Below are 66,852 nucleotides of genomic sequence, written 5' to 3'. Positions count from 1 at the left end.
ATGGGCTCTGAATGAAAGATACAGGTTTCAAATGAAATTTGATTGCTTATTATTAAATGGCCCAATGGGGCTTCCCTTATTACAAGCTGGTAAGTTTTTATCTTAGCTGTCAGAAAGCTCAGTATGTAATTTTATTCTCAATTATAGTAATTCTGAAACTTAAAGCATATGTACTTTTTTAAAAATCCACTTTTATTCTGATTTCCATTTTTAATTCCTACTTAAAATCACTTTCTATTTTATAAGAAATAATAAATAAAAATACAATGGCTTACCAATAAAAATTCTAATAATGACCTATTTGGGTTATTTTAGCAAAATAAAAGCTACTAAATCACTTGCACTTTTTTAAGGATGAATACTGAGGAGAAAGATAAAATATTGTGTGCAACATGCATAATCTATTCAACTGTGATTAACCTATCAAGGCTGGTAGACATTTGATTGACAATATGATTATTTAGAGTACATGTAAGTATACTTCTTAAAAACACTGAGAAATTTTAATTGGAAACACTCAAACTCATTTATAAGAGATTAACAAAAATATGAAACATATTATAAATTGATAAGACTGTCTTCAAATCTTGAAATCTTCATCAAAATACACAACAAGGGCCTCCCCTGGTGGCGCAGGTGGTTGAGCACCGCACTGAGAAGCTGTCAGCAGCCTCTGCAGCGCAGGTTCAATCCTGGCACGCCAGCGAGGGTCCCACATGGTGCGGCAGACCTCTCTTGTCTTGCCCGCTGCTCCCCTCAGCAGTGTATTTCGTCAGTCTGCCTGTTCTGTTCCCCCCTCTATCTCTGGTGAATCCTCTCACCCTCCCGCGCATCTCTCCTGTACCCTGGTTCTTGTATAAATACATGAATCTTTTTTTTTTAAGATTTATTTTATTTATTTTTACAAGCATTGGGTACAGTCAGAAGAGCGGGAGGGTGAGAGAATTCACCAGAGCCAGAGCGGGGAACAGAACAGGCAGACCGATGAAATACACTGCTGAGGGGAGCAGCAGGAGTGGCAGGAGAGGTCTGTCGCACCATGTGGGACCCTCACCGGCAGCCAGGGATCAAACTGGTGCTGCAGAGCGCTCAATTGCTGCACCACCAGGGAAGGCCCTAAATAAATAAATCTTAAAAAAAAATACACAACAAAACAAGCATGTAAGCTCAGTGCTAATGGAAGCAAAGTAAGTGACCCAATAAGTGAAGAATCAAGTAGGGACAGATCAACCTGGAGGACACAACCCTCACATGGCTTTAGAGTTGTTTCCATGGCAACGCATGAAATGTTTTGTGGTTTAAAAAAAGCACAAAACACACGTACTTTGTGGGTCTCCTAGATTTAAAAGACCTTCTCAGTCACCATCTTGGTTATGTGCAGTTCTGCATTCAAATACAAGGTCAGGAAAAAAAAAATACAAGGTCAGTCCAGACCAGTCAATTAATTATTTGAAAGAATGTAGGACTGCCAGACCCTACAAGGCTCTTTTAATATTCAACAGGAGCAGGACGCTTGATCATCCTGGAACAATGAGTATGAATCACAAGGTATGACTAGGAACTCCAGTGCAGGGCCACTGACTGATGCATAACCCTGCCCTCCCAGAGACTGATAAGTTGAAGGTCTTATCAATAAGATTAAGTATATAATTATATACCTTAAGTATATAATTAAGTGTATGCTAAATAAAATCTACAAGCACATATAAAAAGATTCTATTTACTTCTGAAAGGCCAAAAGTTATCAGAAGATACTAGTCCTTCAAGAAAAAAATGTAAAAAAGTGAAATCTCTGCAAAATTCATATGTCTGCTCTTCCCCAGGAATATTTCATTAATAATGAACTCATTAGAATTTTTATACACGTTCCACATAGCAATCACAGATTTTTTTAAAAAAGAAAAATTCACTTAAAATACAAAAGCTCAAAAATAACATTTCATCATATCTTGTACATGTTTTTGGCTAACACTACACTACAGTCTATGTGTATGTGTAATGCAAGTGAATGTAAATCAAAATGATCTACTAAAGTACACCTTTGATTGTGAACACACATCTATGTGGATGCCACTTTCAAAGGTCATACTCTAGATTGTGGGCGCACTGTAATTATAAACTCTGTTATGAGTTTTTCTTAATATGTTGCTATTTTAAGCAGCACTAGAAAAAAATTGTACATTATAGGTCTCAACTTCCTAAAGATATTTTTAGATACACATAAGTAAAAGGAATATATATATTTGTAAGTGTGTTAGTTATCACCAAGTTGCCTACTGAAAAATCAAAAGCAGCTTAAACTTTAAGCAACAGTGTAAGAACCACAGCTCCTCATCATCACAAACTCTACGGATGGAAAAGGTGATTTTGCTCATCTATTAACTTAAATTCATTTCCTACCTGGGACACTAAATATTTTTCCCATGTCCACTGGTGACCAGATATGCAAAAATAGATCTGCCCAATCTTCACATTAGTTTCCTTCTTGTTGATTTCAAAGAATTATTTAAAATGAAGACATATTTTTCATCTGATACATATATGCTGTAGACATTTTTATTTGGTTAATATGAATTGATATACAGAGAGCTTTAATTTTTTTATGTTACTGAATCAAACTTCTTCCTCTTGAAGTCATTCTTAGGAAGGTCCTGGACAACATAAAAAATGAACAAATACACATTGTGTTTCCTTCTGGTGCTTTTCTCATTTTGTATATTTAACATTTTTAATTTCTCTTTGATCTGGAACTTATTTTTATGAGATTGAAAAATCTAGTTAGTTTCTTCCAAACACAATTAGCTGGTATTTCACCATTATAATATTTCACCAGTAAATTCAGATGCATTTGGATTTTTGGGCGTCTTCTATCCTGTTCCATTTATTTATGTGTATTTTCAGTTGTGAACTAATTACTAGTCAGTGGAAATTTATACCACATTTTGATATCCAGAAGGCAAGCTTCTGTCTACCTTACAAAACTTTTGTAAGTTTCATCACAACAGTAAAAGACAGCACATGTAACTCAACTTTTTTAAAACCTTAATTTTTTTGTTGGGTTTATATAAAATTGATAAATACCAGGAAGAACTCGCACTTAGAGAAAATGACATTTTCTGTTCAAGAACCCAGGGCCATCTTCCCCCTTCAAAGTTTCCCTTTAAGGTCGCTCCATAAGAACATATAGAAATAGGTACAGGCTGACGCCAGGTGGGTCCTGGAGTTCATCCGAAGCGCGTCTAGCCTGGGCGTTGCTCGAGGATGGGAACGCTCGCTCTCATTCTGCGCTTTTCTACAGTATGGAATGTTCCGGCATGAAAAAGCAAACAGCAAAAATAAAATGTTGCACACGACTCTTATAACTGATACTAGCTGCATCTTCCTAAAATGGTCAGTAAAGGTAGTGCTGAGTGGACGCAAAGGGCGCGAGCGCCGCGGGGCTGTTCTCCCCCTCGGGCGGGCGCGGCCCCGCGGCGGCTCCAGGGCCAGCGGCTGCCGAGCGTCGGCGCGAGGACGGCCGGGCCCGCGGGGACAGGCCGGGCCCCGCCGGGCCGGGAACGTGCGCGCGTCTCCCGGGTCCTCCCGCCCCGGGGCCGGCCCGCTGCCCCGGGGCCTGGACATCCTGCCCGATCGTTCACGCCGTTTTTCCCCAGCAGAAGCAGCTGCTGCCCGCGGCCACGTCGCCCGCGCTCGCGGCCCGGTGGATCTTCCCGAGGGCCCGGGCGCGGGCGCAGGACCCGGGCGGCCCCGGGGCGACGGCCTGGACCCCGCGGCGCCGCTCTGCGCGCGGGTGGAGGAGCCCGGCGCCACGCGCCCTTCCCGCGCCTAAGGCCAAAAATCTTCTTCATCGCCTCAGAATCTCCTCGGCGCCGCCGTGGCTTTCCTCGCCCCCAGGGCTCAATCCCCGTCCGCAGAGAAGCCAACCGGCTTTCGCCGCGGCGGTCACCGGTCCCGGCGGCGGCGGCTTCAAATCTTTCAGACTAGGATCGCTGTAGCCAAGCGACGCCGCTACGTGCAAGTGCGCGTGCGCGCCTCAGAAAAAAATGGCGTCACTGCGCCTGCGCACAGAGACGAAGCCGCCAGAGGGTGAGCAGTGCGCGTGCGCGAGGGCGTGGTGTCTCAAATCTCGGCGATGGCGGGCTGGCGGCGCGGGGGTTAGCGGCTGAAGTCGGAGGAGCTGGCGGACGTCGTGGACCTTAAAGATGCTTAAGGTCTCGTTCCCCGGAAAGCTCCCCTAGAATAATAAGAACTGTACATCACCTGCCTTTCCAAAGCCCAGTTAAAAGCGTGCTCAAAGAGGCTTTTCTTTATTTCTTTATTTTTTTAAATAATAAATTTTATTTTTATATTCCCCATACAATTGCAACCCCCCCATTCTGACCCCAATCCCTCCACTCCCGCCCCCGCCCCCCTAAAAGTATCTCTGGTTCATAGTTTTTTGTTGATTTTGATTTTCACTTTCTTATAGTTATGCATTTTCCTGGTCCCTTATTTAAGTTTTCTAGATTCCTGCTATGAGTGAGACCATCCGGTATTTTTCTTTTTCTTTTTGGCTTTTTTCGCTGAGCATGATCCCTTCCAGCGCCATCTCATCAATTTGCAATTGATGCAAATTGCATGTGTTTATCTTTTTTGAATGCTGAGTAATATTCCATGGTATATATGTAGCACATCTTCTTGATCCAGTCATCTATTTTTGGGCATTTGGTTTGTTTCCAAAGCTTAGCTATTGTAAATAGTGCTGCTATAAACATAGGGGTGCTGTGTTCTTTGGAATTGATGTTTCTGTGTCCTTTGGGTAGATACCTAGGAGTGGAATTGCTGGAACATATGGAAGCTCTATGTTTAGTAGGTCCAGAAATCTCCACACAGCTCTCCACAGTGGTTGGACCAGTTTGCACTCCCACCAACAGTGTAGAAGAGTTCCTTTTTGTCCACACCCTCGCCAACATTTGTTGTTGCTAGTTTTTTGAATATATGCCATTCTCACTGGTCTAAGATGGTATCTCATCGTAGTTTTGATTTGCATTTCCCTGATTACAAGTGATGATGAACATTTTTTTCATTTGTGTGTTGGCCATTTGCATTTCCTCTTCAGAGAAGTTTCTTTTTAGCTCTTCTGCCCGTTTTTTGACTGGATTTTTTTTGTTGTTATTATTGAGTCTCATCAGCTCTTTGCAGATTTTTGTGACCAGTCCTTTATCATTAGTGTTGGGTGCAAAAATGTTCTCCCAGTTGGTGGGGTTTCTCTTTGTTTTTGTTATTGTCTCTTTTGCTGTGCAGAAGCTCTTTAATTTGATGTAGTCCCAGCTGTTGATCTTTGCCTTCACTATCACTGCTTTGGGTGATGTGTCTGTAAAGATGTCTTTGATGTGCAAATCACATATTGTTTCGCCTATATTTCCTTCTATATATTTTATGGTTTCAGGTCTTATGTCTAGTTCTTGCTCTGGAATTTTAAAAACATATTTTGAGACTACAAACTCCTCACAGTTTAGGATTGCCCCATAAATCAAACTATTTGTCACTATGTGGTCACCTCTTTATCTGCAATATTTTTTATTCTTCTGAATATCCACTTTTCGTGATTGTAATCTAACTACTTCAACTTTCATGACTAGCACTTTATTAGTATTTTGATTTCTCTTCACTTTTAAAATGAAAAGTGGGGCCTCCCTAGTGGTGCAGCGGGTTGAGCGCCGCACTGTGAAGCTGTCTACGGCCCCGGCCACCGGTGAGGGTCCCACATGGCAGGGCAGACCTCTCCTGTCTTGCCCGCTGCTACCCTAAGCAGTGTATTTCAGTCAATCTGTCTGTTCTGCACCCAGCTCTGTCTACGGTGGATCCTCTCACCCTCCCGCGCATCTGGCCTGTACCCCAGTTCTTGAATAAAAATAAAGAAATCTAAAAAAATAAATAAAGGAAATTAAATGAAAAGCCCCCTGCAGGTCTTCACTCTGGGCTTCTCTAGCCTCCTTCTCCCCTTCTCTCCCTGGCCTCTGCTTCTCTCAGTGGATATATCAATACTCCCGCCAGGCCACAGAAGGGAACACCACAACTGATAACAGTGTAGTAAATGCAGGCCCCTCAAGTCAGGAGCGAACACCTGCCTGGTAACCACTTCCCCTCCACTAGGCCAGCTGGAAAACCCTGCTCTCCAGCAAAGTACCCCCCTCGCACCCCCCTACACCCATATCCCAGCATGCACAGAGGAGGTCAAAGGTCACAGGAGCTGTGACCAATGGCAACCCTCCCTGTGGATTCCTCCTGGAAGCCGCTGAGGGGAGGGCCTGGGCCCGCCATCCAGTCACTGCTTTCTCGTTCTCTTGTTGAACAACTGGTGGGTCCTTCAGGAAATGGGTGTCCATTCCTCCAAGGTTGCACCCCAAGGGGAGTCTGAGCGAGAGGAGGCTTCAGGGGCTCAGAGGCCAGAGCAGGGCTCAGAGGACTGGCCCGAGCCAGAGTCTGAGAGCAGAGCAGATCCTGAGGCGGCAACTGGGCCCCAGCAGCTGCCCGCCTTCGTGGGGCAGCCAGAGCAGGTCCTAGTGTCCAGGAGCCCGACGCTAGCCGAGCTTCGGGGCCTTCCTCAGACCCACCCCGCCCGCCGTCTGAGAGAGGGGAATCACCCATCCAGGAAGCCCAGGGGCAGCAGCCACCCCCTGGGAGGCCCCGCTGCCACACCAACTGCCTGGAGCAGCCCCTCGCCCAGGGCTTCCAGAGGATGGGGCTGGCTGTGGGCTCGCACCCCTGGCTCTTCCTGCAGGCTCCCCTGGTGCTGATGGCTGTCCTGGGCACTGAGTGGATTTACCTTCCCAGGGAGACGGAAGAGAGCCTGGAGGAGAAGGACAGCCCTTTGGGCAGCCCGGACAAAGCCGAGCGGTGCTTCGTGTAGGCACATTTCTCCACCAACGAGTGGCCCCTCTTCTCCCCGTTGTGGTCTAGTGCCGTGGTCACCTTCGCCTCCATCCTGGTGGTCTCCAACACTGCCAATCTGCTGGATCAAGTCATCTTCTCAGAAATTAGTCAACTGGACGAGGCAGTGCAGACACTGACCGCACCCCAGGGAGATGGAACCCAGGTCCTACCCTCAGGTGTGTGCCAGGTACCAGAGCACTTGCATGCCCTCCAACCCACTCCTGTTCATCTGGCAGAAGAATAACAACATGGACCTGAAAAGCATCACTTTCCCTATTTACAACACCTCCGCTGCGCCCCTCTACTTGGCCGGCCTCTTGGGAGGAACCCTCCTAGGTCCTGGCGCAGGGACAAGCCAGTTACTCCTGCAAGCCAAGGCCATGTGGCTGCAGTACTACCTGAAGACCGTGGATCCTGAGGACAGCGAGCACAACCAGAAGTGGCTGCTCGAGTTCCTGGACCAAATTCATGCCATTGAAAAGCGTCTGGCCTTGAAGAACATCCTGGTGCCCTGGGCAGGGTTTAGAGGAAGGGGAAGGTGGGAGGGATAAGACCTGTCCAGGAATGTGCCCACACCTGGCTACTTGGTGGAGGCCTTGACTTGAAACCGACTCTGCTCCACTCTCTTTGAAGCTTAAGCCAGCTTTCTTCAAGGGACACCAAGGGAAGCCACCAGCCTAGATACTGGGTCACATTCCAGTGGGAAACACTCATTCTACACACCAGGGGTGGACGTGTTCAGGGCAGACATTGATCTTCAGGGTTCCTTTGGGTTTTCTAGTCAGAAATCTCTCACTTCACATCTGTGCTGTATCTGGAGCCCCCAAAAACTTGCCTGGTGTCACTGGAATAAGAAACAAACCTTTTAGCTGAAGTTCCCTGGTGTTTCTGAAAAACACAACTAGCTCAGATTTCTCCAGTATTTTCTAGCATCCTGCCAGGCACCACAGATGTTGAGCAAAGGTGCTAATACTTTTGTTCAGGCCTGGTGAGAGACACCCACTGGGAAACGGCTCTGAATACCAGGCCTTGCTGAAATTATACTTTGAATTTAAATAGCAAAAGCTAGTAATCTCGTCATTTAGAAAAAGCCAACATTTTGGCAGTTATTAATGATTACACAGTATTAGAGAAAATTGAGAATTTTTATACTCAGGAATGGTAAACATTGGCTTTTCTTTTTAAAGATATATTTATTTATTTATACAAACACTGGGCCCCAGTCAGATGCCCCAGAGGGTGAAAGAATTCACCAGAGCCACAGCAGGGAACAGAACAGGCAGACTGACGAAATACACCGCTGAGGGGAGCAGCGGGTGTGGCAGGAGAGGTCTGTCACGTCAGGGGGACCTTCGCCTGGCGGCTCACCATTCAACCGCTGTGCCACCAATGGAGGTCCAAACATTGGATTTCAAAAGAAATCTTAGAAAGCATGGCATGGATTGGTGGGGAACATTTTTTATTACCTTTATTCTAAAATCATAATTCACATATTTTAATCTTTTACAAAACTGTAACATGTTTCAATCAATAAGTTATAATATTTTGATAGATCTTATCACACATACACAAATACTGGAATTAAAGGTTATTGACCTGCGTGCGCTTTTATGACAGGTGGTTTACTTTACATCACTTTCTAGGAAAATTGAATTTGGGGTGACTGCTAGGACAGAGGTCCCTTTGTTTTACATGGCATACCTTCTGATCATGATTTCTGCCTGGCAGAAGACCTATATCATGGACAGCATACAACAGAGAATGTCTGACATCTACTCCCACGTGGCGGTGTCCATCACCATCGCCACTCTCACAAATGTCCTGGCCTTCTGTACAGGGTTGATGACCTCCTTTAAGTCCGTGCATTACTTTTGCATTTATATGGGAACAATCTTCCTCTTTTGTTATTTTTATAAAATCACCTGTTTTGGCGCATTTATGGCCCAAGATGGTAAGAGAGAAGTGGCCTTTCTGTACTGGCTGCAAAAGTCAGAGGGTACCCCGGACCAAAATTCTTCCTCGCTGATAAGGTGCTCCTGCCTACCATTTAGTTCTCTTCAAACTGATGAAGAATCGAACATCCATCCAATGAACTTGTTCTTTAGAGATTATTTTGGCCCCTTTCTCACAAACACTAAGTCCAAGTTTATGATAGTGGTTTTATACCTTCTGTACATCGCATTCAGTATACATGGCTGCTCCCAAGTGCAGGAAGGTTTAGGTCTTGGACATTTGGCAAGTGACGATTCTTATATCACACCCTATTTTAACATCCATGAAGAGAATTTTTAAGATATGGCCCCTTAGTGATGGTTATCATGACTGAAACAGTTGACTACTGGGATAAAGACACTAGGCAAACATTGGTGAAATGTCTGACCACTTTTGAAAACAGTGACTATGTCATTCAAAATCTAACTCAGTTTTGGTTACAAGCATATATATAGTATATGGAAGCTAATATCTAAGCTGTAAATGACAGAGATAGATCTATAAACAACATTCCTGGTTTTTTATTGCATATTCCAATTTTTACATATAATATTAATATTTCATCATCACATGAGATTACTTCTTCCCAGGCCTTCATTAAGACCACAGGTGTTTCTTCTTCACGCAGTAAGAAGAACATGTTATTCCAATTACAAAGTTATGCCAAAAGGTGTGAGATTCCCCTAATGGTGTATAACCCAGCATTTATCTATTTTGATCAATATTCTGCCATCTAAGAAAACACTATTCGAAGTGTCATTGTTGCATCCATAGCTATGTTCATTGTTTCTTTATTGTTAATTTCCCACCCATTGTGATCCTTGTGGGTCACTTTTTCTATTGGGTCTGTGATTGTAGGAATAACAGGTTTCATGGGATTCTGGCATATCAACCTTGATTCCATATCCATGATGAATCTTGTGATTTGTATAGGGTTTTCTTTTGATTTGTGTGCACATATTTCATATGCATGTTTCCAGTTCTGAACCCTCAGCAAACAAAAAGCAATTGAGGCATTGTTTTTGCTAGGTTACGCAGTGTTACAAAGTGCACTGTCAACAATAATAGGAGCGTCTGTTTTATCTGTAGCTAACACATACATCTTTAGGACATGTTTTAAGATTTTGTTTCTTGTCATGGTATTGGGGGTTATTCATGGCCTAGTGTTTATTCCAGTATTCTTATCCATTTTTTGAAGATTTGTTGGAATATCACTAACAAATCAGTGCTCAATGATAGAATTCTTTTTTTTTTTTAATAGAGGCATGTTTATTTATTTACTTGTTTGTTTTTTGTTTATACATGCACTGGGTACAGTCAGACATCAAGCTCGGGAGGGTGAGAGAATTCACCAGAGGCAGAGCGGGGAGCAGAGCAGGCAGAAGGACAAAAGTACACTGCTGAGGGGAGCAGCAGGCGGCAGGAGAGGTCTGCGTGCCATGTGGGACCCTCTTCCGGTGGCCGGGGAACAGCCGGGGATCGAACCGGCGCCGCAGAGGCTGCGGGCAGCTTCTCAACCCAGCGCTCAACCGCTGTGCCACCGGGGAGGCCCTCAATGATAGAATTCTTGACTGCCCCAACGCAGTCTGGTAAAAATGCTCTATTAAGGACAGTTGATAAACTGAAAACAAGGCATGTTTCCTTGATTTGGAAATCTCATTCCAAGCTGTTCTTTAAAATATCCTGAGAAAAATTCATTAGTCCTACATTAAAATAATTTTAGTAAATTAGGAAGTCTTGTCATCTGTATTGTAAACTATAAAAATTGGGTGTAAGGTAAAACTTTCCATTGTTTTTTTTTTTTTCTGTTTTTTACCCTCTTATCATTAGCCTTTCTGCCTGGAATTAAGAATTTTCTACATTATATATACTATCAGTGGGATGTTATGTGTATTGTACTTCCTATATGCATTACTATGTAAAGGTTCAAATTATTATTACTTATTCTCCATACTAGGACATTTCTATGCACTTTCTTAATCATATATTCGGATGAACTGAAGTTGCTATCAATAATTCTTTTTAAATTTTGAAAAATTAACCACTGAAGGGTCCTTCTGGGTGGTGCGGGTGGGTGGTTGAGCGCCACGATGTGAAGCCGTCCACGGCCTCAGCAGCACCGTTTCGATCCTGGCCAGCCGGGGAGAATCCCATATGGAGAAGCAGACCTTTCCTGTCTCACCCGATTCTCCCCTCAGCAGTGTGTTTTGGTCATCTGCCTGTTCTGCTCCCCACTCTGTCTTAGGTAAATCCTCTCATCCTTCTGTGCATCTGGTCTATATCACGGTTCTTTTATAAATAAATAAATCTGAAAAAAAAATTAACCACTGAAGCCATCAGGTGCTGGACTTTTGTTTTTGGTAGGGGTTTGATTGCTGATTCAATCTCCTGGCTAGTAATTGAACTGTTTGGATTTTCTTTATCAGTTAAATTTGATACCTAAATGAGACGTAAATGATAATGGATATATGTTTTATTTATAGATATACAGATACAGATAATAAAAACAAGTATTACCTAATGCTGTAAAGAAAGGAAGTGACATTCCTGGTAATTGTAGGTTTAAAACTATTTTACTTTTTATTTTTTTACCAATAAAGAATAAAAATTTGATCTCTTATTATATAGATAATGGAAAAGGATAAATTCTTTCTTTAAAAAGGAAAAGGTTTTGGACTTCTCAAGTTCAAGATTTTCTCAAGGGAATCTGACTGCTAAGGGTCTCATTCTCCTCACTCTGCACGGATGATGCCCTAAACACACTCTTCCTGTCCAGACCATCTCTAGAGGCAGGCCAGGGATTGGCAATGATGTCACTCACCAGGAGGAGCTACTAAAACCATGTCCTTCATTAGCCATTTTAAACCCAGTAGGAAGAACAGACTCAAAGAATGCCCTCTGTTAGAAGAAAGAGGTGGGTTACAGAGGGGTGGTTGGCAACACTTCTGCCTTTTTTTTTTTTTTTAGTGAGAATACATTTATTTTTTTAAAATTTAGACATCATTGTTCATTTTTAAACATTATTTGCTCCCCCCTCCTTTTCAGGTGTAGTCCCCATAGAATTTCCTTCACCAATTATGCTCGGTGAAATAAGCCAGAAGGAAAAAGAAAAATAAAGGATGGTTTCACTTATAGCAGGGATATAGGGGAACCAAATAAGTCATCAGTGTAAAAAAATAATAACAGTACAAAACACAACCAAACAGAAACAATTAAAAATCAGAGACATACTACAGGGAAGGAGGAGGGAAAGAGAACAGAGGGAAGAAGGGAGGAGCACGGGGGCCTGGGGTGAGGGTGTACTTGTCTTTTTTAACAGCCATACTAATAGGCCTTTGCCCTGGTTTTACATTCCCAGCGTTAAAAGTGCACAATTCATTTACTTCACAATTTGTTTTAAAGCACTTGCATTGTGGCAAACACTCTTCCAGGCTTTTAGCATAAAACAATGAAGAAAGTGAACAGCAGTCTCTGCCCCTGGGCTGAGGAAGAAACACTCAAGGCAGGTACTCAAATGTACATGTTACAAAGTGATACCTGTCAAGGAGAAACCTGCCAATCAACATGGAACCCAGCAAGGTCATGTGAGCCCTCAGCACCACACAGGGAGCTGCATGCTTGTGCGCGTGCTGATGGGAAGGCGGCTGCAATGTGTAAGGGAGTGATAATCGTGTGTTGTATCTATGTGTGTTAACATGCAGTAACTTGCAATTTGAAAAAAGTGTGTAAAAAGAAGTACACTACTATGATATCAATCATGATTATTCTCTTTTCTAAAAACTTGGCATCAACATCAATTTTGGGGGTATTTAAAAGAAACTGATTTTGAATTAAAATTCAAATGGCACTTAATTATCTTAACAATTTTTTAGATTTGAAGTTTCACCATAAGGTTTTTAGCTTTTCCAAAGTAGAAAAGCCATAAAGTGAGCTGACATTCTAGGTGGATTTCATAAGAAAAAGCCCACATCTCTTTTCACTGTAACAAAGGTCATCACTCACCGGGGACTCCAGCCATGCTCTCCAGATCTTCAGCACAAGCTGCCTGTGCTGAAGCAAAATCCCAAATGCAGGAACCATTCAATTTCTCTATGGAGAGCAACCTTTTAGAAAGGCAGAGGAGGAAAAGGAATGTGACACAACCAAATGCAACCAAAGGGAAATTGTTCCTCAAACTCAAAGTCTGTTCCCTAAGTATTTGGAGAATCAGTTTATCAGACACTACAAACACATGGAGGCGGGCTTACATCAGGGAAACACACAACTATATCAGCAACAGCAAAACAGAGCCAAGGAGCGAGCGCCTGTGCTTGGTGTGAAAGCAGGTGATGGACAATGTTTTGTACAGCTTTGTCCAACACCCAGGGGTTTTCTTAAAGAAATCCGAATGATGCCACTTTTTTTCCTCCTCTGTTGCTGTGTTGTTCCAATAAAATGATTCTCATCCACTCAAAGGTTTAGGTTGAGTAAACCCATGTGACTATCAAATCATCTAAATAATAACTATCATCACTGAGATGATGAGTAAAATCATCAAGATAAGGATTTTAAAAGACCCTGAATGGAAAGAAATTTAATATATTTCTATTTTTTCTCTCTCCAAGACAACAACAACAACAACAATAAAAACAACTATAATCCCGGTGTTAAACTAATGCACAATTCATCCATATAATCCTAAAGCCAACTATATCTTGAGCCAAGACTCAACTGCAGGCAATGATGAAGCTGTAAAGATTTATTTATTTTTTTTTGTCGTTTATTGAAGAAACAGATATTTGAATGAATGCAAGACGTTCTCAGTAAGTACACACAATATTTAATGAGATGTTACCAGTAGCGGTGACAGCCATTCTCTCTTTCTCTCTCATAGGGTGGAGAGAGATGGAGAGGGAGAGAGATTGCAAACTAGATTCCTGAATTTACCAATATGTCAAGGTTTTATTTTCAGTTTTTCTCTTTTTACTGAATTATTTCTTCTTAAGAAATATTTTATTGTCTGAGATGGGCAACTGATGAAATCATACAAATACATGAACAAACCTGGGCTTTCTCCCTCATTTTCTACCTTCTCCCCATATTAATTGTCTCTCTAATGCAGTCTTTCAAAATGTTATTCGAATAACAGGCTACCAGATAATGTTCCCTGTAAAAGTGCACCTGCATCTTTCATCTTCTCTGATGGAAATTCTGTGTGAGCGAGTGCCTAGCTCGGACCCCGAAAGTCAAAGAGGAGACAAAATATTACGAATTTTTCTGATTGCTGAACAAGAAATACCATCCATTTCCTACATTATTTGTGCTGTTAAAGTGAAGGACATATCACCTCTGGAACATAAAATAACTTTAAAAGCAGGGCCTCAGTGGCACAGTGGTTGAGCGCTGGGCTGTGAAGCTGCCCGCAGCCTCTGCAGCACCGGTTCGATCCCCGGTATGAAAGTGGTCAAAGAGAAAGGGGATAAAAAGGGCATTGCAGGGAAATCAATTTAGATAATAGGTATCTCTAACCCCTTCTGAAACACTTTGCTACTTTAGTTCACTATGCCTAGCCACAGAAGCAAAGAATTTGACATATTTAATAACATCAGATAGGGTTTGAGAGATTTCTATTCTACCCTCATTTGTCAAAGTGAAAAATGAAGGCCTTCAGTGTTCACATAAGGTCACATAAATGGAAGCATTAATTTCACAATCCTGATCTCACACGTAGTTTATTCTCCAACAGTCTGAAATTAACTTGAAAAATAACCCACAAATTTTAATTAAAGACTCTTGTGCAATGATTTCTCAACAACACAAGTGATCTCTCATTGCCACACTGGGTTTCTGCAAAAACAGAAACCAACTACTGGCTAGAACCCTTTCAGATTATATCCATGACCTATGTTTTTATACTAGCTCACTTTAAAAAGCATCTATTTCTATTTTAGTGGAATTATTTATTCCCATATTATACAGAAAGATAAGTATCAAGGTTTATTTTCCATAGCATAGCATAAATAATGTTTATCTTGCTAGAAAAATAAGACAACTTTTTCACAAATGCCATCCTTTCTTGAAAGACGTATTAAAGGTGATCAACTACTGCAGTGAGTATCTGACAACTCACTACAAAGTATGGAGGAACAGTCTGGAACAGATTAGATCCATATACCTTTGAAGGAGGGGAACGAAGAACAAGACGTCACTTAAAAGACTGTGGTGTGGTGGAAGAACCTCAATCAAATAAACACTGTACTTTGAGCTCATCTTCAAAAAACCTCTCACAGAGCCTTCCTAGGCAGTCATCCACCAAATACATTTAGATAAGTGCCCTGCCATTTATTGGCTTGAATCACATGCAATGATTTTCATCTTGACATCAGATTTAGCAATATGATATGCCTTACCGAAATGAGAGTCACATCTCCAGAAACAAAGAAAGGTCACAAGGCAATGGAGTTCTTATTGAGATAATGCCAGTATATAACTTTTAAACCATCAAAACGAATGGTGATCATTCTATCTAGCCCTTTCTCTCTCCCTCCCACCCTCCTCCACCCCCCCACACCCTATACTTTCCCTAACCCAATGTTCCATGACTGCAATCCTTGTTGAATACAAATCCTTCACTCCAGTGCAGAGGACATTAAAGGAGAAAAAATTATGAAAATATATTACCATACTTAAAAAGTATATAAAACTTCAGTACATATTAGAGAATAAGATTTCAAATCCTTAACTCTCTAAAAATCCTTAACTAGGAAGCGATTAAGAAAGTAACTTGAAATATAAGTGTATCAGGAGCAAAAACACGAAATATGGTGAGGATAAATTCACCTGGGGAACTGCTCCACAGACCTGAACGAAATCAGGACGCTCTTCCTACACCGCGAGCTCCATGTCTCCGCCACACACTCAAGTGTAACTATTGTCAGTATCATTCCCCTCGCGCCAAGAAAGAAAAAACAACACTTTGTTATCTTCTGTGCTGCGGCAGAATGGAACCATTATTTGTAAGGGTGGCTCACAGCTTAAGCAAAACTATCTTAGACCACAGGGAATTACTCAAGCAGCTGGAAGACCAAGGAGATCTTTCAGAGCTGACTCATAAAAAACACGACAGCAACAGCAGGGAGGCATTACAGCACGCCAGGGCTGTGACCTACAGCGTCACGGGACTCCCCATGCACGTCACGTCGTTAGAGAAAGTCCAACCTAAATCCCAAAGTGATAAAGTCCCGACTCCAGCTCGCCAGGGCACTTGTCACATTTTCTCTCCCCTTGATACCAACACAGCATACAAATAGTGGTAGTAATTTTTGCTACTTATCTCAGAGTCTGTTTTTGCATAAATTCCATAGGGATTTTGTCTGCTTAAACTAAAAAAATTGGACGTGAGTTTGATTGTGTGGCTTTGTGTGGAGTTCTTCCAGAAAGTTGAAAAAGAGCTGAACCAAGAAGAGGAGAACCTGTTTGCTTTGTTTGTAGGGTTCCAGAGACCTCCAAAGAAGGTGAGGAAGCTTGCCTCCATTGGCAGGACTGGACAACCTGGCCAACGAAAAAGCCCTGGTACCCTCGAGAAGAGGAAAGTCCAGGTGGAGTCTGATGAGACCAACTTTGTACCTGAAGCCTACATCGACCAGATGCCAACGGTTCGCTCTGATCCTATATGGAGTATTTCAACAAAGCCAGCTTAAAAAAAAAAATGTTGTTAGTTATTTCTACCCTGTGATTTTATGCAAAAATAGGAAAAATGGTTTAAAAGTAGATTTAATTTACAAACTTTTGCTATGCTGTTAAAAAGTTTGGGATCAAGGTTGAGAGAATTTGTTTTTGCATAAGTTGAACCATTTTAACATTTTTTCCCTGTGATTTTGATATATTTGCTATTTTGTTTTAGCCAATGCTCCAGATTTTTTTTTCTTTTGGCTTGGATAATGGACTATTTTTAAGTAATGAAACTGTCATACTGGACATTCATGGACAATGCTGCTGACTAATTGTTGCTTCTCTTACACTCATTGTAACCCTGAAAAAAAGACCTTCTCCTAAGATTATACCATGTGATCTGTGCCCCCATAGATATGGTGGAATAAAAATTAAAAGGGGGGATTGTAACAGGGTGGTCCCCAGGAAAGGGGGAGGTTCCCTGCCCCACCCAAGGGAGGGTGGAGCTGAGCAGGGAGAAGAGAAGCTGCAGAAGAGACTGAGGAAGGAAGCAGGATGGAGCCAGGAGACCTGGAGGAGGCACATAGAGCCGAGAGACACGTGAAGAAATTGCACTTGTCTTTTGGTCGTGGACTGGGTGACACAGATGTGGGTGAGACCCGTGGCGAGGTGACCATGGCAGCTTTTATCTTGATGTTGATTTTGTTCTTTTCCTTCCGGGCTTGTATGGTTGTTTCTGACCCTTTTCTGTGGGTCCCCACTGGAAGATGCTTTAGACTTGTGGCAGGCTTTGGGGCCTTGCTCTGGGCCAATCCCATTTGGACAGAGTTTTACCCACAAGGGGACGGGTTACTCTGTGTGCTTCATTTAGAATCTATACTCTGCCTTTCCTGTATTGTTTCCTAATTGTATTAATGTTCCTTCCCATTAAAGTCTCATATGATTTGTGTTGATGCGGCGGATGGCAGAACCCATTTAGAATAGGCAGGTTTGCGGGGTTTTGGGCTGCCCCTCTCACTGTCCTATAACAAGAACAGCTGTACGGTGTTGGGAAGCGCTGTGCAGAAAGGCAAATTATGGGCAAAATAGGTCCCAACTCTACCACATGGCCGGCTAATTTATCTAGCCTTCAGAACCTGTTAGCTCAGCTCAGAAATGGAGACCATCATATGTCTTAGAATAATACCAGCCTTGGGCCTCCCCGGTGGCGCAGCAGTTGAGCGCTGGGTTGCAAAGCTGCCCGCAGCCTCTGCAGTGCTGGTTCGATCCCCAACTGCTCCCCGGCCACCTGAGGAGGGTCGCGCATGGCGCCCAGACCTCTCCTGCCGCCCGCTCCTCCCCTCAGCAGTGTGCTTCGGTCCTTCTGCCTGCTCTGCTCCCCGCTCTGGCTCTGGTGAATTCTCTCACCCTCCCGCGCTTCTGACTGTATCCAGTGCTTGTGTAAATAAATAAGTCTTAAAAAAAAAATCTGAAAAAAAATGAAAAAAATAATACCATCTTCTTGGATTTCTATGAAGAGTAAGTGAGTTCGTTTATGAGCACACTTTGTAAACACAACTAAACCATTTAAGTGTGACCAGGTATGAATTTCCTGATTTACCCTCCTTTAATGAACAATTCCCTTCGTACATCTGTACCTCTTGAAAGGGAATTGTAGACTCTGTATAGATCTGGTGCATAGAAACTTATGGTGGTGCACTTTCAAACCAGATATTTCTGTTCATAAAAACTACACAACTACAGGAATCGTGTACATGTGCTTGCTTTCCTTCACTAAGTTGTAAATCTTAATGAAAGTCCCAAACCTCATATGGAAATGAAAGCTTATGAAATGCTTGGTACTTAGCAGACACTGAACAGTTCTTTCCTTCTTACATTTGCAGCTAATGTCACATACAATAGATTTGATTACAGAAGAAATAGGGGGGAATATAAAGATTTTTTTTTTAATCTGGGAAAGCACTTTTGCCACATATCCAATTGGTTCCTTCACTTCATACAGGTCTTTACTCAAATAATGCCTTCCTAAGGAGGCCTTCCTTTTTCATGTGCACAGCCTTCCAGTCTTCCCTGTACCTCTTCACATTATTTTTCTGCATAGAATTTGCCATCCTTATATATACATGATAAATAAATTCTACTTTAAATTTATATATATTTTACTAGTTTATTTGCTCACTGTCTAATCTTCCCCAAAGAGAACAGAAAGAGCCCTGGTGTCTAGTTCCTGGCATATAATGTAAAATTATAGTAAATGTAAGATGAATGAACTGAGTGAAAATTCTAGACTCCGTTCCCAACTTTGAAAAGTGATATCAACCAGACAACCTCTCATTAAATCATCTTTGAAATTTCAATTGGTCTATTCCAGTCTGCTCCTGGCTGTGGAATCAAGAATGTGTTTCTGAGATTCTCAGTATAGTCAAGCTCTCTTGTCGTGGGGCAGGGATTCTCAAAGTGTAGTCCCCCAATACTAGGCGATCATATCTGAGGATCTGCAAGATCCAACTCTTAATAAATATGTAAGATGTTATTTAGGTTTTTTTACAATCTTGTTTTGTGATACCACAAAACAAAACGGGAGTTTTCCAAAGGCTGCATAAACCTTGATAGCAAAACAGAATGCTGGCAGAACCAGATAGGGTAATTCAGCTTTTTTTCTATTAAGCCGGACATTAAAGAGATTTGGAAAAAAGCATACTTTAAAAAAATAATGTTACACTTATCACTAATTTTCATATTAAAATAGTTATTTTCATAAACATTAACTAGTAATACACTTGTTATTTAAAGTGAATTAATACTTGTCTATAATTTCTCTAATTTTTTTTTTATTTCTAGTAGAATAAATATTGATAGCTATAGCCATGTAATCAGCTTTGAGTTTTCAATGATTCGAAAAAGTAGACAATACATTATAGAACCAAAAATGTGAGAACTGATGCACTTTACTATTCACATAAACATATAAATGAAAAAAAAAATTGGAGGCGTGTCAATAATAGTCCTGGATATTGATACTCCACGTGACGTTTGTTAACCTGCTTCAGCAATATCATTTCCTCCTATCTCTTCATAGGTAGTGATATTTATAAGTATAAAATATTTCATGAGGCAAAGAGATATTTGATATATATAAAAGTAGCAAGAATGTAAACAAAGCAAACTTATAAGCAGGATTGTAACCAAAATAGCTTCAATATATAAAGAAAACAAACAGAATTACAAGGTTAAGTTGGCAAATTCAGACTTATGGTAGGAGGTTCATCTTTCCAGCTCAGAAACAGATAATCAGATGAAATTATTAAGATACACAGATGTGCAATGCACTTAAGAATAAAGAATCTTACACTCAACACAATAACAATTATTTTCATATACAAAAAAATTAACACAAATAACCATATATCGGCCTCCCCAGTGGCCCATGGGGTTGAGTGCAGAGCTATGAAGCTGTCCACAGCCTCTGCTGCGAGAGTTTGATTCCCCGCCCACCATGGATATAGCCACTTGGCATGGCAGACCTCCCCTGTCCCACCCCTGCTCCCCTCAGCAGTATATTTCTGTAGGTCTGCCTGTTCTGCACCCCACTCTGTCTCTGGTGAATTGTCTCACCCTCCCGTGCTTCTAGCCTGTACCCCAGCTCTTGTATATATAAATAAATCTTTTAAAAAACATATATCCAGAAAATACACCTCATCAAATAGAAAAGAATCAATATTATACAGAACATTCTCTGGCAATATAATGATAATATACATAATATATGAACCATGTAAACCCAATGGATTTGGAAACAATCCCACTTTTAATAATTCATGATTAAAAAAAGTTAAGAAAATTACTCAATTTTTGAATATTTATAATTAGAACACTACCCATCAAAACCTGGAGAGTACCTAGCCCAACACTTAAGTAAAAGTTAACAGTTTTAATGCACTTATTGGAAAATAAGAAACTGTCCACCCAACAAGTCAGAAAAAGAAGAAATCTGGAAAAAGGAAGTAAAGGCATAGGTAGAAATGAAAGAAACAGAGCGATCAAAGATTTTTAAAACAGAGTTAAACAATATAATCAAAATTTGGTTCTTTTAAAGGAGTTGTAGATAGAGAGAGCTTTGAAAACCTGTTTAAAGAAAAAAAAAGAATAGGCACAATTAATGTTATGAATGGAAAAAAGGATCAAAAGTATAAATAACAGATTTTTAAAAAAAAATCTTTCAAAACACATGAAAATGTTAATAATTTTAAAAGAAATAGCATAAACACATATTTAGAAAAATACACATTGTCATGTTTCCTGGAAAAGAATTAAAAACCTTATTCACCCTCTGCTATTGAAGAAATTAAACTGAATGCTAAAAACGGCCATCTCTTAAAGTCACTAGACCCAGCTAATTCACAGAAGAAATTTAACTTGTCTTTTCTGAAACAGGTTATTCCTCCCTTATATAAAATCTTGTATAATAGAAATTGTGGCCTTTTGATGCCTGGAAGGACCTATGCATCTGCAATGTTTCTTCCCCCAAAAGGTGGCCACTAATCAATCTTTGGACTTTTCATACCCTAAGTAACTTCACTTCAATGAAATGGCATGTCATTTTCAATGCTGGAGATCCATGGCAACTACCGCCCAGTCAATCCCATATAATTCATTCTCCTACTCCTTTCCAGAAGGTTCCCTTAGTTTTACAAATCTTATCTTGACCCTGACATCTTGGAAAAATCTATAAGCCAGCCATGTTTTTTTAGGACTGAGCTCTCTCCTTCCATTGCTTTAACTTGATTTGGGGGTCAGATATGTTGTTGTTTTTCTTTCTTTTTTTTTTTTTCAAACAAAGACCTATGTGCTTGTTTTGAGGCCAGAAATATTAAGTTCTGAATTATCAAGCCGTTCATTGTTTAAGTCATGTCCATCTTCACCTTACTAACTTAGATAAACTTATCCAAATTCCTTTTCAGGATCCTTGCATCATGCACTTCAGGCACAGGTTGATCACTTTTTCCTTCTTGGTTCCTTTCTAAGGTTTCTATTCTGTGTGCTTCTTATTGGAGAACATATAACTCTAGAAATTCTTGGTCCACTAGAGCTCAGGGAAAACATGAATCTATATGTAACTTTATCCCTCGAAATGTACTTACTAATGCATGAAGTAGTCTAAACTAATGGTCCACCATCTTGGCTTAAGCATCTATGGAATACTATACAGATGTGAAAAAAAGATGAAATAGTGGCTTTGGAGACAAAATGGATGGTCCTCAGTGTAATAATGTTAAGTGAAACAAATCAGAAAATGAAAGATAGATATTGGATGGTTTCACTCATACAAGTATGAATTACCAAAAAACACACAGACAAAATACAGCAGGAATAGATCTTAAACTCAGTGAAACAATTTAATGGTTACCAGAGGAAACGGGGTGGGGGGAGTGAGAAGGCAGCGAGTATAGAGATGCCAATGCCAAGGGGGTATTGACATGAGTGATATGGTGGAGGGTGAGTGGAACATGTGTGCATATGGAAAAATAAAATTAAAATATAAATACAAAAATCCGTTGATTTTTTTTTTGTAACCACTGACTAGCTCTTCTATGCTTCAAGAGCACTTCTCCAACAAAAAATCAAAGAATTGATTTCTGAAATCATATCTACCTTTCACTAAAATTTCTTAAAATTGCTCATCATGAAGATCTGTGCAACTCTAGTGCAGAGCAGATACGAGATATGAAAGGTGCAGTCTGAGGGGAAAACACTCACACACGGGACTTCTGTCTGTTTTCCTAATAATGAAAGGAGGAGAACTAGAAGGAGAACCAGAGGACCAGATCTAAACCTGTAGACAAGGAACAACAGTAACAAAAAAACAAAAACAAAAAACAAATCAGTAACCATTTGGGAAACTTTTGTAGAAAAGAGGAGAACATGCCCATACTTTTACTTGTAATCTAATTTCCCTAAAGCTTTCTTTCCATAACCACCATACCCCTGTTTTCGATTCACATGATTAAGGATGATAAAGTCTAATCAGTTATTATTTAATTTAAAAACCAAACAAAAAGTTAAGAGTAGGTGGCAAAAGAAAAAAATATATATTTTAAATATATATATATGCTTGTGTGTGTGTGCAACTATGTAAAGAAAATAATTCCCATAGTTACAGAGTTTAAAGAAAGTTTTATATATATATTTATATATATTTTATTATAACAAAATAGGCAGTTATTGTGGGTATATATATATTCATTTACCTTCTGCACTTGGATCCCCTTTGGGAGCATTACTACTATTTTCTCTGATATTTCTTTTTTTTCAGATTATAGCCACTCTCTGACCTAGTTAAATATTTTTTTATATAGAGGCATGTTATTTATTTATTTGTTTGTTTGTTTGTTTGTTTTGTTTATACATGCACTGGGTACAGACAGAAGCGCGGGAGGGTGAGAGAATTCACCAGAGCCAGAGCGGGGAGCAGAGCAGGCAGAAGGACTGAAGTACACTGCTAAGGGGAGCAGCAGGCGGCAGGAGAGGTATGCGCGCCATGTGGGACCCTCCTCTGGTGGCCAGGGAGCAGCCGGGGATATAACCGGCACTGCAGAGGCTTCAGGCAGCTTCGCAACCCAGTGCTCAACCGCTGCACCACCAGGGAGGCCCTGACCTAGTTAAATATTAAATTATCTCCCCCCTTTAAAGTCCTATCTCAATAATATTTCAGATCTTGTTTGCTTTTTTTACTTTTGTGTGCTGAGTACAACCTTCAATATCTCCTTTCTCCTTTTCTAATACTTCCGTTAATGAAATCTCTATTTTTATTTCCCTTAAGCAATCTCCAGTTTGTTTTCTACTATTTCTTTCTGGGTATCACTCTAGTACAGAAAATGGGAAATTCACTTTGTTATACAAAAAGGAATTTAAGGTCAAGGTTAAAGTAACTACTTTAAAAAGTTTTATTATGAGTGCTGTGAACCTGATCCCAATTCAGCAGGACCCTGTTTTCTCTTGTTTCAGAGCCAACAAGTTCCAAATGCACAAAACTTGTCAATCCTCTGATGTGTCAGTCTTACTAACGTCTCATTTGACCAAGTTCGCCAAACTCAGAGTCATTAAGAAAAGGGACCACGGAATGTCACAAATACTGACAGTCAAGATTCAATGGAGGCCACTGATGTTAAGAGTTGACCACACTACCATGATATTGATACACAACTTACCAATGTTTCCCCCACATATTATATTCATGATCAGTTCTTGCTGTTGACGCTATTAATCCTTACTTCAGTTTCTTTCTGAATTATTCATGTTTCAGCTTTAGAGCCCCTTCTCAATGTCTGGTGCAACTCTTACGATTTTAACCCAGAAAAAGAAAACTATGAGGAGCTCATAATGCCTAGGGGCAGCTTATTACACAAATTGGAACAACTCTACTGCTTTAAATCCTAACAAGGAAGAACGAAGAAAGGAAAAAGGGCTCATAAGAAGATACAAGATACTTCCTATCTCATTTAGCATAAAGGCACCTGAAAAAATCCTAGAGGATCTACATAGTACAGAATCCATTTCAGTTAATGTATCTACCATATCTTAATTAAATAAAACTAGAGTACAAGAAAGGCCAGGAGGGCCGTCTGAGTAGTGAGAATAAGCAGCTACATATTAGTCAGTTGGAAGGTCCTTTCTTTGCTGCCACTGCTGTATTCTCACCCATATTTGAATAACATTGAGTCTCCAATGGGTAACAAATGCAGGAATGAATAAGCCACAGTTCTTGTCTCTGAAGAGCTCATGGTCAAATGTAGGAAACAAATAATCACATTACTTACTAACACACAAATTTAAAAAGACATGTTATAAACAGCAGTGGGCAATATCCCTTCTTTCCCCTCACCAAACTAGCTCTAGCTAACCTGAGAGAGTGGGACTAAAAAGAAGGAAATTGGGAAGAAAATATGGCAGTGCACATGTACAGTGTCCCCAGTTGAGGACAACTGGGGAACAGAAGGAGAATAAAACTACCTACTGATAAAGGTAAGGATAGCAGGTAACTGAGCACTCGGTTATGCTTTGTCTGCTTGATTGGATCTAGACTGCTTATGCCTAAGAAGCAGATGAGATAAAATGTTAAGTTCTAAACTATGTTCTTTAATATCCCGATTCCTTTCCTGTTCTCATACAGACGGTATTTTCTAAAGTATGGAGGATCCTTCTCTGGGAAATTGTATTCCCATACTCAGTTGAAAGGTCAGGGCATTGTGTCAGTCGAAAGGAAGAAACCTAAGAAAAAAACCGACTCCCATGCCATGTCATTTGTATGCCATCTTGTCTCGGCTAATACTTGGTATGATCTCCAGATCTGCAGTCAATACAAAAGAGTTTCACAAATCAAACATATCAGGGAAACTCATAGAACAATCGGCCTGATCTTTTTTTCTTAGGCATTGTAAGAAAGCCAAATTCCTCTGTAGGTAAATGGTTTTCAGGCTTTTCTGCCCTCCCACTATTGGGATAGCTCTGCCTGATGGGGCCCTGCAGTTGTTACATTGTTGCCAGTTGTCTCCTTTACTTCTGTGGGCCATGGGAGGAGTATCCGATAGCCACCAAGAGAAGCAGCAGCAGAAGAGGCAGGAGAGAAAGACTTGGAGAAAGAAGCCAGAGAAGCCCAGAGTGAAGACTTGCCGGGGGCTTGGAGGCTTGCAGGACTCCTGTTCCCCAACATGCCCGCCTGCTCTGTACCTGTTTGCCATACTACATGTAAAGCTCAATGAAAGCCTGAGAAAGCCACGGAGGGCTCCAAGCCTCTCCTTTACCCGTCTGCTGGATCATAGACATCCTGCTCAGTGGCCCTACCTGCCACTACACTTCTTATAGTATACAACAAAATTGGCAGGAGAAAAATTAAATAACGGCAGTCTTTTTTGACAGACATTCTAGACTCAAACAAATGTTAGTAATCTATTTAAGTAGATTAATAAAATAATCTAGGAGAAGACAGGATAATATAGAATCCTGAAGCATATACTTGCTTTTCTATAAAAGTTAGTACTTAACAGCGACTGATTTGTGAACTCTTGTAGACATTCAGTAGTTGTATTCTGAGGGGGGAAATATGCTGACATGATGCTAAAGAAATATCACAGAGATGGTCAGTGAGAGGCCCTGTGCCTGGATTTGCTTCATGGTAGAGTAGCCCTCCTGCTAGTTTACTGTAACTTTCAAAGCAGAAAACATGTGCCCTCTTGTGGTCTCCCTTCAACCATGACTTTATGGAAAACCAACATTCAAAATCTATTTCTCCTTTAAAAGATTGTAAAAGATATTCCCATAAACTCTTAGAGTAGTCTTATAATCCGGAGATTGTATGGAAAATGCTTTTTCTACTTGCATTAAAAACATAATTGCTATTAATGCAAAGTGATTGCAACCATGGGAAAATGCCAAGCAATTTTCCTTATAATAGGAACTGTACATCACCCGCCTTTCCAAAGCCCAGTTAAAAGCATGCTCAAAGAGGCTTTTCTTTGACTGAGTCATTCTCTTCCTAGAGAGAGGTCTGTCCATTCGGCCTTGGTACCGTTGCTATTCCAAGGAATTTGTCTGTTTCATCCAGTGTGCACAATTTGTTGGCACGTCATTTTTCAGAGTAATTTCTTATAATTGTTTTAAATTTCAGAATGATCCATGGTAAATTTTCATTTCTGATTTTAGTCATTTGGATTGCACTGATTTTCTCTATTTATCAAGTCTCTAATTTATGCACATCCATTGTAATTTTCATTATTTTCTTCTGCTCTGGAATTTTAAAAACATATTTTGAGGCTACAAACTCCTCACAGTTTAGGATTGCCCCATAAATCAAACTCTTTGTCACTATGTGGTCACCTCTTTATCTGCAATATTTTTTATTCTTCTGAATATCCACTTTTCGTGATTGTAATCTAACTACTTCAACTTTCATGACTAGCATTTTATTAGTATTTCGATTTCTCTTCACTTTTAAAATGAAAAGTGGGGCCTCCCCAGTGGCACGGCGGGTTGAGCGCCACACTGTGGAGCTGTTCTCGGCCCCGGCCAGAGCGAGGGTCCCACATGGCGCGGCAGACCTCTCTTATCTTGCCTGTTGCTCCCCTCAGCAGTGTATTTCAGTCAATCTGTCTGTTCTGCTCCCCGCTCTGTCTCTGGTGCATCCTCTCACCCTCCCGCGCATCTGGCCTGTACCCCAGTTCTCAAATAAAATGGATCCTGAGGGCGGGAGCGCAGAGGCTGGAAACCACTTCCCCTCCACTAGGCCAGCTGGAAAGACCTGGCTCTCCAGCAAAGTACCCCCCTCACAGCCCACCTCTGCATTCCAGCATACACAGCGGAGGTCAAAGGTCGAGGGGCTGTGACCCTTGGCACAGCCTCCCTGTGGATTCCTCCCCAAAGCCGCTGGGGGCGGGGTGGGGGGGACTGAGCATGCCATCCAGTCACTGCTTTCCAGGTCTCCTATTGAACAACTGGTTGGTCCTTCCGGAAATGGGTGTCCATTCCTACAAGGCTGCACCCCAAGGAGGGTTCAAGCAAGGGGAGGCTTCAGGGGCTCAGAGGCCAGAGCAGGAGGACTGGCACGAGCCAGAGTCTGAGAGCAGAGCAGATCCTGAGGCGGCAACTGGGCCCCAGCAGCTCCCCGCCTCCGCTGGGCAGCCGGAGCAGGTCCTGGTGTCCAGTGAGGGGCAGGAGCCCGACGTTAGCCAGGCTTCAGGGCCTTCCCCAGACCCACCCTGCCTGCGTCTGAGAGAGGGGAATCACCGATCCCGGAAGCCCAGGGACAGCAGCCACCCCCTGGGAGGCCCCGCTGCCACACCAACTGCCTGGAGCAGCCCCTCGCCCAGGGCTTCCAGAGGATGGGGCTGGCTGTGGGCTCGCACCCCTGGCTCTTCCTGCTGGCGCCCCTGGTGCTGACGGCTGTCCTGGGCACCGGTTTGATGTACCTGCCCAGGGAGACAGAAGAGAACCTGGAGGAGCACTACACCCCTTTGGGCAGCCCAGCCAAGGCCGAGCGACGCTAGGTGCAGGCACATTTCTCCACCAACGAGTCGCACCTGTTCTCCCCGTTGCAGTCCAGCACGGAGGTCAACTTTGCCTCCATCCTGGTGGTCTCCAACACTGCCAATCTGCTGGATAAGTCACCTTCTCAGAAATTAGTCAACTGGATGAGGAGGTGCAGATGCTGACTGCGCCCCTGGGAGATGGAACCCAGGTTCTCTACCCTCAGGTGTGTGCCAGGTACCAGAGCACCTGCATGCCTTCCAAACCACTCCTGTTCATCTGGCAGAAGAATAACAACATGGACCTGAGAAGCATCACCTTCCCTATTTACAACACTTCTGCTGCGCCCCTCTACTTGGCCGGCCTCTTGGGAGGAACCGTCCTAGGTCCCGGCTCAGGAACAAGCCGGTTACTCCTGCACGCCAAGGCCATGTGGATGCAGTACTACCTGAAGACCATGGACCCCGAGGACAGTGCGCGCAGCCAGAAGTGGCTGCTCGAGTTCCTGGACCAAATTCATGCCATTGAAAAGTGTCTGGCCTTGAAGAACATCCTGGTGCCCTGGGCAGGGTTTAGAGGAAGGAGAAGGTGGGAGGGATAAGACCTGTCCAGGGATGTGCCCACACCTGGCTACTTGGTGGAGGCCTTGACATGGTACCGGGTCTGCTCCACTCTCTTTGAAGCTTAAGCCAGCTTTCTTCAAGGGACACCAAGGGAAGCCGCCCGCCTAGATACTGGGTCACATTCTAGTGGGAAACACTCATTTTATACTCCAGGGGTGGGCGTGTTCAGGGCAGACATTGATCTTCAGGGTTCCTTTTGGTTTTCTAGTCAGAATTCTCTCACTTCACATCTGCACTTTTTATGGAACCCCCAAAACTTGCTTGGTGTCACTGGAATAAAAAACAAACCTTTAAGCTGAAGTTCCCTGGTGTTTTTGAAAAACACAATTAGCTCAGGTTTCTCAAGTATTTTCTAGCATCCTGCCAGGCACCTTAGATGTTGAACAAATGCCTGGTGAGAGACACATGCTGGGAAAAGGCTTTGGATACCAGGCCTTGCTGAAATTATGCTTTGTATTTAAATAGCAAAAGACAGCAACCTACTCATCATTTATAAAAAGCCAAAATTTTGACAGTTATCAGTGATTACACAGTATTAGAGAAAATTGAGAATTTGTATACTCAGGAATATTAAACATTGTTTTTTGAAAGAAATCTTAGAAAGCATGCCATGAGTTGGTGGGGAACATTTTTTATTACCTTTATTCTAAAATCATAATTCACACTATTTTAATCTTTTACCGAACTGTAACATGTTTCAATCAATAAGCTATAATTTTTTGATAGATCTTGTCACTCATACACAAATATTGGAATTGAAAGTTATTTTACCTGACTGTATTTTTACGACAGGTGGTCTACTTCACATCACTCTCTAGGAAACTGGAATTTTTTTTTTGTTTTTTTTTTTTAAAGATTTATTTATTTATACAAGCACTGGGTACAGTCAGAAGCGCGGGAGGGTGAGAGAATTCACCAGAGGCAGAGCGGGGAGCAGAACAGGCAGAAGGACCGAAGTACACTGCTGAGGGGAGCAGCGGGCGGCAGGAGAGGTCTGCGTGCCAGGTGGGACCCTCCTCTGGTGGCCGGGGAGCAGCCGGGGATCGAACCCGCACTGCAGAGGCTGCGAGCAGCTTCGCAACCCAGCGCTCAACCGCTGCGCCACCGGGGAGGCCTGGAAACTGGAATTTGAGGCGACTGCTAGGTCAGTGGTCCCTTTGTTTTACACGGCATACCTTCTGATCATATTATTTGCAATCGTATCATGCTACAGGTAAAAAAGAACTTTTATTAGTTTTTAAACTTAAAAATATTTGTTGTAAGATTTTTTTAACGTAACACTTGCCATCCTAACCATTTTAAGTGTACAGTTCACTGGCATCAATCACATCCCCACGGCTGCATACTGTCGTGACTGTTTCCAAATATCTTTTCTAAACCGAAAGAAGAACTCTGTGACCAGTGATCAGTGGCTCCTGCTGCCCTTCTCTCCTCCAGTCCTGAATAACCTTGACTCTATTTTTTCTATGAATTTGCTTTTCTTAGATTTTCATGTCAATGGAATCATACATTTTTTTGTGACTGACTTATTTCACTTATCATAATGCTTCCAGGGTTTGTCCTTGTGCACAAGTGACAGCTTCATTCCGCTTGATGGCTCTGTGCTCCATTGTATGTGTGCTCCACAATTTGGTTACCCACGGTCTTTTGTGGGCACTTGGAATATTTCCTTCTCATGACAATCGTAACACTGCAAGGAACATGGTGTGCTCATGTTAAGAGAATCATTTACAGGTGGAATTGGTGGGTTGCGTGAGAATTCCATAGTCAGCTATTTGAAGAACCATCACATTGTTTTCCAGAGTCCACACCATTTTCGATCCCACCAGCAGTAGATAGGGGCTCAGCTTTTACACACTCTCCCTATAAACCAAAACTCATCCTTTTCCCTTTTATCAATTTTACCTGTCTTCTTAGTTGGTGTCAAGAGGTATCTCATTGTGATGATGATTCATGTTATATGATCATGTTGATTATCTTTTCAATTGTTTATTGGCCTCTTGTATATCCTCTTTGGAGAAATGTCTATCCAAGTCCTTTGCCCTTCTTATAATTGGGTTGTTTGACCTTTTGTTGTTGATTCAAGTTTTTCATTAGCACTTTGCATATTTCAGTTATTAAGCCACTTCTCAGCTATATGACTTGCTGATATTTTCTCCCTCTTTATAGATTGTCTCTTCACTTTCTTGACAATGGCCTGTAACAATTAACATTTTTTTTTATTTTTTTATGAAATCCAACATATCTAATTTTTTGGTACTTGTATTTTTGGTATTATATCTAAGTGTACATTGACAAGCCCAAGGTCATGCACACTGACCCTGTGTTTCCCTCTACAAGTTTTTATGGTTTTAACTGTTTTATTTAGATTATTGATCAATGTCTAATTCAGTTCTGTTTACGGTATTTAGTAAGGTCCCAGCATCATCCTTGTGTATGTGAAGATCCAGTTTTCAAGAACCATTTATTGAAAAGACTTTTCCAGTTTGTTAGACTTACTACACTTGTCAATCAACTGGCTATATTTATGGATTATTTCTGGACTCCTAATTCTATACTGTTAGTCTGTATGTTTATTTGCATGCTAGTACCACATTGCATTTGTTGTTTGTTTGTTTGTTTTTTAAGATTTATTTATTTTATTTATACCAGCACTGGGTACAGTCAGAAGCGTGGGAGGGTAGAGAATTCACCAGAGCCAGATAGGGGAACGGAATGGGCAGACTGACAAAATACACTGCTGAGGGGAGCAGCAGGTGGCACGAGAGTTCCGCGTGCCAAGTGTGACCCTCACCCAGCGGCCAGGGATGGAACTGGCGCTACATAAGCTGCGGGCAGCTTCGCAAGCCAGTGATCAACCGCTGAACCACTGGGGAGGTCCCCACATTGTTTTAATTACAGTAACTTGTTGTAAGTTTTGAAATCTGGAAATCTCAGTCCAGCAACTTTTTCTTATTTTTCGAGATTGTTTTGGATATCCTGGGCTCCTTGCAATTTCAAATGAATTTGAGGGTTGGCTCCTCCATTTCTGAAAAAGAAAAAAGGAAATTGCAATTTCAATAGAAATTGAGTTGAATCAGTAGATTGCTGGGTGATTGACATTTTAACAGTATTAATCCTTCACATCAACTAAGGTTGTCTTTCTATTAAATTAGGTTTTCTTTCACCAGTGTTTTATAATTTTCAGTGTACACATCTTTTACCTCCTTGGTCAAATGTATTCTTAAGTATTTTCTTCTTTTAGATACTATTTAAATAGAATTGCTTTCTTAATTTCTTTTGCAATTGCTCTTTGCACATAAATAGAAACAGAACTGATGTTTATAAGTTCTTCTTGTATCTTGTAGCTTTGTTGAATTTTTTGTAACTAGTAGTTTTCTTGTGGATGCTTTGGGATTTTCATATCTGTGATTATGTAATCTCTGAAACAGGGTACTTATATTTCTTCCTTTCCAGCTTGAATTCTTTTTATTCTATTCCTTGACTAATGGCTCTGGCGAGCAATTCCAGCACAATGCTAAATCTGGTCAGCATCTCTAAGTTTCACTTGTTTGTATTGTATATGTGTTTGTTGGTTGTTTTTTTAGCTTTTCAGCTCCAGAATTTCTGTTTGGTTCCTTTTAAATTTTTCTATGTATATTATTATTATTTCATTCATATATTGCTTTCCTTGTCAGTGTTCTCCTTGAGTATTCTGAGCATATTTAAGACAGTGTTTCTCATAGGATTTGTCTAGTATGCCTTCCTCCTTTCCACACTGCAAGACTACTTCCTGGGTTGGAGCAGGCACAAAGAGGAAAATAACCAGGAAATTTCTGTTAGCACAGGTGCTGAGTATAGTCCTAATACTTGCCTTCCTTGGACTTGAATATATGTAACTGATTTTCCTGCTAGTGCTTTTGTAGATTCTTTTGGCATCTCGCCCTCCCTCTCTCTGTTATCAATACGACTATCTTATGTTTGTTTAGCTCAGGGATTCAACACATTTGAGCATTCCATATTTTTTTGGCTTGGAATGAAATCATTTGGACAATAGTAAGACCTTCCCAAGAGAGTATGGCCAAATTGAACACCATTCTATGGCAAGTAGTGGTATATTGAGTTTGTAGTCTATTTCAAATTTGGCATTTTAGAAATGACAAAACTTATTATGCCAACTATTAGATCAATTTCTGAGAAAATCTGGAAAATCTTTCTCCTCTCAAATATACTTTAATTGTTCTTGTGTTTAATAGACATCATTATCTTTTAGAAAGATGTGGCCTCCACCCCAAACATACAGTTTTCTAAGTGTAATCATTTCCAATTCAGCCCGATGCTGTCAAGTTATTAGAATGTTCAGAAAATTGGCCATTTTGCTGCCAAGGATGCCTCAATTTGACTGACCATTGGAATCGTGTTTGGAAAATTTTAGATAAAATGATTCTGCGCAGCGTCATTGTAAACCTACTGAGTGAAGATCTGTTGATCCCAGGTCATAGGAAATCTAAAGTTCGATTATTCTCCAATCATTTTGATAAACTGTTTCTATCAAGTTTCTTGTAGGGTTCTAGAATATCTGTAAGTGCATTCATCAGTCTCCTACAGTGTCCATTTTCATATCTTTCCTTCACTTATAATTAATAACAGTTGCTTAGAAAACATCAGCACAACTAGTCAAAGTAAAGTCACTGTAGCCAACAATTTAACTTCCTACATCAGTGTCTAAAAATTTTACATAAAAAGGCAGAAAATTGTAAAAGGGATTGAGACTAAACATGTCCTGTGTAGCTCTTGCTAATCTTTTTGCATTTGAAGTTTATCTTTGTTATGTTCTTATCTTAAATATTTATAAATATTGTTTTCAAGAAATATTGCAAAAGGAAAACATTCATTATGTTCAAATTTGTTGTAACCAAGCGATTTACTTTTTCTCTGAAATTTGTGTGTGTGTGTGTGTGTGTGTGTGTATTTGGGACACTAAATTTAACTCGAGGCACCAGCAGTTTGAGAAAAAGTGAAACACATCAACGGTGCAGAAAACTTTTAATAAAAAGAAAGTTTTGCTATGTGAATATGGTCTGAAAAAGTATTTTCGTCACATTCTGTTTTGGAATCGGTAGCTCCATTTCCTTAGTTTTCTCTCCTAATCTTCACACTTAGTTTCTTTTTCCTATAGAAGTCCAGAGAGACTTTTATCAATCATTTGTTTTAAAACTCTTCACATAAAATTAAAATATAAAACCACAGGTGGCTGTCAATATTTTAAAATGTAATGTAGTTATTGTGGAGGCAAAGTACTGCATACATGCTTTCAAATGCTCTCTCTATATTCACATTTCTGGTGCAGAAAAGTCTTGTGTTGATCCAAAAACAGTACATTTCAAAACATTTTTTTTTTTTTGCAATTAATAGCAACTTTTCTGAACCCACTTCATCAATAAAGGAGAATCTTGAAACTGTTTTAGCAGGATGCTTTCATGCATTTTATTAACCACATACTATCTCTGTTGTACAGGAACCCTTTAGGTTGGTGTTAATAGCTAGTTGGGATCAGGAAATGAGTGCAAAGATAATTGGATGTGGGTACTATCTCAACTACAGCTGCCTGCCCTTTAGTGTTGTGTTCGATTCACACACAACTCCTTGAACACTAGAGTGGAATTAACCATCTGCTGAGCTCCAGTACATGTGTGTTGTTCTGAAACACCATCAGGGAATTAGTGCTTGGCCAGCTGCATAAGAAGATAGTTAAGTTAAAGCACAAAATGCCAACTTTTATTTTCCCTCTTTGAATTGGTATAGTTGGTCTGGGATAGTGCATGGGAATTAAAGGTCTCCAGGAGACAGGTGTAGAATGATTGCAGGAGCGATTTCAGAACAGGTCCAAATCAAGAATGTCATGAATTGATGGAATTTGAGTATGGAAGCTGCTTCTAAAAATTCATCATTTTTCCCTCCCTATTTACAGGTTTAGCTGTATACGAAACAAAATGTTTATTGCAGTCGTTGGAGTGATTTCTGTTGCCTTGGCAGTGGTGAGTGGCTTTGGCCTCATGTTGAACATGGGGGTGCCATTTGTGACAATAGTTGCAAATGCACCATTTCTAATACTAGGTGAGTAAAGCAAATGTGAGGCTACACTATGTGTGTGTTTGGGAGAAAGTAGATAACAGAAAGAGTTTATGATAGATTAAATAAAAGAACTGTGCTTAGATGACGACAGATCCAAAATAAGGTGTCAGAAATGAAGACAAACATTAAATTGTGTCTTCAGAGCTGGAAAAAATAAGGACCCCAAATGGAAAAGAAAAGAGAATGACATGAGCAGGCAGTTCTCTCTCTCTCTCCTCTCTCTCTCTCTCTCTCTCTCTCTCTCTCTCTCTCTCTCTCTCTCTCTCTCACACACACACACACACACACACACACACACACACACACACCCCTGAAAAGGGAAAATACAATACACTGAAAATGTAAGGGGGAAAATATATGACCTCTCAATCAAGGGATGCAAATTAAACCAAAACTTAGATGCCTTGTTTTCTTATTAGAATAATAAAAATTGCGAGACTGAAGCTTTTGGGGTGGTTGTATGTAATGAACACTGTCATCTGCTGCTAGGAGAAGATTATGAATTGGCTCATACTTAGTCCAATTTTTGTATCAAATCAAAAGGTTTACAAGGGGATTCAAGGTGCATGTCTTTCACCTCTTCATTCTACTTCTAGGAATTTGTCCTAATAATTGAAAAAATGCTCCAAAAAGTAGAGTAAGTATGTTCATTTCAGTGTGATTGAGAATTGAAAAAATAATTAAAAGCAATCTACCATATCCACATGAGATTGGTGAATTCAAACCTAGGAAACCTTTATATTCCCACCAAGAAAGTACTAGGGTTCTTTTTCTCCTTATCTTAACCAACCTCTATGGTTTCTGTTAGATACACATGTAGACCATTCTCACTGTGAGGTGGTACATCCCTCTGCTTTTGATTTGCCTTTCCATGATGATACGTGATGTTGAACATTTTCTTCATGTGCCTGCTGGCCATCTGTGTGTTGTCTTTGGAGAAGTGTCTATTTAGCTCTCCTGTGCATTTTTGATTGGCTTGTTTTCATTTGGTTGAGTTGTCTGAGTCCTTTGTAGATCTTAGACATTAGCTACTTGGCAGGTGTGTGATGTGCAAATGTATTTGCCCATTCAGTAGGGTGTCATTTCATTTTGATGAGACTTCCTTTCGCTGGGCAGAAGCCTTTTAGCTTGTGTAGTATCATTTGTTTATTTTTGCTTTTGTCTTCTTGAAGTTGGAGTCAAATCCCCAAAGACAGCCATGAAGCCAATATTATGGCGTATTTTGCCTGGTTCCTGGAGAGAGTGGTCTAGTTCGTTTTTCTACTTGTGGCTACCCAGTTTTGCAGTACCGTTTGTTGAAGAGAACTTCGTTTTTCCATTGTGTACTCTTGACTCCTGTTTTGTACATAAACTGTCCATAAAATTATGGGTTTATTTCTCGGCTGTCATTTCTATACCATTGGTCTGTGTGTCTGTTTTAATTCCAATACGTTTTTTGGTCAATATTGCTTTGACTATTGGGGGTCTTTTCTGGCTCTATATAAATTTCAATTAAATTTGCTCTATTTCTTTGAAAAATTCCACTAGAACTTTGATAGGAATTACATTTCATCTCTATCTGTCTTACTTTGGAGAAGGTGTACACGTTAACAATATTAATTCTTCCAATCCATGAGCGGGGAATATCTTTCTATTTTCTTGCATCGTCTTCTATTACTTTTAGCAATACCTTATCATTTTCATTGAATCGATCATTCACCTCTTTATTTTTTTTTACTTTTATTTCTTTTTTTTTTAATTTTTTACATCATTGTTCATTTTTCAACAATGTTTCCTTCCCCCCATCCCCTCATGTGTAGTCCCCATAGAGTTTCCTTCCCCAATGCACCCGTGCACCATCACCTCAGTCCCCAGTGCTCCTCCCTCCCTCTGATCCCTCTCCTTCCTCCTCCCCTGCAGGATGTCTCTGATTTATAATTTTGTCTTTGTTTTGTTGTGTTTTGTGCTGTTATTATTTTTTTACGCTGATGTCTTTTTTGGTTCCCCTATATTCCTGCTTTAAGTGAAACCATCCGATATTTTTCTTTTTCCTTCTGGCTCATTTCACTGAGAAAAATCCTTCTAGATCCATCCATGTTGCTACAAATGGCATGAGTTTATCTTTTTTGATTGCTGAATAATATTCCATTGTGTATATGTGCCACCTCTTCTTAGATCATTCACCTCTTTTGTTAGGCTTATTTCTAGGTATTTAATACTTTTCAATGTTATTATAAATGAGATTGTTTTCCTGAGGGCTTTTTCTTCTAGTTCATTATTTGCATATAGGAATTCAACAGAATTTTGCATGTTGCTTTTGCAGTCTCTCACTTCACTGATTGTTCGAATATTTTGTAAAATGTAGTGTTTAGGTTTTTCTATATGTATTATCATGTCATCTATAAATAGTGATAGTTTGACTTCTTTGTTTCCAGTTTGGGTTCCTTTTGTATCCCTCTCTTGCCTAATAGCTTTAGTACCTCCAATACTCTGTTGAACATAGGTGGGGATAGTGCACATCATTGTTGTGTATCTGAAATCTTGTCCTATTCTCTCCCTGAGGATGTTACCTGTGGGTGTGGTATAGATGCCTTTTATCTGTGGAGATATGTTCCTTCTACCCCCTTATACTAAGAGTTTTTTCTTACTGAGTCTAGCTAGAAGTTTTCTATCTTATTTTTCCCCTAATTTCCAGCTACTCATTTCATTGATTTTTTAAATTAAAATACATTTTTAACATTTATTTATTTATGCATACAAGGTGGGGAGTACAGGTCAGAGGTATGAGGGGATGAGTGGATTCACCAGAGACAGAGCGGGGAACGGAACAGGCAGACTGATGAAAATACACTGCTGAGGGGAACAGCGGGCAAGTCAGGAGATATCTGCTGCAAAATGTGCGCAGCTCCCTGGTCAAGGATCGAACCCGTGGCCCAGTGGCTTCAGATAACTTCATAGGATGTGTCTTACCCTTGCACCACCTGGGAGGCCCTCAATGACTTTTTTAAACTGTCATTTTAAATTCTATGTCATTTATTTCCACTGTGATTTTTTATTATTTCCTTCCTTCAACTAGCTTTTTTGCTAATTCTTTCAGGTAATGTTAGCATATTTATTTGAGTTCTTTCTTATTTCTTGATGTGTGCCTGTGTTGCCGTGTACTTCCCTTTTGGAACTGTTCCTGCTCCTGGCCAGAAGTTCTGATAGGTTGTGTCTTCATTTTCCGTTGTCTCCAGGTGTTTTTTAAATTTCTTCTTTGATTTCCTCATTAACCCAATAGTCATGAGTGTGGTGCTTTATAGTCGCCACCTACTCAGGGTTTTTCCCACCTTGCTTTTGTGCTTGATTTCTATTTGATACCATTGTGATTGGAAAAGGTGCCTGACAATGATTTCAAACTTCATGGATTTATTCCCACTTGTTTTATGATCCAACATGTGATCCACTCTGGAAAATGTTCCATGTGACCTTCGGAAGAAAGTGTGCTCAGCGTTTGGGGAGTGTAGTTCTCCATAAATGTCTGGTGGGCTCAAGCGGTCTATTGCTCACTTAAGGCGATTGTTTCCTTGTCGATTTTCCCTCTGGTTGATCTGTCTTTGATGTAAGTGGGGTGTCAAAGTCTTCTACCATCATTGTGTTGTGGCCAATGTCTGTTTTTAGGTTTGTCAAATAGTTGTCTTATATATTTGGGTGCACCTTTGTTTGCTGCATGTATACTGATGGTATATTGATCCTTTCCTGATGTGTTGCTCCATTAATCACTATGCAATGACCATTCTGCCTCTTGTTCCCCTTTTTAACTGCAAGGTTTTTCTTTGTCTGATGAAGTATGTCTGTCTCTGCCTTTTTGAGGGTCCCATTCACTAGTAGGATTTTTTTCCCAGCCATTTATTTGCTTTGAATCTGTTCATCTTCTGAACTCACATAGGTCTCCTGGAGACAACAAGAAGTTGAATTTCTTTTCAGATCCAACCATCCTTTCTGTGCCTTTTGCTTGGCAAATTCATTCCATTCACACTTAAAGTGATCATTGATATAAAGGTATTAGCTACTGTATTTTTGTCTTTAGTTTTCTGTTCTATAATTTAGCTTCTTGTGACTTTTCTCATGGGAAATTCAGATAGGAGTTCTCTTTTCAATATTTCTTGAAGAGGAAGTCTAGTGATAACAAACTCCTGCTTTCATTTGTCTGGGAAGTCCTTATTTTCTCCCTCACATCTGAACGAGAGTCTTGCAGGATATGTATTCTTGGCTGGCAGTTTTGATCTTGGAGTGTTTCGAATACATTATTCCATTCTCTCCTCACTTGTTGAATTTCCTCAGAGAATTCAGACGTAAGCCTGAAGAGGGTACTTTTATAGGTTATCTGCTTTTTTCTGCCTGACTGCCTTCTTCGTTCCGTCTTTGCCTTGAACTCTTTCTAGTTTCCTTACTGCACATTTTGACATAGGTCAACTTCAGGAGGGGACCTACCTTGGTGGATTTGCTTCCAGGCCCTGAGGTCTGCCAAGGGCTACTTCCAGGACTGCCTCCTGCCTCCCCCCCCCCACTAGAGATCACTGATGTCTGCACCAATGCCTGCTGTGGCTGGTCTGCTTCCAGTCCTGCCCTGGCTCACTGGGAACTGCCAAGGCCTGCAGTCAATGGGCCTGCTTCCATGAGCCACTGCTGAGCTCACAGATCTGAACCACTCTCTGGGGGCCTGGGTGGTGGTTCTGCTTCAGGACCCAGTCTGGAGGCTTGCTGAGGTCATCCAAATGTTTCTTTGTAAGCACATTGCCAGTTCTGCCAGGCCCACTGGGGCTCACCTCACTGCCTAGGCAGGCTACCTGTTTGGCCTGTTCCACTGCTGGCTGGGGTCTCCCTCCTCTGGATGGGCACTTAACTTGTACTGTAATTGTCTGTTTTTCCTTCAGGAGTCATTGGCTTTGTTCTGTTGCAATCTAGTTTGAACACATGGAGAGGGTGAGCCCAGCATCTTTACTGTGCTGCCATTTTGCCCCTTTGGCATTATTTTTTAAGTGAACTTTCTATGCCTTTATTTTTGTTACTTCTAGGACCCATATGAGATGGATGTGATTTCTCTCTGTTTTCCCAAAAGGAAAACATGATATCCTTTTTCAAATTCCTTTTTTCCTGCATTGTTATATTGTGTGTTTGCCAATATGGTGTTTCTTGAGCTCACCGATTATTTCCATTGCTTCTGTTTGCCTGCTACTGAGGCCCTCAATGAATGTTTTTCATTCAGTTATAGTGTTTCAGACTTCTGTGATTTCTAACTGTAGCCACCTCATATTGCTTTGTTTGTATTCTCTTGTTGGCTCATGTCCTCTGTTATTGGAGTTCCATGGCTTTGTTAGAACTGTTGCCCTAAATCTATGTCAGTCATGTGTTGCCGTTTTGCTTGAATGGGGCTCCCATCTTGTTTGTCTGTCCCCTCGTTTTTAATTTTGATGGGTTGTAGTGGGGATAGACTTTCAAATCGTTGTCTATTCCCCTGTTGAAGTAACAAGAGAACTGGTACTTATGAGGGGCAGAAGGTACAGTGAGTGCCAGGGCAGTGGGGCACCAAAGAATCACCCCAATGAATGCCAGGAATTCAAGCTTCCTACTGTGCTGTGGATACCAGAGGTGGTACTGCAAAGTGCTCCCCACTTCTTTGCCCACTTCTCAGCCTTAATGACCTTCATGGCTTCATGCTCACGCTAAGCTGTTCTTGAATGCTTGAGCGTGAGCTTGAGCACTGGGCTCAGATTGCAGCTGACATGGACTCACAGGCAGGGAGTTCTCTTCTCTTTTGACACTCAAAGCCTTATCCTGGGGTGTGAGTGCCTGTCATTAGCAGGCACTGAGCTCTAGTTTACCAGGATTCCTTTGTTGTTTTGGATTTAGCCACATGTTAGGGTGGCAATTTCTCTGAATATCCCAGTCTCGAGTAGTAGCCTTTTCTATGGGAAGACACAGGTGACCTGACTCAGCTCTCCCTGTTGAGAGGTCAGGATCCAGCTGTTCTATACTGTGAGACTCCACTCAAGCCAGTAATGCTCATGCTGAACTACCACCCCAAAGCTTTCCAGTTCCTGGCTGTCAACTTGCTGACTCCCTTATTCAGTGCATTGCCAGGTCTCAGGAGTCCCTGGTATTGCTGTGTGTCAAACCCACAACTGTAGGGGTTTCCTTTAAGATTTATTTATTTATGTATACAAGAGCTGGAGTACAGGCCGGAGGAGAGGGGGCATGAGAGGATTCTCACTGACTGAAATACACAAGCAGACTGACTGAAATACACTGCTGAGGGGAGCAGCGGGTGAGTCAGGGGAAGTCTGATCGCCATGTGGGTTGCTCCCTGGCCAGCCAGGGCATCGAACTCGTGCTGCAGAGTCTGTGGATTTCTTCACAGATTGTGTCTCAACCCCTTGCGCCACCAGGGAGGCCCAAATGTAGGGGTTGTTGCATAGCATGTGCCCACCCGCCACGAGTTGTGCAGCCCCAATCTCACTACACAGAGTTTGCTTCATGTTTTCCCACCCTTGGGCCTGCTGCTCCTCAGATATGCTGTGGAGGTCTGTTTTTTCCTTCAGGGGTTTTGGGCTTTGCTCTATTGCAATCTAGTTGTGGGTATCTGGAGAAGGTGAGGCCATCTTGCAAGATTCAGCTAGGGAAGTTCGAATGACATAATCTGGATTTCAAAAACACACTAGCAGGAAAACTAGTGTGAGTGTGCCTGTCAATGACACCGTGCCTCTCAAGTCATACTGCAAAGATAGATTGATGCTGTTGGTGGTCAGATAGGTTCAGTAACAGAAGGTTGGCTGAAAGTGTTTATGCATTTCTGTGAAATGGCTTATGAGAGAAAATGGTCTCTGAAGTAATCTAGTGGAATCAGAAACAGATTGCTAATCCTGCTTGAACTAACATGCATCCACCAGGTTTCCTGATCTCAACACCGAGGTACCATAATTGGAGAGGTGGAGTATACTGCACGGTGCGTAAATAATAGGAATCCGTGCAAAGCACAAGCTTATTACAGAGGGAGGAGTATGCTCTGTTGTGGACTCAGAGACAACCAAGGAGAGTGTTACCTAAACACAGATTCTGTGAGATTAATAAAACCTGAAGGACCAAAGAATAAGACCTTAAGGGACAAAGGATCATTTCACTTAGATGTGGAATATAGGGAAACTAGACAAAGGGTCAGACAAAGACAAACTTTCAAAGCAACTCTTGAAAGCTGTCCTAGAGCTGAGACAGCCAGGAAGCAGGGGGAGGAGGGGGGGTGGTAAGAGGGACCGGAGGAGAGCACAAGGACGCTGGTGGAGGACCAAAGGTGCGCTGGTGCTGGGAGAGCGAAGGTGGCCACACCTGAGGGGAGAAATCCTAGACTGTCAAAAACTCAACAAGGATGTAAAACAATGTTGCTTCATTCAAAAGAGAAAAAGGGGGAAACCTTTTGAATTATGCTATTTACACTTTTATGGATATTAATGTGCATTAAGATTTTTTTTTTTACAGGTGTTGGCGTTGATGACATGTTTATCATGATTTTTGCCTGGCAGAAGACCAACATCATGGACAGCGTACAACAGCGAATGTCTGACATCTACTCCCACGTGGTGGTGCCCATTACCATCACCACTCTCACAAATGTCCTGGCCTTCTTTACAGGGGTAACAACCTCCTTTAAGTCCGTGCAGTACTTTTGCATTTACACGAGAACAACCTTGCTCTTCTGTTATTTTTATAACATCACCTGTTTTGGAGCCTCTATGGCCCTAGATGGTAAGAGAGAAGTGGCCTGTCAGAGCAGGCTGCAAAGGTCAGAGGGTAACCCGGACCAAAACTCTTCCTCGCTGATAATGTGCTGCTGCCTCCCATTTAGTTCTCTTCGAACTGATGAAGAATCGAGCATCCATCCAATGGACTTGTTCTTTAGAGATTATTTTGGCCCCTTTCTCACAAACACTAAGTCCAAATTTGTGATAGTGGTTTTATACCTTCTGTACATCGCATTCAGTATATATGGCTGTTTCCAAGTGCAGGAAGGTTTAGACCTTCGGCATCTGGCAAGTGATTCCTATATCACACCCTATTTTAACATCCATGAAGAGCATTTTTCAGATTATGGTCCCATAGTGATGGTTATCATGACTGAAACAGTTGACTACTGGGATAAAGACACAAGGCAAACATTGGGGAAATGTCTGATCGCTTTTGAAAACAGTGATTATGTCGTTGAAAATCTAACACAGTTTTGGTTACAAGCATATATACAGTATATGAAAGCCAACAACTTAGCTGTAAATGACAGAGATAGTTTTATAAACAACATTCCTGTTTTTTTATTGAGTTTCCAATTTTTACATATGATATTAATATTTCATCATCACATGAGATTACTTCTTCCTGGGCCTTCATTCAGACCACGGGTGTTTCTTCTTTGCGCAGTAAGAACAACATGTTATTCCAATTACGAAGTATTGCCAAAAGGTGTGAGATTCCCCTAATGGTGTATAACCCAGCATTTATCTATTTTGAACAATATTCTGCAATCTTAGAAAACACTATTGGAAGTGTCATTGTTGCAACTATAGTTATGTTCATTGTTTCTTTATTGTTAATTCCCCACCCACTGTGTTCCTTGTGGGTCACTTTTTCTATTGGGTCTGTGATTGTAGGAATAACAGGTTTCATGGGATTCTGGCATGTCAACCTTGATTCCATATCCATGATGAATCTTGTGATTTGTATAGGGTTTTCTTTTGATTTTTGTGCACATATTTCATATGCATTTGTTTCCATTTCTAAACCCTCAGCAAACCAAAAAGCAATTGAGGCATTGTTTTTGCTAGGTAACGCAGTGTTACAAAGTGCACTGTCAACAATAACAGGAGTGTCTGTTTTATCTGTAGCTAACACATACATCTTCAGGACCTGTTTTAAGATTATGTTTCTTGTCATGGTATTGGGGGCTATTCATGGCCTAGATTTTATTCCAGTATTCTTAACCATTTTTTGAAGATTTGTTGGAATATCCACTTACAAATCAGAGCCCCATCCTAGAATTCTTGACTGCCCCAACCCAGTCTGGTAAAAATGCTCTATTAAGGATAGTTGATAAACTGAAAACAAATGCATGTTTCCTTGATTGGGAAATCTCATTCCAAGCTGTTCTTTAAAATATCCTTAGAAAAATTAATTAGTCCTACATTAAAATGTTTTATAAATTAGGAACTGTTGTCATCTTTATTTTAAACTATAAAAATTGGGTGTAACCAGGCATATGAAAAAATGTTCAACATCACTTGCAATCAGGGAAATGCAAATCAAAACTACAATAAGATACCATGTCACACCAGTGAGATGGCACATATTATAAAAACTAGCAACAACAAATGTTGGCAAGGTGGGAGTGTAAACTGGTCCAAACACTATGGAAAGCTGTGTGGAGATTCCTCAACCTACTAAAGATAGAGCTTCCATATGATCCAGCAATCCCACTCCTAGGTATTTACCCAAAGGACACAGAAACATCAATTCCAAAGAGCACTTGCACCCCTACGTTTATAGCAGCACTGTTTACAATAGTGAAGCTTTGGAAACAGCCCAAATGCCCAAAAATAGATGACTGGATCAAGAAGATGTGGTACATATACACCATGGAATATTACTCAGCATTCAAAAAAGATAAACACATGCAATTTGCAGCAACATGGATGGAGCTGGAAGGGATCATGCTCAGCGAAATAAGCCAGAAAGAAAAAGAAAAATACAGGATGGTCTCACTCATAGCAGGAATCTAGAAAACTTAAATAAGGGATCAGGAAAATAAATAACTATAAGAAAGTGAAAATCAAAATCAATAAACTATGAACCAGAGACAGTCTATGGTGGGTACGGGTCAGGGAGGGGAGGGATTGGGGTCAAAATAAGGGGGTTGCAATTGTATGGGGAATATAAAAATAAAATTTATTTAAAAAATAAAAAAAAAGACACATTTCCCTGTAGATTACTATGGCGATCCCAGGTTTAGCTCTGCTGGGATGTCATTGTATGCACATTCTGAACAAAGTTTTGAAGTACCTAAATTATCTCTTCAGAAGAATAGAGACAATAACTGTACCTGTGTCTTTTAAAAAGAGCAGAAGTGTCGACCTCCCTACGATCATCCTCAAAGTTTACTCTCTCCCCATCACCTATTTTCTTGGCCATCTCCAGCCTCGGGCCTGCACAGACTATTGCCACTTCTTACAGAGACAGTGTCTATGAGTAAGAGATGAAATTATTTTATCTACTGCCACAGTAACCTGTTTTATTCCATAAATACCTCAGACCATCTGGCCTAAAGACACAAGAGCAAAATCCAAAGGGAAGGACCATCCTATTCTTATTCACAATCAGGAGGCATGGACCTCAACAGACTTTGCGGTGTGATATTTAATCTACAGTGTAAGAATCTCCTAAGGTGAGAGCTACTTTAAGCTAGACATGGGGCAGCTCACTGGGTTTTAAGTGTCATTGGATATAGCTTTTTGAACATACATTATTACACTGAAGGTAACTGAAGATGAAGAAATGAGGAGCTATGTGAAGATCAAAGCTTCTATGGCAGGAGCCTGACCTCCTTTTAGGTTTGGAAACCCATGGGGCCTGTTTGTGAAACACTGCATTTAAAATTAAAAAATGCCCTTTAGAGAACCATTCAGCACAAAGTTCATTGTGAAAACAGAAGAAAATAAATGCTGATGCTGATAGCAGCAAAGGGGCGGGCTAGTGTCAGGACCCTTCTTTCCATGAGGTCACACATTCCTTCCCCATGGGTCTGTTTGTACACTCCCTTCCTTCCTTGCTCTAGCAGAGGATTCCTCCTCAGCTTTCTTAAGGCAATAGTTATGTGCTCATCTTCCCACCAGGAGGAAAAGTCACTCCCTTCTCACCATTCATCCCATCCATGCATTGCCTGCACAATGTCAAAGAATGCATCAGAGAGAGATCAACATGGCAGAGGGGAAATGCTGCGAGTAAGTCCTCCCATAAAAAAAAAAAAAAGTTAATAGGGAGGAAAAATGGCAGGTCCCTGTGAGAACTGGGATGCAGAAGATAAACGGGTGACTCTGGCAAACTGCACAGAGAAGAAAGTTGTCATAAGAGGACAAGAAGGGAGGAAAGCTCAGAACCTGGCTACCCTCTCCCACCCACAAAGTCAGCACTCTCCGACCAACAGAAAGGAGGAAAATAAACAAACAAGCAAAAACAACTAACAAGAACAAACTACACATCAAGCAGGACTGTGAGTCGAAAGGAACTATTTCAGGCACTGTACCCTGTGAACTGGAACTGTGGAGATCTGGGCAAGGATAACTGCGGAGGTGAGTGAATGGCTCGCGCCATTAGAGGAAGATAAGGACTCCACGGAGACCTATAAATAGCCCAAGACCAGCCCAAATAGCCCAAGACCAGCCCGTAAGCTTGTGCTGAGGAAAAGCAGTGCACTTGAAAAGAATATGCAGATTGTGGATCCCAGCTGCCCAAGTCCCTGCTCCTGTGGGGAGATGCGAGGGAGCACTCATTGAGGTGGATGTCCCTCACTGAGTTTTCAGAAACCAGGCGCCCAGACATGGGAGCAGGTTGCAAAAGGCGCACCATGTCTGTGGATACTAAACTGGGCTACAGCCCGCATCCTGGATCTGAGGGCTTCGGAACTGAGAGCACAAAATTCGGGGTGCAGGATCTCCACGACAGTGGGGCACAGGGAAGTCCCTGCACCCCCATGCCTTGGAGGCTCTCCATGCCACTCCCACTCTGTTCCCCTGGGCCCATGGGGGAGAAAGACAGTTCTGGAAGAACACTAGAAAAGACCTCTGGCGACACCTAGTGACCAGAAAAAATCACCAACATCCTGAGAGTTGGAAACCAGGGATCCCAAAAACACCCTCAGGCTCCAAGAGAGGGTGGGCAGCGCAAAAGGGGGTAAGGAGGGAAATAAGGCATAGAGCAAGACCCCATCCTAAAACTGAGAGCCAGCCACAGGATCCGGGGCATGGGATGTGCCATAACAGCAGGCACTGCACAGGGTGACAGCCAGCATTTTGGATCTGATAGCGCTGCAACTGAGACCTAGAGTGCAGAAGTCAGGGCATGGAATCCATACATCTGTGGGCACAGCACCGGGTGAACACGGAGCAGACACAGCACCCAGCTTGAATAAGAGCCCCTGTGTTGAGGTGCTCACCCTGGTAACCCTCCTACCCCCATTTCTCACAGAGAACCACTGGGAAAAAGCACAGGTCAGCAAGTACGGATCTCTGGTGCCACCTGGTGACCAGAACAAAATCACCAACTAGTTGATTCCTTGTTGGAACAGTAAATACAGAGAGAGGGAACTGTAAGGGACAGTGCCCAGCAACACAGCATCAACACCCTGGTGGAGTTTAGGCCTACCAGTGCTGGTCTCAGTCTGGTAAACAGTTTTTAGAACCCATAAAGGAGCACTCCAGAGAGACACCTGCCAACACCAGTGGCACAACGTCCCAACACATAGAACTAATTAGAAAGCAAACAACCGGGAGAAGAAAACATATAAATAACCAAGTAAGCCCGCAGGAGAACACACCACAAAAAGAAATAAGGTCACCGGAGCTCAACAATGACATGGAAGAACTCGGCCTATCAGATAGAGAATTAATGATCATCATGGTTAAAAAGCAGAAAGAAAACAAAAAGGGAAAAAAATGAGTTGAGACAAATAATCACTGAACTTAAGAATGAAATTGAGATATTAAGAAAAGAAAGAAAAGAAATGCAGGAGATTAAAAGATTACTAGAGGAGCTAAAGAATTCTGGGGAAAGCAATGAAAACAGAATCAATGAAATGGAAGAACAGATCAGTGGTATTGAAGATACAGAAATAAAAAGAGCCAAAAGAGAAAAGGAGAGAGAAGTGCAAATGAAGCAGTATGAGGAGACTCTTAGACAATTACCAGGCTCCATGAAGAGAGGAAATGTAAGAGTCCTGAATAGGAAGTCCTTCCTGAATAGGAAGGCAAAGAGAAAGACAAAGGAACTGAAAAATTATTCAAGAAGATAATTGAAGAAAACTTCCCAAGCATGAAAAAGGAGATGAGTGTAGACATACAAGAAGTGAGAAGAACTCTCAATTATCACAATGAAAAGAAAACTACAGCAAGACACCAAATAGTAAAGATTCCAAGAGTCCAAGACAATGAAAAAATAATGAAACTGGCAAGGGGGGAAAAACAGATGACTTCTAAGGGAAAATCAATCAGGTTAACTTCAGATTTCTCTGAAAAAAATTATGGGCAAGAAGAGGATGGAGTAACATATTCAGCAAACTTCAAGACAGCAAATGCCAACCAAGAATACTTTACCCTGCAAAGCTCTCCTTCCTCTATAAAGAAAAAAAAAATATATGGACCTTCTCAGACAAACAGAAACTCCAGAAAGTCATTACAACTAAACCCCCCACTCCAAAAAATTCTACAAGAAGTCCTAAAGCCAAAACCAACAGAGGAATGAACAAGAAGAACAGAATAAAGCAAGGAATGAAATCACAAAAAAGACAAACAAAATGACAAACACAGATGCCAACATACCAATATTAACTCTAAATGTAAATGGATTAAACTCATCAATAAAAAGACACAAAGTAGCAAGCTGGATTCAAAAACAAAATCCGACCTTCTGCTGTCTCCAGGAAACACATTTAGCCACAAAAGGTAAACATAGATCGGCCTCCCCTGTGGCGCAGCGGTTGAGCGTTGGGTTGAGAAGATGCCCGCAACCTTTGCAGCACGGTTCGATCCCGGCTGCCCCCCTGCCACCAGAAGAGGGTCCCACATGGCACGCAGACTTCTCCTGCTGCCCACTGCTCCCCTCAGCAGTGTACTTCGGTCCTTCTGCCTGCTCTGCTCCCCGCTCTGGCTCTGGTGAATTCTCTCACCCTCTGCGCTTCTGACTGTACCCAGTGCTTGTATAAAAAAAAAATAAATCTTTAAAAAAAATAAAAAAATAAATAAACATAGATCGAAAGTAAAAGGTTGGAAACAATCCTACAAGCAAATGGACCAAAAAAGAAGGCATGAAGAGCCATACTTATATCAGATGAAATAGACTTCAAATTAAAAGAGGTATAAAGAGACATAGATGGACACTACATTATGATCAAGGGGACAATACATCAGGAAGATACAACACTTGTCCACATATACTCACTAAATGAAGGGGCACCAAAATATATTAGACAATTATTACCAGCTCTGAAAACAGACATTAAAGAAAATACATATATACTGGGAGACTTCAACACCCCACTCTCACCAATGGACAGATCAACGAATAAACAGACAAAAAAAATAAACAAAACCACTAGAGCCCTAAATAAATACATAGAACTCATGAACTTAACAGACATCTATAGGACACTGCACCCAAAAAAATACGGGTACACATTTTTCTCAAGTGCACATGGATCATTCTCCAGAATCGATCACATACTGGGCCACAAGAAAAACATCTACAGATACATGAGGATCAAAATCATTCCAATTCTCTTCTCCGATCATAAAGGCATCAAACTAGAAATAAATCATGATAAGGAAAACAAGGAACCCTCCCACTTCATGGAGATTGAAATCCACACTAGTGGAAGAACACTGGACTAATGAGGGGATCAAGGAAGAGATTAAAAAAATACGTTGAGTTGAAAGACAAGGAGGATACCACTTTCCAGAACTTATGGGATGGAGCAAAAGTAGTAATAAGAGGAAAATATATAGCAATACAGGCTCACATCAACAAGCAAGAAAGAACTCAAAGAAACAACCAAATCTCACATCTCAAAGAGCTAGAAAAAGAACAACAAAAAACCCTACAGCCAGTAGGTGAATGGAAATAATAAAAATTAAAGCAGAAATAAATGAATTGGGAATTAAAAAAAAACAATCCAAAAGATTAATGAAACCAAAAGTTGGTTCTTTGAAAAAATAAAACAAAATAGACAAACCTCTAGCCAGGCTCACAAAGAAAAAATGGGAGAAAACACATGTAAATAGGATTACAAATGAAAGAGGAGAAATCACCACAGACTCAGTAGAAATCAAAAGAATAATCAGATTACTATGAACACTTATGTATGCAAAAATTTCAACAACCTAGAAGAGATGGACAAATTCCTAGAACGATATAATCATCCAAAGCTGGACAAAGAAGAAATAGAACAACTAAACAGACCAATTACAAGCATAAAAATTGAGGCAGTAATCAAAGCACTCCCCAAAAACAAAAGGCCAGGCCAGACGGCTTCACAAATGAATTCTACCAAACGCTCACAAAGAGTTTGTCCTACATAAAATCTTTCAAAAAATTGAAAAAGAAGGAATACTACCAAATACATTCTACAAAGCCAATATTACACTAATACTAAAACCAAACAAAGACAGCACAAAAAAAGAAAACTACAGGCCAGTCTCCCTAATGAACGCTGATGCAAAAATCCTCAACAATCTCCTTGTCAACAGAATCCAACAATGCATCAAAGGGACAGTACACCACGATCAAGTGGGATTCATCCCAGGGGCACAAGGATGGTTCAACATACGAAAATCAGTAAGTGTAATCCAACACAACAATAAAAAGAAAAATAAAAAACATATGATCATATCAATAGATGCTGAGAAAGCATTGGACAAGTCCAACATCCATTTATGAGGAAGGCCCTTGAAGTTCTCGGGATAGAAGGAACATACCTTAACTTGATAAAAGCCATATGCAATAAACCCACTGCCAATATTATTCTCAATGGCGAAAAGCTGAAGGCCTTTCCTCTAAGATCAGGGATAAGACAAGGATGTCCTCTCTCACCACTGCTCTTCAATATAATACTGGAGGTCCTAGCCAGGGCAATAAGACAAGAGAAAGACATACAAGGATTCCAAATAGGCAAGGAAGAAGTCAAACAATCACTATTTGCAGAAAATATGATAATATACATAGAGAACCCTAAAAACTCCTCAGAAAAACTTCTCAAAGTAATCAATCAGTTCAGTAGAGTAGCAGGATACAAAATCAACACGCAAAAATTAGTAGCCTTCCTATACACAAACAATCAATCGGAAGAAGAAGAAATCAAGAAAACCATCCCTTTTATAATTGAAACAAAAAAAATCAAATATTTGGGAATACACCTGACAAAAGAGGTGAGAGACCTATACAAAGAAAATTATAAAACACTGTTAAAAGAAATTGAAGACGACACAAATAAATGGAAAGACATCCCCTGCTCATGGATTGGAAGAATCAACATTATTAAAATGGCCATCCTCCCAAAAGCAATATACATATTCACTGCTATTCCAATAAAAATCTCAATGACATTCTTCAAAGAAATAGAACAAATACTGATGAAATCCATATGGAACCACAAAAAACCATGGATAGCCAAAGCCCTACTGATGAAAACAAAGGAAAAAGGAGGTATCACACTTCCAAACTTCAAGCTATACTACAAAGCCATAATAATTAAAACAGTTTGGTATTGAAACAAAAACAGACACCCAGACCAATGGAACTGAATAGAGAGCCCAAAAGTAAAACCACACTTATATGGACAACTAATCTTTGACAAAGGAGCAAAGACTATGCAGTGGAACACAGACCGTTTGCAGCGCTATACCTCCACATGCAAAAAAAAATGAAACTAGACCACTACCTCTCACCGTGCACAAAAATCAACTCAAAATGGATAAAAGAACTGGACATAAGACCTGAAACCATAAAATACATAGATGGAAATATAGGTAAAACACTACAAGACATACATCTCAGAAACTTCTTTATTTTTTTATGATTTTATTTATATTTTATTTGTATATTCCCCATACAATTGCAGCCCCTTATTTTGAGCCCAATCCCTCTGCTCCCCGCCCCCATCCCCCATAGAGTGTCTCTGGTTTATAGTTTATTGTTGATTTTGATTTTCACTTTCTTATACTTATTCTTTTTCCTGGTCCCTTATTTAAGTTTTCTAGATTCCTGCTATGAGTGAGACCATCCTGTATTTTTCTTTTTCTTTCTTGCTTATTTCGCTGAGCATGATCCCTTCCAGCTCCATCCATGTTGCAGCAAATTGCGTGTGTTTATCTTTTTCGAATGCTGAGTAATATTCCATGGTGTATATGCACCACATCTTCTTGATCCAGTCATCTATTTTTGGGCATTTGGGTTGTTTCCAAAGCTTAGCTATTGTAAACAGTGCTGCTAAAAACACCCAAAGCAGTGATAGTGAAGGCAAAGATATACACCTGGGATTACATCAAACTGAAAAGCTTCTGCACAGCAAAAGAGACATTAACCAAAACAGAGAGACACCCCACTAACTGGGAAAATATCTTTGCACTCCATCCAACTGATAAGGGACTGATCACAATAATATACAAGGAACTCACATGGTTCAACAAAAACAAAATAAACAATCCAGTCAAGAAATAGGCAGAAGAAATCAAAAGACATTTCTCCAAAGTGGAAATGCAAATGGCCAACAGGCATATGGAAAAATGTCCAACATCCCTGATAATCAGGGAAATGCAAATCAAAGCCACACTGAGGTACCACCTTACACCAGTAAGAATGGCACATATCAAAAAAACAAGCAACAGCAAATGTTGGCAAGGATGTGGTGAAAAAGGAACTCTTCTACATTGCTGGTGGGAGTGCAAACTGGTCCAATCATTGTGGAAAGCCGTCTGGAGGTTCCTCAGTCTACTAAAAATGGAGCTACCATATGATCCGGCAATTCCACTCCTAGGGATCTACCCAAAGGACACAAAAACAGTGATTCAAAAGAGCACCTGTATGCCTATGTTTATTGCAGCACTATTTACAATAGGTAAAACCTGGAAACAACCCAAATGCCCAGAAATAGATGACTGGATCAGGGAGAGGTGGTATATATACACGATGGAATATTACTCAGCAATCAAAAAGATAAACTCATGCCATTCGCAGCAATGTGGATGGAGCTAGAAGGAATTATCCTCAGTGAAATAAGCCAGAAGGAAAAAGAAAAATATTGGATGGCTTCACGTATAACAGGGATATAGGGGGACCAAATAAGACATCAGTGTAAAAAAATAATAACAACAGTACAAAACACAACAAGGCAAAAAGAGACAATTATAAACCAGAGACATACTGCAGGGGAGGAGGAGGGAGAGGGGTGAGAGGGAGGGAGGGAGGAGCACAGGGGACTGTGGTGATGGTGCATGGGTGCCTTAGGGAAGTAAATTCTATGGGGACTCAATCTTAGGGGGTGAGGGGAAGCAAATATTGTCCAAAAATGTAAAAAAATGATAAATGTTAAAATAAAAAAAAATCTGAAAATAAAGAGAATGCATCAGTAAATCTTCAACCTTCTCCTTTTTAGACTGTTGGAAGTGCCCAGTACCTTATGTAACCAGGTTTCTCTCACCCGTTGTTCTCAGTTGAAATTATCAGCTGAAACATTAATATAACGTGGAAGCCCTGGGCACACAGAGGGCTAGAGCAAGAGGGCCTGTGAGAACCAGTGAGGCTGAGAACGAATGGAAACAAAGACCATGTGACCAAGAATACTGCACCATGGTGGCAAAGGACACATGCACTTGTGAAGTCAGCAGTAAAGCTGTGGGCATGGCCCTGAGAGCCATTCCCCACAGGGTGTGAAGGACACGTGTGTGGGGAGCCCTAGACCCGAGGGGCCGGTGCCAATAATTTGACAAGTTTTCAACCGAAACTTCAAATCACATTAGGATAAAGTCTTCTCTAATTTACATATTCCTGTACTTTAAAGAGTGTTTCCTTTTCTAATATTCATAGTTGTCTTTGTAAGTCATTCCCATTTTTTAATTATTTGAAATGGATGCTCAGACTGCCAACATAAATGCTAACTTTTCAGATATTGCTCCTCCTTGTCACACCAAGAATGGAGAACTCTCTCTCTGTCACTTCCTTAAGCCCCATAGGAAGATCAACAAGGTAGAAATTATGCTTAAAAGTCAGGTTTCTTACCTGATAGCTTGTTAGAGCTGAGTGAGAGCCCATGTTTCCATAGCTCTACCAGCATATGCATGCAGCTGGCTGTCCCAAAATAGGGTAGAAAATGTCATTTGGAGTTTATAATAAACCAGACTGGATTCTTTCAAAGTTAAAGCTGATCCAGTTTACATAGTGGGGAAAAAAAGCTGCTCATGGAGCCTGTTTTTCCCAAGAAAAGTACAGTCATTATGGCATTACAATTGGTTTGAGTTTTCAGAAAGAACCTTTGGAAATCAGGAAATCTATGATGTATGTAAGTGAACTCAGCAAGATGCTGTTGCGCTCAGCACCTGGCACGAAGCACTTCCTCACGCAGGACACGCCTGTCTCCACAGAGCCAGCCACCTCCTGGGAGCTCCCACAGCACACGCACAGCCCCTGGGGAGATGAAAGCTAATGAGAGTCAAGAATAAAGTCAACACCACATAGAAAGTTTTCTTCATCAGCACAACTATGTGACCACTCACCAGGATGAATGAGCAGCCCCACTTTGAGTACAAAGAGTTTTGTACTAAGATTTCTGTCAAATGCCCTAATTTCAGGCTTCAGCGCCACAAGTGCATACAGTGAATTAAGGGAGATCCAGTCAAATCTCTTGGTAAAGAGAGAGAGGGAAAGAAGAAGGCAGAAAGAATAGAGAGGCGGGGCCAGGGGTGGGGGGAGAGGGAGAAACATACAGAGATTGACTTTCCATCTGGAAGTTAACCCACCCACCCTAGAGTTCGCCCATGGAAATGAATGGCTCCAAGAAGCAGAATGCTGGAGAAACAATGGGTCAAGCATGCAGTTACCTCCATGAGCCTCTCCTCCTAAGTTGAAGATCTCGATACTTATGTCTAGTCTTTGCCGATAGCTATTAGACTCTGCATTTTCACTGCATTTATTTAGTAGAATATATCATCGCATCAGGAACATTGGCTTGGTGCCATGTCATAGCCCTGATATTTCCCTGGGAAGATGTATGGGCATGATTTATCACCTAGGACCTTTCAGGGATACCCACTTTTTTCTGTTGCATTTTAGTTGTAATTATTGGAGGATGCAAGCCTGGCTTCTTCTTTCTGCTGCCACCTTGCTGGACTTCTACTCACAAATCCCTATTTACTGCAGTGATCGTGGTTTTATAGTCTGAGTCCATACTTAAGGGAAGATTCTAACCAAACCTTCCTAATCCTTGTAATCTTGAAAAAGTTAAAAACAGGAATGTGCTAAACTTTGAAAAATAAGAAATTGATGCCATCTTGTGGTTATGAAGTAATTTTTTTTATCTTTTTTTATTAAAGAATCATTGTCAAAATCAGAACTACCTTAAACAATTTCCCTGTGTTCCTGAACACTCAAAAGTCACTTTCTCTTTTAGAATATTGCTAATGCGTAGATACTTTTTTCCAAATAACAATCAGACTTGTTATTTCAACCAGGTAGTGCCAGTTTCCCGAAAAAAAAAATCATTTTTATGATTATACTTGATTTTTTTTTAATCAGGCGGATCGTAATTCTGAATGCTAGGGTAATGCATTCATGGAAAAAAGATTCTAAAACATTTTCCAGGCATTCACATGATAATCAACAAATGTCTTTGAGAGATGGTCCAAAGCACTGGAAACAGCAGTGACTTGATTTTTGAGTCTTTGAAAGTGTCGATTGACTTCCAGAAAGCATAGGGTTATAGGAAGGTTGTTCTTCTTCCAAGGAACTTATTGATCACAGAAATAAGATTGATCAATTCTTATTGATCAAGAAATAGCATGATCCAAGATGTCATACCAATTCCCACATTTTATAGACTAGACTGGAGGAATATGCCAAGAACTGCCTGATGAGTATTCTTATGAAGGCAAAATGGAAACAAGGATTGGTGCCGTCCTTCCTCTGCATTGTACAGTCTGGGCAGGTCAATTCCTGATATTAAAGGGATTTCCCCACAAGTAATCATGTTTCAGTGACATGCACTTAAACTAGCAGATAGGGCCTCTTAGTCTAACATGATGTGGTATTTTTAGTTAAGCTTAGTAATGTACTTAATATTTACTAGGGATTATATACATAAATATGCATAAATAAATGAATTTGTACTACTTATTAACAGGAGGGATGAAAATACTAGAGAACTTGAAGGATAAATGTGGAGTTGGCCACAGCAAAGTGAAAAGGAAAAAGAGAAAAAAATGAGTTGAGGAGGGGAGAGATAAAGACCAAGAAGGTATTACATAGGCACAGGCTTTGAGCGCCACAGGTGATGGCAGAAGGTTCAAGAGATCTACCTGACCTAATACCTCACCACATGAGGGTGCAGGAGGCACCACCAGTGGCGCAGCAGTTGAGCGCTGGGTTGCGAAGCTGCCCGCAGCTTCTGCAGCAACGGCTTGATCCCTGGCCATCGGGCAAGTGTCCCACATGGCGCACAGACCTCTCCTGCCACCCACTGCTCCCCTCAGCAGTGTACCTCTTCACTCGTCCTGCTCTGCTCTCCCCTCTGGCTCTGGTGAATTCTCTCACCCTCCCGAGCTTCTGACTTTACCCAGTGCTTGTATAAATAAACAACAACAACAATAAAATACATGTGCTGAGTGGGGTGAAAAAATAATCACAAAAGCCAGTATTTGCTGCATACTCACCACACGCTGGGTAGAATGCTATGATCTGATTGTACAGTATTTCATCTAATGCTCTTTGAGAAGAGAAAAAAAAATAGGGGAACGTCCAATACTTTACAATTGGATCTCTAGATGGGGATTTTTCATAGATTTTTCCCCCCTTCAACTATAAATATCTAGATACACTTTTTAACCTGTGTGGCATTCTTCTCAGCAATACCTTTCATGATGCCCATTCATTGACTAAACAAGTATGCCAGGCATTTATTTATTTTTTTGAGAGGATGAAACATTAAGAAACAAAATGCTATGTAGACACAGATTCTTGATGTCACTCTAAAAAGTGAGTTGTCAACTAAAAAAATGGCTGAAATCAGGATTATATCTTCTGTGCTGAAGCTAGAAACAGGACAACTCTTATACTCCAAACCTTGCAGCAAATTAAATGCAGGAATGGAAAAGTGACTTCCTTTCTAGAGATGAGCATGCAAAAATAACAGCAGTGGTGGGGGGAAGCTCGAAGACCCTACTTAACTGTAGGCAGTTCAAGGGCCAGAAAATACCTTGTTTGTGCTGAAGATTGTGAAATTATGTGTTTTTTTCATAGGTCATGGATTAAAAATGATGCTAGTTAAGTGTCAATGAACTATTTTTACTCTTTGAATATGAAATGTACAAATCTCCAGGGTGATGGTGGCAGTGGTGCCTCCTGCACCCTCATGTGGTGAGGTATTAGGTCAGGTAGAACTCTTGAACCTTCTGCCATCACCTGTTTAACCTCTTAGTGCATTTCATAACCTCCCAATGCAGGTAACTCAACTTATGTGACCTGACATAATTAATAATCAATAAAATATGAACTAGACACACACATAGAAATACTATACACATTTTCATGACGCAAAAATATTTTAATATTCCTTTTGATTTAATTTTAATATTCCTTTAATAAAATGTAAGAAACAATTACAGTGTTATGTAAACAGCCCAGGGGAAAATTTTTCATTATTTAGCATTCAGATCATATAATTTTTCTTCAAAATCTGTACATATTCTTGTGATGTTTTCCAAAGCAGATCTTGATTTGAACATCAGTAGATCCTAGAGGAGAAGCTCGATAGGATACAGACTCAAATTCAGCAGCAGCTAGAAAAAAGAAAACAAGCCCAAAGAATGATATATTTTTTTAATATTTTATTTTATATAATTCTTACATCATTTTTCATCTTTGTACAATGTATGCATTTTCATTTGGGTTATATTCCCCATACAATTGCACCCCCCCTTATTTTGATCCTAGTCCTTCCTCTCCACACCCCCAAAGTGTGTCTCTGGTTTATAGTTGCTTGTTGATTTTTTTTATTATTATATCTTTTTTTATTTTTTTATTTTTTAAATAATAAATTTTATTTTTATATTCCCCACACAATTGCAACCAAACCATTCTGACCCCAATCCCTCCCCTCCCGCCCCCCACCCCCCAAAAAGCATCTCTGGTTCATAGATTTTTGTTGATTTTGATTTTCACTTTCTTATAGTTATTCATTTTCCTGGTCCCTTATTTAAGTTTTCTAGATTCCTGCTATGAGTGAGACCATCTGGTATTTTTCTTTTTCTTTCTGGCTTATTTCACTAAGCATGATCCCTTCCAGCTCCATCCATGTTGCTGAAAATTGCATGTGTTTATCTTTTTTGAATGCTGAGTAATATTACATGGTGTATATGTACCACATCTTCTTGATCCAGTCATCTATTTTTGGGCATTTGGGTTGTTTCCAAAGCTTAGCTATTGTAAATACCGCTGCCATAAACATAGGGGTGCAGGTGTTCTTTGGAATTGATGTTTCTGTGTCCTTTGGGTAAATACCTAGGAGTGGAATTGCTGGATCATATGGAAGCTCTATGTTTAGTAGGTCCAGAAATCTCCACACAGCTCTCCATAGTGGTTGGACCAGTTTGCACTCCCACCAACAGTGCAAAAGAGTTCCTTTTTCTCCACATCCTCACCAACATTTGTTGTTGCTAGTTTTTTTAGTATGTGCCATTCTCACTGGTGTAAGATGGCATCTGATTGTAGTTTTGATTTGCATTTCCCTGATTACAAGTGATGTTGAACATTTTTTCATATGCCTGTTGGCCATTTGCATTTCCTCTTCAGAGAAGTTTCTTTTTAGCTCTTCTGCCCATTTTTTGACTGGATTATTTTCTTTGTTGTTGTTGAGTCTCATCAGCTCTTTGCAGATATTTGTGATCAGTCCTTTATCATTAGTGTTGTGTGCAAAAAGGTTCTCCCAGTTGGTGGGGTTTCTCTTTGTTTTGGTTATTGTCTCTTTTGCTGTGCAGAAGCTCTTTAATTTGATGTCGTCCCAGCTGTTGATTTTTGCCTTCACTATCACTGCTTTGGGTAATGTGTCTGTAAAGATGTCTTTGATGTGAATATCATGTAGTGTTTCGCCTATATTTCCTTCTATGTATTTTATGGTTTCAGGTTTATGTCTAGTTCTTTAATCCATTTTGAGTTGATTTTTGTATATGGTGTGAGGTAGTGGTCAAGCTTCATTCTTTTGCATGTAGCGACCCAGTTTTCCCAGCACCATTTATTGAACAAACTTTCTTTGCTCCAATGCATAGTCTTTGCTCCTTTGTCAAAGTTTAGTTGACCATAAATCTGTGGGTTTATTACTGGATTTTCTATTCGATTCCTTTGGTCTGTACGTCTGTTCTTGTAACAATACCATGCAGTTTTTATGATTATGGCTTTGTAGTATAGTTTGAAGTCTGGGAATGTGATGCCTACATTCCCTTCTTTTTTTTTTCTGGAGAGCTTTGGCTATTCGGGGTTTTTGGTGATTCCATATGAATTTCATCAATAATTGTTCTATTTCTTTGAAGAATGACATTGAAATTTTGATTGGAACAGCATTGACTCTGTATATTTCTTTTGGTAGGATGGCCATTTTAATAATGTTTATTCTTCCAATCCATGAGCAGAGGATGTTTTTCCATTTCTTTGTGTCTTCTTCTATTTCTTTTAACAGTGTTTTATAGTTTTCTTTGTATAGGTCCTTTACCTCTTTTGTTAGATTTATTCCCAAATATTTGATTTTTTTTTGTTTCGATAATAAAAGGGATGCTTTTTTTATTTCTTCTTCTTCAGATTTATTGTTTGTGTATAGGAAGGCTACTGACTTTTGCATGTTGATTTTGCATCCTGCCACTTTACTGAACTGATTGATGAGTTGAATTAGTTTTTCTGTGGAGTTTTTGGGGTACTCTATGTATATTATCATATCATCTGCAAATAGTGATAGTTTAACTTCTTCTTTTCCTATTTGGATTCCTTGGATGTCTTTCTCTTGTCTTATTGCTCTGGCTAAGACTTCCACTATTATATTGAAAAGCAGTGGTGAGAGTGGATATCCTTGTCTTGTTCCAGATCTTAATGGAATTGCTTTCAGCTTTTCACCATTGAGAATGATGCTGGCTGTTGGCTTGTCATAGATGGCCTTTATGATGTTGAGGTATGTTCCTTGTATCCCAAGAATTTCAAGGGCTTTTATCATGAATGGGTGTTGCACTTTGTCGAAAGCTTTCTCAGAATCTATTGGTATTATCATATGGTTTTTTATATTTCTTTTTGTTGATGTGTTGGATAACGTTGATTGATTTTCGGATGTTAAACCATCCTTGTGTCCCTGGAATGAATCCTACTTGGTCGTGGTGAATTATCTTATGGATACATTGTTGGATTCTGATAGCTAAAATTTTATTGAGGATTTTTGCATCAGTGTTCATTAGGGAATTGGCCTGTAGTTTTCCTTTTTTTGTGTTGTCCTTGTTCGGTTTTGGTATTAGTGTAATGTTAGCTTCATAGAATGTGTTTGGTACTGTCCCTTCCTTCTCAATTTTTTTGAAGAGTTTCTGAAGGATAGGCACTAATTGGTCTCTGAATGTTTGGTAGAATTCATTTGTAAATCCATCAGGTCCTGGGCTTTTGTTTTTGGGGAGGTTTTTGATTACCATTTCAATTTTGCTGCTTGTAATTGGTCTGTTTAGGTGTTCTATTTATTCTTTATCTAGCTTTGGGTGATTGTAGAGTTGTAGGAATTTGACCATCTCCTCTAGATTGTTGAACTTGTTTCCATATAACTGTTCATAGGAGTTACTGATTATTCTTTTGATTTCTGCTGTGTCCGTTGTGATTTCTCCTTTTTCATTTATGATCCTGTTTATTTGTGCTTTCTCCCTTTTTTCCTTTGTGACCCTGGCTAGGGGTTTGTGTATTTTATTGATTTTTTCAAAGAACCAGCTCTTGGTTTCATTGATCTTTTGGATTATTTTTTTAATTTCAATTTCATTTATTTCTGCTTTGGTTTTTATTATTTCTTTTCTTCTACTGGTTTTGTTTTTTTTTTGTTGTTCTTTTTCTAGATCTTTGAGCTTCGAGATTAGGTTGTTTCTTTGAGTTATTTCTTGTTTCTTGATGTGAGCTTCTATTGCTATATATTTTCCTCTTATTACTGCTTTTGCTGCATCTCATACATTTAGGATATTGGTGTTCTCCTTGTCATTCAATTCCAAGAATTTTTTAATTTCTTCTTTGATCTCCTCATAAGTCCAGTGGTCTTCCAGTAGTGTGGTTTTTAATTTCCATGAGGTAGGAAAGTTCCTTGCCTTCTTTTTATGGTTTATTTCTAGTTTGATGCCTTCATGGTCAGAAAAGATGGTTGGTATGATTTCAGTCTTGGTGTATATGTTGATGTTTGTCTTGTGCCCCAGTATGTGATCGATCCTGGAGAATGATCCGTGTGTGCTTGAGAAAAATGTGTACTCCATTTTTTGGGGGTTTAGTGTCCTATAGATGTCTGTCAAGCCCAAATGCTCTAGGTCCTTTTTAGAGCTTTGGTTTCTTTACTTATTTTTTGTCTTGTTGATCTATCCATTTTTGATAGTGGTGTGTTGAATTCTCCCACTACTTATGTGCTTTCTCTGATGTGTTTTCAGAGAGGACAACAGTTGTCTGATATAGTTTGGTGAGTATATGTTAATTAGTGTTGTTTCTTCTTGAAGTATTGTCCTCTTGATCATACTATAGTGACCATTGGGGTCTCTTTCTATTTTTTTGAGTTTGAAATCTGTTTTTTCTGATATAAATATAGCTGTTCCTGCTTTCTTTTTTGGTCCATTTGCTTGTAGGATTGTTTCCCATCCTTTGAGTCTATTTTTATCTTTTGTAGCTAAATGTGTTTCCTGGAGACAGCAAAAGGTTGGGTTTTGTTTCTTAATCCAGGCTGCAACTCTGTGTCTTTTTATTGAAGAGTTTAGTCCATTGACATTTAGAGTTAATATTGATGTTAGCATCTGTATTTGCCATTGTGTTTGTCTTTCCTTTGATTTTATTTATTTATTCTTTTAATAACTTTTTTTTTTTTTTTGGCCTTCTTTCGCTGTTATTTGTCCCTCTGAGGTTCTGGATTTGGGATTCCTCGTAGTAGTTTTTGGAGTGGGGGTTTAGTCGTAATGAAATTCCAGAGTTTCTATTTGTCTGGGAAGGTCCTTATTCTTTTACAGTCTCTTAAAGGAGAAATAGATGTTGAATGTTGGTTTTCCATAAAGTCATGGTTGAAAGGAGGAGGGGGTGCTGGCCTGTTGCCTTCAAGGCCTGTGGACCTTTGGCTTCCCCGGGAGCGAGGCCGCCTCCATCCTGGCTGCATTCACTGTGTCCAGCCCGTGGTCATCGTCGGGGTCAAGGGCTCGCCTTCGTGTGTGCTCACACCTCTGTCTCCTGCCTTCAGTCTCTGCAAGCCTGTCGGGGCATCGCCCCTGGCCTTCAGCGCTTTGCTGGTGGCCTTCCGCCCGACCCCTGGGCGTCTGCCACTGGCCTGCGCCCCGGCTCCACCCACTCCCAAAGACCACCGGCCCCTCCTGCCTGGGCCTCCTGCCTGCCAGCCCAGCTGACCACTGCTCCCCCTCCCCCGCCAGTGCACCTGCTTCTCTACCAGGGACCCCACCGCCCCCAAACACGCGCTTGCCCGCAGGCACACACAAATCCTCATGCGCACACACAACACACGCGCACATGCACACACACATACACACACAGGGCCAGCTAGGGGCAGGCGGCCGGCACAGCCCAGCACCCCGGGCCTTGAAGCTGGCATGCAGCTCGCCACCCACCCTGCCTCCACAGGCTGGCATGGCTCGCCTCGGTACTCGGCCTCTGACAGCCCAGGCGCCGGCAGGCCTGCGTCCCCAACCTGGCCAACGGCTCCGCAGGGCCCGAATGGACGCTGGCCGCCGCAGATACAAGTGGCCCCCTCCTTGCCGGCCTGCAGTCGCTTGCCCAGGGCACAGCCTGCCCCCAGCCAGCAGACACCAGCCCCCATAGCCCTGCTGGGGCCGACCCGGGCACCCGGGACCCCGGTGGGCACTGTGGGCGGGCGCCCAGACACCGGCGGGCGGGTGGTGCCGGCCAGGCTCCAGGAGAGAAGGCTGTTTCTGGCTGTACCACTGGGGGGCCATGGGTTTCACTTTTTTGGTTCTGGGGATGGCAGTGGGCCTTGGGTGCGCCTTTGGCTGGCCACTGAGTGGTTTGTGCTGTGTATTTCTTGAGCAAGCTTTGGGATTGGGTGACTGTTTTTGGGAGTATCAGGACTGGGTAGAGTGCTGTGGATTATGGTAGACTATAGGAAGGTGATGACAACAGCTAGGAAAACAACCCAACTGTTTCAAACACTGATGAATCTACCCATGTTGGGGTTTGCCTTACATTTGGGTAGAAAGCAGGATGATTGAATTTAAACGGGTAAATTAATCCTTGGAAACCTGGGCAGGATGAAGGGGTGGGGGGCCACAAGCAGATGGTAAGACCTTCCCAAGAGAGTATGGCCAAATTGAACACGATTCTATGGCAAGTAGTGGTATATTGAGATTGTAGACTATTTCAAATTTGGCATTTTAGAAATGACAAAACTTATTATGCCAACTATTAGATAAATTTCTGATAAAATCTGGAAAATATTTCTCTTCTCACACAAAGTTTAACTGTACTTGTGTTTAATAGATAACATCGTTATCTTTTAGAAAGATGTGGCCTCCACCCCAAACATACAGTTTTTGAAGTGTAATCATGTCCAATTCAGCCCGACGCTGTCAAGTTATTAGAATATTCAGAAAATTAGCCATTTTGCTTCCAGGGATGCCTCAATTTGACTGACCATTGGAATCGTGTGAGGAAAATTTTAGACACAATGATTCTGCAGCTTCATTGTAAACCTACTGAATCAAGATCTGTTGATCCGGGGTCTTAGGAAATCTAAAGTTTGATCATTCTCCGATTATTTTGATAAACTGCTTCTATCAGGTTTCTTGTAGGGTTCTAGAATATCATCAGTCTCCTACAGTGTCCATTTTCATCTTTCCTTCACTTACAATTATTAACAGTTGCTTTGAGAACATCAGCACAACTAGTCAAAGTAAAGTCACTGTAGCCAACAATTTACCTTCCTACCTCAGTGTATAAAAAATTTACATTAAAAATGAGAATCTTGTAAAAGGGATTGAGACTAAACATGCCCTGTGTAGCTCTAACTAACCTTTTTACATTTGAACTTCATCTGTGTTATGTACTTATCTTAAATATTTATAAAAATTGTTTTCTAGAAGTATTGCAAAAGGAAAATATTCATCATGTTGAAATTTTTTGTAACCCAAGTGATTTAATTTTGCTCTGAAATTTGTGTGTGTGTGTTTGGACCCTAAATTAAACTCAAGGCACCAGCAGTTTGAGAAAAAGTGGAACACATCGATGGTGCAGAAACCTTTTCATAAAAAGAAAGTTTTGCTATGTGAATATGATCTGAAAAGTTATTTTCATCACATACTGTTTTAGAATCAGTAGCTCCATTTCCTTAGTTGTCTCTCCTAGTCTTCCAACTCAGTTTATTTTTCCTACAGAAGTCTAGAGAGACTTTTATCTATCATTTGTTTAAAACTGTTCACATAAAATTAAAACATAAAACCACAGGTGGCTGTCAATATTTTAAAATGTAATGTGGTTATTGTGGAGGCAAAGTACTGCATACATGCTTTCAAATGCTCTCTCTGCATTCCCATTTCTGGTGGTCCAACAGAGAAACAGAAAAGTCTTGTGTTGATCTAAAAACAGTACATTTCAAAACAATTTTTTTTTGCAAATAACAGCAACTTTTCTAGAACCCTCTTCATCAATAAAGGAGAATCTTGAAACCGTTTTAGCAGGATGCTTTCATGCATTTTATTAACCACATACTATCTCTGTTGTACAGGAACCCTTTAGGTTGCTGTTAATAGCTAGTTGGAATCAGGAAATGAGTGCAAAGATAATTGGATGTGGGTACTTTCTCAACTACAGCTGCCTGCCCTTTAGTGTTGTGTTCGATTCACACACAACTCCTTGAACACTAGTGTGGAATTAACCACCTGCTGTGCTCCAGTACATGTATTTGGTTCTGAAACACCATCAGGGAATTAGTGCTTGGCCAGCTGCATAACAAGATAGTTAAGTTAAAGCACAAAATGCCAACTTTTATTTTCCCTCTTTGAATTGGTATAGTTGGTCTGGGATAGTGCATGGGAATTAAAGGTCTCCAGGAGACAGATGTAGAATGATTGCAGGAGCGATTTCAGAACAGGTCCAAATCAAGAATGTCATGAATTGATGGAATTTGAGTATGGAAGCTGCTGCTAAAAATTCATCATTTTTCCCTCCCTATTTACAGGTTTAGCTGTATACGAAACAAAATGTTTATTGCAGTCGTTGGAGTGATTTCTGTTGCCTTGGCAGTGGTGAGTGGCTTTGGCCTCATGTTATTCGTGGGGTGCCATTTGTGACAATAGTTGTACATGCACCATTTCTAATACTAGATGAATAAAGCACATGTTAGGCTACACTATGAGTATTGGGGAGAAAGTAGATAACAGAATGAGTTTATGATAGATTAAGTAAAAGAACTGTGCTTAGATGACTACAGATCCAAAATAAGATGTGAAAAATGAAGACAAACATTAAATTGTGTTTTCAGAACTGGAAAAAATAAGGACCCCAAATGCAAAAGTAAAGACAATGACATGAGCAGGAAGTTCTCTCTCTCTCTCTCTCTGTCACACACACACACATGCACAATCCTGAAAAGGTAAAATACAAGTCACTGGAAATGTAAGGGGGGCAAATATATGACATCTCAACCAAGGGATGCAAATTAAACCAAAACTGAGATGCCTTGTTTTCTTATTAAATTAGTAAGTATTGCGAGACTGAAACTTTTGGGATGGTTGTGTGTAATGAACACTGTCTTCTACTGCTTGGAGAAGACTGTCAATTGACTCATACTTTTCTTAGTCCAATATTTGTATCAAATCAAAAGGCTTGAAAGGGGATTCAAGGTTCATGTCTTTCACCTCTCCATTCTACTTCTAGCAATTTGTCCTAATAATTGAAAACAATGCTCCAAAAATTAGAGAAAGTATGTTCATTTCTGTGTGATTGAGAATTGAAAACCATCTCCCCTGTCCACAGGAGATTGGTGAATTCAAACATAGGAAACCTCTATATTCCCACCAAGAAACAGACTAGACGGAAAACTAGTGTGCGCGTGCCTGTAAATGATGTTGTGCCTCTCAAGTCATACTGCAATGATAGACTGATGCTGTGGTGGTCAGATAGGTTCAGTAACAGAACGTTGGCTGGAAGTGTTTCTGCATTTCTGTGAAATGCCTTATGAGAGAAAATGGTCTCTCAAGTAATCGAGTGGAATCAGAAACAGATTGCTAATCCTGCTTGAACTAACACGCATCCACCAGGTTTCCTGATCTCAACACTGAGGCACCATAATTGGAGAGGAGAAGTGTGCTCTGTTGTGGACACAGAGACAACCAAGGAAAGTGTTACCTAAGCACAGATTGTGCAAGATAAATAAAATCTGAAGGGACAAAGAATAAGACCTTAAGGGACAAACGATCATTTCACTTAGATGTGGAATATAGGGAAACTAGACAAAGGGTCAGACAAAGACAAACTTTCAAAGCAACTCTTGAAAGCTGTCCTAGAGCTGAGACAGCCAGGAAGCGGGGGGGGGGGGTGGCAAGAGGGACAGGGAGGAAAGCACAAGGACTCTGGTGGAGGACCACAGGTGCGCTGGTGCTGGGAGAGCGAAAATGGCCAAACCTGAGGGGAGAAATCCTAGACTGTCAAAAACTCAACAAGGACGTAAAACAATGTTGCTTCATTCAAAAGAGAAAAAGGGGGAAACCTTTTGAATTGTGCTATTTACACTTTCATGGATATGAATATACATTAAGATATTTTTTAACAGGTGTTGCATTGATGACATGCTTATCATGATTTCTGCCTGGCAGAAGACCAACATCATGGACAGCGTACAACAGCGAATGTCTGACGTCTACTCCCACGTGGCGGTGTCCATCACCATCATCACTCTCACAAATGTCCGGGCATGCTTTACAGGGGTGATGACCTCCTTTAAGTCCGTGCAGTACTTTTGCATTTACACGGGAACAACCTTGCTCTTATTTTTATAACATCACCTGTTTTGGAGCCTCTATGGCCCTAGATGGTAGGAGAGAAGTGGCCTGACTGTGCTTGTTGCAAAAGTCAGAGGGTCACCCGGACCAAAATTCTTCCTCGCTGATAATGTGCTGCTGCCTCCCATTTAGTTCTCTTTGAACTGATGAAGAATCGAGCATTCATCCAATCAACTTGTTCTTTAGAGATTATTTTGGCCCCTTTCTCACAAACACTAAGTCCAAGTTGTGATAGTGGTTTTATACCTTCTGTACATTGCATTCAGTATATATGGCTGTTTCCAAGTGCAGGAAGG

The 66,852-nt window shown here is 40.8% G+C and overlaps 2 pseudogenes across 2 annotated transcripts; both read left to right on the top strand.

Annotated features, from left to right (window-relative positions):
• Positions 1–6,721: 6,721 nt before the first annotated feature.
• On the top strand, positions 6,722–10,719 carry LOC311188078 (patched domain-containing protein 3-like; annotated as a pseudogene). Its single transcript has 4 exons — positions 6,722–6,888; positions 6,943–7,102; positions 7,152–7,421; positions 8,533–10,719. The product of its transcript is annotated as a patched domain-containing protein 3-like (transcript).
• A 17,035-nt stretch (positions 10,720–27,754) lies between these two features.
• Positions 27,755–43,308, top strand: LOC311188077 (patched domain-containing protein 3-like; annotated as a pseudogene). Its single transcript has 4 exons — positions 27,755–28,132; positions 29,177–29,412; positions 34,150–34,295; positions 41,805–43,308. The product of its transcript is annotated as a patched domain-containing protein 3-like (transcript).
• The last annotated feature ends 23,544 nt before the right edge of the window (positions 43,309–66,852 follow it).

The sequence above is a fragment of the Talpa europaea genome, assembly GCF_964194135.1.
Source record: "Talpa europaea genome assembly, contig: HAP1_SCAFFOLD_161, whole genome shotgun sequence".
NCBI lineage: Eukaryota > Metazoa > Chordata > Mammalia > Eulipotyphla > Talpidae > Talpa > Talpa europaea.
The sequence above is the reverse complement of the archived record's forward strand: the minus strand, read 5'-3'. Positions and strand labels throughout refer to the sequence as shown.